The sequence below is a fragment of the Dioscorea cayenensis genome, chromosome 8 (genome assembly GCF_009730915.1).
Source record: "Dioscorea cayenensis subsp. rotundata cultivar TDr96_F1 chromosome 8, TDr96_F1_v2_PseudoChromosome.rev07_lg8_w22 25.fasta, whole genome shotgun sequence".
Lineage (NCBI taxonomy): Eukaryota > Viridiplantae > Streptophyta > Magnoliopsida > Dioscoreales > Dioscoreaceae > Dioscorea > Dioscorea cayenensis.
The window spans coordinates 5,894,392-5,949,222 of NC_052478.1; the positions used below are offsets into that span (position 1 = coordinate 5,894,392).

The window sequence follows — 54,831 nt, forward strand, 5'->3', positions numbered from 1 at the left end:
TGACCTCCTTAAATTATTACCCAAAAAAAATATCACTATGAAAAATATTTTAAAGAAAATGTAAGATAATGATGATATATATATATATATATATATATATATATCAATATATGTGTGTGTTTTCAGCAGGGTATTTTAAAAAAAAAATTATGTCCCACATATACTCATTAAATGTGAAAAGAAAATGAAATTGTAGGGATTGAATAGAGTGATTGCTCTAATATCATAATATATATTTTATATTTCATTTTCAACAAAATAGGTGATAAATTTATGAAAATTAGAAAGGATTTTGACTAAGCTAATTAATCTTCAAAGATCAATTATTTCATAAAGAAGAAAATATCCTGCAATTGATCCAACTTTAACAGAGTGTATTTCTAATTCTAGAATTATAAGTCGAGTAACTTAATTGAAATGATTCTCACTTTCCAAATTAATTAAACTGTATTCAATTTTAAAAACCCAAACATGTATCAAATTAATAGTACTGAGGAATTAGTTGATTGGTCAGCGGTTACCATCAATTACTTTGATTTTATTATAATGTATAGTACCCAAAATTAGAGAAAAATATAGAAATCAAAATGTATATTAAACCAAAATCAATTCCATAGATTTAATTGAGCTTATGGATATATATAAATATTTAATTGTAATTTTCTAGACCATGATCCGGAACATGCCATATAATAATGTTTAGAAATTTTAACACTAGGAATTTTTGGAAGGAAGGAAAAAAAAAAACCTCTTTCACAAAACAAAGATGAGAACATCAGGGAGGTATCAAAAAGGGAGAACCATACATGTGTATGAAAGCAATTTACAGCAATGATTAGAAGGGATTAGCACCAAACAAACATGATTAAAAGGTTGTATTACTGTGCATTAAAGATGGTCGGCAACACGTTCTTTAGATCCTCTAAAGATTTCATTCACTTTACCAAATTCCCTCTCTCTGTATTCACAAGCAAAATTAAATCATATTTTTCATAAAAAAAAAATTCATATGAAATTATCATTATTATTAAATATGGATAAGTTATGAGATCAATCTCAACTTTTGAGTTAAGAAGTTAAAAATAAAATAAAATACCAATTCGTCTATGGCAAGGGTGGTCATAAGAAATTATTTGTTATCTTTAATTTTTACCTTTATATATTTACAATGCATACCATTAGATATTAATATAAAATATGAGAACAAATTTTTTTTTAATAAAAATATATAATTTATTGATTAAAACCATATAATAATAACATGCAATAAAAATACCATTTAATATAAATAAAAAGACCAAAAAAATTAACCTAGCCCACATTAAAATATCGAAAGTTCTTTAAAGAGTGGTAAGAAAAATAAAATTAAAACTAGGGATAGCAAGAATACTTGAGAAATCATCTGTGATTATAATTAAAAACATTTTATTATAGCCTTAATAAATCACTTAATTAATATTCACACTTTACCCTCCCTAATGCATAATTTCGCTAACTAAGTTACATCCTAATTAATTAGCTAGAGTGAAGAGCTAGAACAAAACACAATCAATATAAACCACCAATTTAAATCTGTACAATGTACTGCTCTTCTAATAACTACGTAAACAAACTACAACAAACCTCATAGAAAGCTTCAAGTATGGCTTGGCGGAGCTCCGGGGGATTCACTGAAATGTAACAGTTCAAGAGGCTCCGAAGCTCTTTAGGCTCCTTCAAACCCTTGCAAGTGATGACATCTCTTATAGATGACCGGAAATCGTCTTTCGGATCAAAAGAACACACATTCATGGCCATCAAAATTAAGCATTTCCGATCATCACCTCCATCAAGGCTTCTACACCTTCTTCGTCTTTCATTTGAACCCATGCTCTCTCTGATGATCATCTCTTGCAATCTGGCCTGCACCAATGCATGTGTGAAATAGTTCGACATTGTTTCAATGCATCGACCGGAGTCAGAAGAGCTGGTGGAGGACACACTAAGTCTAGAGCCACAACAGAGTTGTGTCCCACATCTTTGTGACTTCTTCTTGTTGCTCCCCATGGAAAGCTTGTGTGATCTCTTGAGTAAATAAGCTTGATCTTAAGCTCACATTAATTGAAGCAGAATGATCCTAATGGGTGCCTCAATGTGATGCATATACAAATGGAAAGAAAGGTAAAGGACTGATCTAAACACTAGTTTATGGACCAATGCTTGCATGTCACTAACTTTAAAGTAATAAAAAAGTGTACTTAAAGAGTTGAGGAATGGTGGATATGAAAAGAGATGGCCGGAAGGGAGAGCACACCATTAAATTCTCTTTAGCTTTTGCTTAAATTAGCATGTCATCAAGTTGGAAGGTGTAATAAGATGAGAAAGTGGGGTCACAGTGGAGCATAAGATAGAAGAGTTCGGTATTTGATGCATTTTATGGCTGTTGAGGAAGAGACAAGTAATCATCTTGCTAATAGCTGTCTGTATCATGCTGTTTCCTTCTAGAGGGTGTGCTAACACAACTTAATTGAAACTAATTTAAGTTCCATCTCCAACTCTTTTGTAGATTATTGGCTGGTTAGGACTGGTCTTGTTCTTCACTTTTTTTAGTATATAAATAAATCATTAGTAATTATTATGAGACTTATTTAGTTTAAGAAGAGATTCATTCACTTCCAATCTCTTCATTGTTTCGTGACATAAGAATTATGATCATGAGAATGAGGTCCTGTCCTTGGTTACATCTCATTGAAAGTCGGTCTTTAAACTATCATGTTGGGTGATCAAAACAATTGGCCATATTAGAAAGGACTTCTTATATATGGTTCGGCATCAATATATTGACTATCTAGGACCTAGATTAGTGAGCTGCAGGAAACATCTTTGTGAGTTTAGAGAACAAGGTGGGTGGGACATATTTTTTTTTGGGAAGAGGAGCGGGGCGAACCCACTAGAGACCCCAGGGACGTGCACAAGCCTCGGTGGAACAAGTGGGGACGGGGCCGCGCTCACGTGGACGCTAGAACCACCCGTACACAACCACTATTTACAACTCCCAGAAATGTGCCCTCAGCCAAGAATCGAACTCTCACCACTCGGTGAGAGCTCTATCGGCGACCCGTATACCAATAGACCCGAAGGTCGTTGGCAAGTGGGTGGGACATATTGAACCTTAGAGGAATTTAGCACTATAGTCTCCTCAGAAAGTGGTGGTACGTGGAGAATCTCAAGAGCTACTCCATGGTGCAGATCCAAGGAAATTCAACACAACTATTACTAGGACTCCCCCATTTGGAACCTTTTCAACCGACCCCCTAGGATGTTATCTTTTTTCTAGAAAGACGTTCTCAAATGCCTACTGTTGTTTAGATCTTGTATCACCACAGATATTCAGGACAACTCTGCTTTTTTTTTTTTTTCGTTCAACAAATGAATCAATATATAACTGTGCGCCGATATATCTGTGGCCTGAGTTGTTTCAGGCATCACAACGACCTCAAGGAACCTTACAGGACCTTGCATAACGAATGCAATTTGCCGGGATTTCAGTGGATCCTGCAATCATCGATAGGCTTAGCAAAAATGTTCTACACCCCAGAGCTCAAGAGAAATGAAGGTGCGTGACTGCAAATTAATGGTGCTTAATTTCACCGTCAAGTCCTTCTATAGATTTCTCAATTATGAGGTCTACTTTACCCGATGACCCATACTATCGGGAAAAGGGTTAGTCCTTGAAAAGTCAATCTTTGTAACTAACAAGCTTGGGACAACCATCTTCTCATTTTGGAAAATCTAGTAGCCAGAAAATGCAATCAGCTCAATCCCGCATACACTTGTGCGTCATGTCATGCTGCTGATGAATCAATTAATGATCACTTGTTTCCATTTTGTCCCTTCGCTGAATGCGTTTAGAATTTAAAATATCTCTAATTCAAACTTTATTAGAAACAGTGGTGATAATGAATCTCTCTTGTGAATTTGAACTTACCACTTGATTCATGTATTTCCAGATGAAGATACATGAGTCGGATGATTAATTTTCGCTCTCTGCATATACCTTTTTTTTTTAAAGGTAGATAAACCACATAATATTAGAAAGCAAAGAGCACCAGTACAGATACCACTAGATGTGATACAAACATCAAAGGAAAACAACAACAACCAACAAGATGAAAAAGCACATCCAAAAAGAAACTAGCACTGCCAAACTGAGGCCAACGCCCCACCAAATAACAAAGACTCAACGACTAGCCAGCTCCAGAGTCTTGATCCTCTTCGATAGGCAGTTTGTCACCGAAATCTTGTACACGTGTGCCCAAAAACTCCAAATTTTGCCTGACAGTGGAAATGCCATCCTCAAGCTTCTCCCTAGATTCCTCTGCAATTGACGAGCACCAATCAATCAACAAACGATCAATACGCAGTATAATGCAGTGCACATGCAAAACATTGGCATTGAAAACACAATCATTCATTGCAAGCCAAATGCACCAAATAATCGCTTTCACTACTAAGTCCCCAAACTCCCTCTTGGCAGGGTGTAAACTTGCTCTCCACTGTCCCCAGATATCCTTCAATGATGAAGGTATCTGCAGAAGCAGCAGCAATCTGCAGAAATGTGCCCACACTTGTTTGGCCACCATACAATGGATGAACAAATGATCTACTGATTCTGATCCAGCATGGCACAAAACACATGTATCAGTCGGCAACCTGTTACAACGCCTACAGGCCAGATTCTCTAATGTGAGAATTTTGTTCTTCCACGCTAACCAATTAACGAGGGTAATTTTCTTAGGACACCAATTCCTCCAATAAAATCTAGATACCGAACATCTAAGCCCACCATCATTCAAGAAATTATAAAAGGATTTAACCGTGAACAACCCATTTCCAGTGAGCTTCCACCCAGACCTATCTCTCGACAAGCTTGAAATAGTCCACAGCCGGTCACGTAAGCACCCCAAATCTCCATACCCCGCCTCCGGCATCTCATCAAGCAGATGAATCAGTTCCTGCACAATGCCATTGGGCCGCGAACAGACCCTATATTCCTCCTCCTACAGATACCTAGGTGCCCAACCTATAATCCAATTATCTTTCCAGAAAAGAGTTTCCAACCCATTCTGTGGCTCTTTAACCAAGCAGTTCATGAGCACCGGTAAGCAATTGAGGACCCCTTTCCAGAAAAAAGAAACTCTACCCGTTTGAAGAGGGTGTAAGTTCCAACGGACCAAACCATAATTGAATTGAACTACCTTTGCCCCTTCCCATGAGGGGTCCATCATAAACTTCCACCACTATTTACCCAGTAAGGCCTGATTGAAACTAGCTAGCTCCAGAATACCCCACCAGCCTTGGTCCCTCGACCTACAGAGATTCTTCCAACTTACTAATCGGTAACCCGGGTGTTCGATATCCGGTCCCGTCCAAAGAAAGTCCCTTCTAATACGGTCTATAACTTTAATAACCCAGCTAGGTAAACGGAAGATTGACATCCAATATGTTGGGATAGCCGAGAGAACAGAATTCACCAGAGTAAGTCGTCCACCTAAGGAAAGGTGTTGCATTTTCCAAAATGCAAGTCTTCTTCTCACCTTGAGAATGATCATCTCCCAGTCTTGTCTACGAGGTCTCCTACCAGAAATTGGAATACCCAGGTAATTGACTGGCAGGAGGCCGACCTTGCAATGTAAGGTCCCAGCAGCTGCCTGATCCGGGAGCTCCCTGATTCTACTAGAGTAGAGGCATGTTTTTGAGAAGTTAGTTTCAAGCCCCGTCATGCCTTCAAACAAGTATAAGATCAATTTAATAATCCTGAGATCCTCAAGTCCTCCTGAGGTTAGAATCAGAAGATCGTCAGCATAGTGCAGGTTGCATTTACTGCCAAACTCCCCAAGTGGTACCCTGATAAGAATTTTGGAGTTTAGCGCATGAGTGAACATAGCACTAAGTACATCAGTAACAAGAACAAACAAAAGTGGTGACAGAGGATCTCCTTGCCTCAATCCTCTTTGATAACGGATGTAACCATTTGGAGAACCATTTACCAGGATTGAGGCCTTTGATGAGGCAAGGATGCACTTTATCCAACCAACCCATCTATCCCCGAACCCCCTGGCAATCAAAAGATCAAAGAGAAAATCCTAATCCACGAGATAGAAAGCCTTAGCAAAGTCCACTTTTAAGATGTGGCCAGGGATTTTGCGCTTATGTAGACTAAAAATCAGCTCCTCCGCGGTGGCAATATTATCGAGTATGCATCTTCCTTTTAAGAAAGCCGTTTGATCCGCATCCACCAAGCGAATCATAACTTTGCTAAGTCGAGTAGCCAGAATTTTGGACAGGATTTTAAGCGAGGAGTTAATTAGGCTAATGGGCCGAAAGTCTCTTGGCATCTCCAGTGACTCCATCTTTGGAATGAGAGCAATATTCACCTAGTTAATCCATTCTAAATTTGCTTTCCCAAAATAGAAATCCTCATATAGCTTCAGCAAGTCATACTTCAGAATCTCCCAGAATTGCCTAAAGAACTGAATGGGAAACCCATCAAGGCCTGGGGCTTTATTTCTACCCAAATCAAACACGGCCTCCTTAATTTCCTCAAGAGAAAAAGATCTTTCAAGAAAAGACAAACCGACCGTATTCTTGTGCGCAAGGAGTTTCCCAAAGTCGATCTTGAACCTCGATCTCCATCTGTGCCCAAATTGTTGTTTGAACCGCTCAGTAAACACTCTACCAATATCCTTAGGATTGGTCGATAAATCTCCGTTGGCACTAATATTAGTAATGAAATTATGATTCCTCCAGCCATTTGCCACCGCATGGAAAAAACTGGTGTTGTTATCCCCCTCTTTCAACAATTGAAGCCTGGATCGTTGCTTCCAATATAATTCCTCCTGCTTGCAGATCTCACTTAAATTCTTCCTAATCTCCTCTTCTTGTTGGAATTCAGTAGGCGATAAGTGTCTTGTCTCTTTTGCCGTATACAAAACTTCCAGATCATGTAGTAGAGCCAGCTTCCTGAGTTTAATGGATCCAAAAGTGAATTTAGCCCAGTGCCTCAGCCTACCTCTAAGACTAGCCACCCTTTTAGCTAAAATAAAGGCACCACAACCTTCTGGAGAGCATTCCTCTCACCAAATTTTAACAAGATCATGAAAACCCTCTACCCTTGACCAAGCCCGCTCATACCTAAAAGGTCGTGGCTTAGAGCAATGATAACCCACTTCCAGCCGAATAGGAACATGATCCGAACCCAGCCTCGGTAGACTATTCTGAATCATCTTGGGAAATAAGTTTGCTCATGTCCTATTGACAATGAATCTATCAAGTTTCACCCATGTTGGCTACGCTTGCCCATTAGTTTAGGAGAACCTTCTTCCCTTCATAGGGGGTTCCAATAATTGCAGGTCGTGTAAAAAAGCATTTGCGTCCCTAATATGCTCTAGATTAGGTGGACCCCCGCTTTTGTCACCCAAATCGAAGATGGCATTAAAGTCCCCACAGATGATCCAAGGAATCTCCTAAGAGTCCAAGCAAGATCGTAACTCATCCCAAAAGTCCTGCTTCAGCGTCCTAGCGTTTGGCCCATAGACAGTGGTGTATCGCCACAATAGATTATCTCGTTTAGAATAAAAATCCACCTTCAAGCTAAAAAGACCTTTCTTTACCAACTTCCCCTTCAAGATCCCGCTGTTCCAACCAATAATGATACCACCCGCCGTACCACGAGCCGGAACACAAAGATATTGATCTAACCGACTCCCACCAATCTCCCTCCGCGAAGATAGGGAAATCTCCTCCAATTTAGACTCTTGGAGGCAACACACATCCGCAAAATGTAGATTTAAAAAGTCTTTAACCAGAAACCGTTTAGCCGGTTTCCCTAACCCCCTAACGTTCCAAGTTATAACGTTCATTAACACACTCTAATTATCACGACCCCCCAAGGAGGACGCCAGTTCCCATCCCAGAGCCAATCGAGCATGTTCTAACTTGCGAATATGGTCCAAGCAATCATTAACAGATTCAGTAAAAGAAATACCACATGCATCACAGTAATTAGCAAGTTGAATATTATTCCAATCAGCAATGAAATAGGGTTTGGAAGCCATACCTTCCCCCTGGTCATCACGTAGGTTCTTCTTCTTGGTTGACTTTGGTGGTTCAGCGATGTACCCTGCCTCAGCATTGAATCGGGAGGAAGGTTTTTTTGCCTTTCATTCCTTCTGGTGCTTTTTGGTTGCTCAGTTAAATTTGACCATGTACCTCCTTGCAAACCCAGCAATAGTACCCGTAATTTCCGTTCGAAATCAGAGACTGAGTCATTCGACTAATACAAGTTATCAAGTGAATCTTATAAAAAACACGAGGTTCTTTACTAGAAAAATTACTCTCGGCCGTGGGATGGCCCACATCAGGCTGAATAGTCCACATTCATGCTAGCAAAACCCAAGTGAACCCCAACGGTGGAACCATTGTGGGCTTCATCTTTTCATCCCAAAAATTACAATTCTCAAGCTCAGTTGGTTTGGAACTCAATTGCGGCCCATCTCCCGGCCCATCACTCTGCCCATGCTCAATTGTAACCAAGGTCGACCCAATCTGGTCGCTATTGACTCCCCTATCTCCACGCTGGCCCAATGCACAACCTAATTTAGGTGCCATAAAATCTGGCTTTTCATTAGTTCCCATAGTCCTATCCACCTTAGGTAAAGCACACCCCATATCACGGCCCATTTCACACAGTAAAATTGGATCACCCAAATCAGCTAAACCATCCGGCCCATCATGGCCCAAAACCCCCTCAACCTAACCAAGGTGACTGGATCCAAGCACAAAGTTTCTTCACCTGCATCACATGGTCGAACACGCATGTGATCCAACTTTTGAGAAACCTCGGACGTTATGTGCCCGCCATTTGTTTTCTCTTTAATCTTCACCTTCCATTGCTCGACACGTCGGTCATTAGAAGCATGCAACATCCGGATGTCAGAGCGAGCAGAACGCTGTCGCTCGGGTATTTGAGCTCGAGCGTGACCACCAGGTTTATCCCTCGCTGCGCTCGGACAATCGGTCCGTTCCCCCTGTTTCCTCGTCCGAGGATGCATTGGCAATCTATCGCCGTGGGAGCGTAGCTCCACCACCCTCTCTTTCGACCCGCCACCCTCCTTAGTGACATTATCAACATGAGAGCTGAGTTCGACCATGTCCTTCCTCTCTTTGTTCCCATGTTTACTGTTCTCTGATGAGGTATCATCCTCCTGCACAGCCGGACGAGAGCCAAGCTCCACCGTACCACTGGCAATAGACCTCGTCGACAAATGCTGCTTGGAGCCAAACGACGCATGTACAACTTGCTTACCTTTCTCCCCACAAGGAACCTCGTGTGTACCTCTGCGCTCCCATCGTAGATCATTCTCCTCTATCGCAGGAAGCACATAGCGTTCCAATTCACGTCTAAATACCGGTAAAGCCCCATTATCGCTAGTGATAAGCACTGTATACTTCCTCATCCCGAGGTTAAGCTCTACCTCGAATGGCAATGTAACTCCTGCGCGGCGGCGAACCAGTGTAGAAAGAAACCTCTTGTGAGTGTTAATCGCCTGAGAGAGAGCAACCAATTCCCCCACCGGTTTGACCACCTCTGAGTAATGCTCCAACACCAACCATGCAGCGGCATGTTCTAAAGATGTGTCTACTGACCTGTTCCAGACGCCCGGCCATCGGCACTAATCTCTGCCGACCACGGAGATAAATTCACCATGCAAGGCCCGTTTTTTGTAGCCACCTTGCTACCCAGCCCACAAACCTCCTTGACCTCTTCTCGGCTCGACAGTGGAACCAGAAATGCGCAGTCGTTCAAGGGCGTAATCGGACCTGCAAGTGACTTGTTGATGATGGCCAGAGCCACCTCTAGAAGACTTGCGTCGTTAACATAACCCTCCACCAACGTAAGCACCGCCACTTTAGCAAGTTTATCCCGTAAACTTTCGATTTCCGAAGAAAGTTAGAGCGATAAGGATGCACGAGAGATCTTGGTGGCCATTACAACTACCGGTCTGGGATCCGGCAGCGTCTCCTCACGTTGCGTCGGCACCGTCTTAGTCAAGGACATTTTCTTCGACCTCACATGTAACCGTTTGCGCTGTGGGCTACGCACCACCAGGCAACGCGCAGCCATGTGGCCAACACAAGTGCACTCAGGCAGACAATCTGATGACGACAATCCGCCGTTTTGTGTGAAGTTCTGAAGCAATGCCCGCAAGTCGCCTTACCGGGGCAGCGCGGTCGCTTCGCACCCGTTAAGCGAGCATCATCGAGCCGTATCTTGGAGGACATCCTTGGCGAAACCCGCCTGGCCGCACTTCTCGTTGATGGAGCCTCTCCCAATGATGAGGAACTTACCACCTGCGGGAAAGTCTTCTTCCCTTCCTCGATGAGGCCCCTGTTCTTACCTAATTCCGCAACGCCGCCGCTGTCCCCGCCGGAATTATCCCAGAGGTCTCGGAGAAGACTCATGTTTTTGTATTTTTACTATTTGAATTTTTATTTTTTTAAATAGAAGAAAATAATTTATAGAATAAATATTATTTTTCCAATTTCAAATCAAAATGTTTTCTTCATAATGGTATCCACGTTTTCTTCGTAATGGGATCCACGTCATCCAAGCATCACTGTTATTGCATTCTTTTTCCAAATATTTAGTTTTATTCTGTTCAACTTACATGTTTAAAGTTTATTTCTAGATTGAAGTATATAATATGCTAATTTCAATCCTCGAAGATTAATTGGAGATTAATTTGTTAAAGGGGTTATTTGCAAATTTATTTTATTTTAGTTTTACAATATACCATACAAGCGCTTGTGAGAAATTTGCACTGACATTCAACAAATTTAACAAGCACTAGTTCTCTCATTATTTTATTTATTTATTTATTTATTTTTATTTTTATTTTTGAGACTTTGGAATTTAATTTCATGTTATCCCTCAAACTAATATTTTATGCAGAACATCAAATACCAATAGAGTCTATAGCAATTTTTTTGGGGTAAACAACCTATAGGGTCCCTACTTTTTTTGTGTGTGTTTTTATTTCAATCACCAAACTTTAAAAAGTTGCAATTTGGTCCTTTGTCTTTAATTTTTGTTACAATTTGGTCACCCAAATATACACCGTTAACAGGGATCACATGTGGCATATCTTTTCTCAGAGCTGGTATCTGACTTGACATATATATGCCACATATGATCACCGTTAAAGGTATATATATGAGGGTAATCAAATCGTAATAAAAACTAAAGATAAGAGACCAAATCGAAACTTTTAAAGTTAAGTGACCGAAATAAAAATACACGAAAAGGTAGGGAACAATTTAGGTTTTTTACTCTTTTTTTACTGACAAGTATCTTATATTTAAAGGATTGTCAAAGAGACCGGCAAGTACAGAAATGCACCGGTGACTTATGATACTACCACCCCAGAGGAGTGAAACTATATATCAATAGTACTATAAAGAGAAATTTTCTAATCTTTGTCCTCCCCCTTGACACTTTTGTGTGATAGCAATATAGCATTAAGTTATCCAATGTTTAACGAGTGTGGAGCATTTAGTTTTTAACAACCTTTCAAATATATATATATATATATATATATATATATATAGCTGAATTAAATTTTTATTATTTTGTGTGGGGTTTAATCTAAATGGGCTTTTTTTCCACTATAACCATTTTTTTTTAATTGTCAAAATAACCCTACCCAAAATATATTCACCAAACTAACCATGAAACCATCACATCAACCCCCATCTCATCACCTATATATTTTTAAAATATAAAATATTAGGTTTTTTTAAACACCCTTTATTTTAAAAAAAAATACAAATCCAAATTTTTTTTTTAAAACCATTTTCTTAAGTTATTATTATTAAGTATTTATTGTTTTTTTATAAAAAAAACCAAAAAAATAAAATAATTTTTTTAACGGGATTTATTTTAAAAGATATATTTTTTTAAAAAATATATTATTATTTTTTAAAAACACCCTATTTAAGTTGTTATTTATAAAAAACTTTTTAATGGCATTTATTTTAAAAATATAATAATATTATTAATATTGTTATTATTGGTTTATGCATTTTTTATTTTCAAAATTATTATTATTATTAAAAACTTAATTATTTTTATAGCTATATTATTATTATTATTATTATTATTATTATTATTATTTTGATCGTATAACTTATTTGTAGTTTAGAAAACAATAATTGCATTCAAATGCAAATAGAAAATACATTCATCAACGTTCTTACATTACATATTTCTACCCCATATTGGGCAAGTAGTTCTATAATGTCTAGCTTGTTTGCATAAAGAGCATAAATTATATCTACTGGGATCAGGGTTTCGATCCATTTGCATGCGTCTACGTCTGATCTTTGGTCGGCAGACGGTCCGTCATCGTACAGGTGGAACCATCTTTGGCTTAGGAACAGATTGCCAAAATTGTGAACTCGGTATTGGATGAAAACATAGAGCATAACTTATGTGTTGTGCCTTCCTTGGTAAACTCTAGGCTCCTACAGGCAGACGCCCAGGAACAGATTGCCAAAATTATGAACTCGGTAGTGGATGAAAACATGGAGCATAGGTCTGCCTATAGGAGCCTAGATTCGGGCCTTTTAAAATAAATGCCGTTAAATAGGGTGTTTTTAAAAAATAATAATATATTTTTTAATAATAAAATATCTTTTAAAATAAATCCCGTTAAAATAAAAATTATTTTATTTTTTTGGTTTTTTATAAAAATAATAATAAATATTTAATAATAATAATTTAAGAAAATAAAAAATAAAATATTTTAGACTTGTATTTTTTTAGAAAAAGGTGTTTTGAAGAAAAATCTAATATTTTATATTTTAAAAACACCTGGGTGATAAGGTGGGGTTGATGTGATGTTTTTTTTAAAGGTGGATAAACCACATTCATTAATAACAAAAGAAAACCAAAAGTACAACCAACATTCCACTAGCTGTGGAGACAGAAAACAACAGAAATAGAGAAATAGATAAAAGGGAGGAACAACGAGTCTCCTCCCTGACCCCAAACTTCCTCAAAGTCTACTCCTCCCTACCAACCTGATCCTCCTCGGACATGTGAGTGGTCTCCAGCCCCTCTGAGCGAGGTCCCACGAACTCTAAGCTGCGCCTGATAGCGGAAATAGGGGCAGTCAGCTACTCTCTCAAACCCTCAGTAGCTGCAGAGAACCATGATAATAGCAAATGAGCAGTCTTGATCATAACAGCATAAGGTTTTTCATATTTATCAGAAAAAATATGCTCATTTCTCGTAAGCCAAATAGACCACACAAAAGCTTTGACTACCCAAACTCCAAACACCCCGTTCTCAGAACGTAAGGCGAACCTCTAGTCACTCCACAAAAGAGATATAGTAGGGGGTAGCACATGTATGTGACGGTTTCATGTTTGGTGAATATAATTTAAGTAAAATTATTTTGACAATTAAAAAAAAAAAATTGATTATAGTGGTAGAGCTCCTCCCTAGACGCTGTGGCTGCTCGATCGGGGTAGTGATGACTAAGGATCTGGAGAGGAATCCGGTGTTGCAGGGCTACCGAATGCTCAGTGTTGGACGGGCTGGCCAGTATGTATTCTTGAAATTCATTTCACCTCTCAATTTTATTCATCCAATTTTTATTGCTTTTCTTGTCCTTGGCCTTTCTTTAATGGTTCGTACAAAGTTACAGCCTTGATTCAGATTTGGGCGGTTGGCATGTGACTCTGTCTTTCTTTGGATTGTTTTGATTTTGTAGTTGTTAATAATAATAATCATAATATATAAGTTTTGTGGACGATGACCTCTTACTTTGTTTTTGCTTGTAGGCTCGTTGACTGTTGTTTTTTTAATTTAATAATTAAGAGAAGTTGTTTTTTGAAAGAGAAGCATACGACATGACTCTTTAAAGAATACTTCTTTGCATGTGAGGATACTTGCAAACAAGGTTTATTTTAAGTTGTTGACCTTGATGTTGCATTTTGTGTTTTTTTTTTTGACAATGATGTTGCATTTTGTGCTCAAGAAAGTCCGGACAATTGGCGAGACAATGCTTTTTATGCTCAGTAAAAATTTGCTCAAGTGGCAACTCAAATTTCAAAGTTTGAGCTGGTCACTGTGTGTTAATTCTGATCAGGTAGTTTTTTTTAAAAAAAAAAAAAATGGATAAATCACATGCTTATGTTTATTTTTTTTTTTTCATAAACGTCCAAAATATTGGTTTTGTTTTTTTCTAAGTTCTGACATTTATTTATTTGCTTCTGATGATAACTGGTGACTCTAGTTTTTAAATGCATATGGACGGTTGAGGGGTTTGGATAACATCTGGTGGAGATGAGTATGAACAACGCCTGGTTCCGTGATACAGGACCCACTGTGAGCTTGCATCCATGTTTTCTTCTCTCTCTCTATGGTGCACTGACAGATCCATCTGTTAATTATTTTTTTATGTAGTTTGTTGTGCATAACGGGGATTCAAGTTCAAAACACCAACAAAATTAAGTTGCTGGTATTGATTGGACCTTCAATTGCTGAGGCGGTAAATTCTTCAGATTGTTTTATCCTTTTTTTTTCCTTTACCAGTTTAGTGGGATAACAAATATTTAATTTATTCTTGACTGCCTTCTGTCTGTATTGAAAAACTTAGACTATAAAGGCTGATGGAGAAACTGAAGATGGTTCTATTGATTGGCTATTATGAAAATGATACATAGTTGTTTCTTAGGTGTTGTTTATTGTTGAATTAATGTCTGATAATATATATATATATATATTTTTAAAAAAAGTGAATTAACTACTTCTTACTTCAAAATTAACTACTTCTAATAAAAATAAACAGGAATAACAACGCACCTCCACTAATCAAGAGTTGAGAAAAACAGAAAACTACTGTTAAGTACACAATTGACAATTGTGGTGATTAGGAAAGTTTTGACAAATACAAAAGCAGTAATGGTTCTATCTGTTTTCATTTATGTTTGAGGTGACATCATATCTTGCATGGGGAGAATTATTTAATTTTGCCAATTTTCTAAGACAAGAGGAGGGTTGTTACAAGGACGGGAGTCTTTGATGTTCATGTTACGAAAAAATATCAGCTAAGTAAATTGAGTAAATGATGCTCTTTTGTTTTGCCCTTTTTTATTTTGTTGTTTAAATTTGGGTTACAACTTATTATAGTAAATTTTACCGATCTTTCCACATAGGATCAACAATTATACATTGTTTGCATGGTATAGGATCAAGGCAAAGGTGTTTTGTGTTAGATTTTATATTTTTGGTATGGGTTTAGGGGCCTTACACTAAAAAGTTTCAAGACTTAGTGACTCAACCCTTATACCTATATATAAACACATTCCATTTCTATTACACAACCGATGTGGTACTATATTTCCAACATTTTGATCCCTGAGCTGTCTATTTATTATTTTTTTGAGATACTAGTGGTTTTCTTAAAATGAGATTTTATTATTTTGACTGTCTGAAAAATTAATTCACTTATATTGTGATTAAGTTATTTTATAAAACAAGTGTGCCATGATTCACTCTCAAATCTGGGGTGATGAAAGTAATTTCAACTAACAAAGGAGATGCAAAGTAAAATAATTTGGAAAAGAGCTGGTCTACGCACATAATTGTTAAGCAAGGGTTTCTATATAATTAGAGATATTTTCAGGAGGTATGCATACAACATTCCAATATATCTTTGGCCCACGAAAGAAATCTGAAACCCTAGACAGCGACCCCACTCTCCATCAAGCATCGCTTTTTTGGGAATCTGGTGAGATTTAATTCTTCCTCAATCTCTTTAATTCATTAGATTTAACAATTTTACTATAGGTTTGTCTGCAATCGAAAACCCCTCCTTGTCTTTTAATCTCAAACAATATAAGGATCATGTGGTCCCTTTTGGCTGCGATTTAGGGCTTTTGTTCGTATAAAAATTGATTTTTTATGGATTTTGCGAAGTTATTCTCTGATCTTTAGTACTGGTTTCTTGCACCTACTAAATCATTTTGCTTTGTGGAATTTTTTGAGCATTGTTATGTCTTTGTTGGTTCTGAAGGCACTCTTGGGCATCCTCTCATTGTACCTTTTGAAGACAAGCTTGAGCATATGGATGGTAAATATCCTCAAACTCGACCTGACACAATTTTGATGGGGAAAACCCATTTTGACCTGGTTTCGGGTCGGGTTCGGTAAAACCTGACTTCTATGAAGCAGGGCGGGTGTGGGGATTTTGGTACCCAACCTGAACCGGTCCCCAAATCTGACCCGAATTTAAAATTACTAAAATACTTAGCTGATGCCTACAGAGATCCCCACGGATACCCGACTCCCCGTTGGGTTCGGGTATAGGTTGGGGTTTTGAAAACCCGGCGGGTATCGAGGGTGGGGCGGAGATGGGTGTGGGAGTGGGGTAGGCAAAATTTGCCCCGATCCGACCGGACCCGTTGCCATCCCTCCTTTAACAAATATGCCTTATTACCAAATTTTGCTAGTTTAACTTGAGTGTTTCTGATCCAGCATGTTTCATTTGTCCGGCCTTGCATATAAAGGTGTTTCTTTTTTATTTTTATTTTACTGTGTTTTGCATTGCACCTAATTATGCATAATAACTTTTATAGTTTCTATTGGTTCTGGTTGCATTTTCCACTGAAGTAACACTTGGTGATTTTTTCATGTCTAAAACTATTTTTGCTGTATACCTTTACTCATGTCTTCTTGAGGACTTCCTCCATATGATTTCATGTACTTCTATTCGACATCCTGAAATAATTCAACCACAATAATTTTGCTCATTATGATTTAGGTACTGTTACATTTATCCACTGTAAAAGCCATCTTCCTTGAGTTCAACATGAGATTGAAGCCTTATTTTTATGATGATAAATAACAGTACATAGTCATAAAAATCAGCTTTTTTTATGTTCATGTAGGATAAAATACATATTATGGTTAGACTAAGGCAGTAGAGTTTAGTCGGATTTTGTTCTGTTCCTACATAATGCAGTTGGCTTTATTTATTTGTCAGCTGGGGCTACAGCTGGCTTTGTTCTCTGATCTGGGATGGCTATAATTTAAGTACTGTATTTATATGAAGAAAGTATTTTGTGGTAAAGGCAGAAATAATTATCATGGAAAGAATCAGATTGCTCTACTAAAAATTGTTTCAGTCATTTGACATTGGTCAGTTCAACCGTTCTTTATCAAGTTTCTGCAGAATTTTTGACCAAACCATGATGAATATAGAAATTCATCCAGAACTTCAAAATTGAATAGCATTCCTTCAGGAGTCTTTTGATGATGTGCTCAAGTTTAACCTGTAGACTGAATATGTCTTGTTATTTTATTATTTTGATGTAACATTAGATTTATGTGGTGATTTTTTTTAATTTTTAATTTTAGTTTTTAATTAAGATTTCTGTTATATTTTAAGTTGTTCAGAGTGGAGTGCATTTTAGTCTTTTGCTCTGAAATTTAGAAATTTTTTAAAGATTGTTTTTGCACTTTCATTTTCTGGAAGTTGATAGTTTTAGCTTTTGCTTGCTTTTATAAGGAAATTCTTTGGCTAGGTAGGATATGATGGTATTGATTATTGTGTTTAATGAAGTAAATTCAAGAGCAGGTTAGTTGACTATTCTAGTGATTTTTGTCTTCTGATATTGTGCATCATAAATAATATGTTGGCAAAAAGAGTATCCTTTTCTAAAGGAGATGGACCGGGGTGGGTTGTTTTTACTTTTTAACCACAGAGACAAAAATGGGTAAAATTTACATCAGAGTTGTCCCTAAGCACGTCCTTGTGTCATAACTGGCATTTCACCTCCCAATTGATGAGCCTGATGTCTTTTTGAGAATGCCTTATCAATATGTTTCTTTCAAGATTAGTACTTGCCTTGGAGGTAGGATTGAAGTTCATTTTATAAAAGAGGTTTGATGAGGATATTCTTAGTGAAACTACATTTTATTTTGTTTTGTTTTAGCTTTTATTTTATTTTGGAATAGCTACCAAAAGGGTCTCAAATTGTTTTTCTACTAATGATCAAGTGAATGAGATCAAGCTGTATAAGAAGAGAAGACGGATGCTGCATCATATGCACAACCACTCAATTATATTTGATATTTTATAAATAATTTATTAAAAGTGTTATTTGCAAGAGAAGCTCTGACGTTGCACAGTGAAGTCTTTTTTTTTTGTTGGTTCAAAATGTTTCTTGTTTTTGATCAATGTGCAGTGCGAATCAAATTGAGGTGCAGAATCTCAAAGCGGTTTGGTTTTTCACTTTTTTGCAGAACATTATCTCACACACTAAAATTGTGTTTATGATTTTAAACTCATGTTATACAACTAAATTTGCTAGATGAATTATTGGCTGTGTTGTTGCATTTATTTATTTATTAGATAAATCTCAAAGTTGGTGCTAGCCTGAAGAATAATTTGGCAAAAAAATCATTTTTATTATTAATTAATAAGAAAAAACAAAAGTTGAGGTTTGTTATGTTTAGCTCATGTATTTAAACTAAGTATATATATATATATATATATATATATTAAAGTATATAATATCCTGATTTCAAACAAGCAAGTTTAATCAGAGAATAATTCATAAGTGATTCAAGATTTATAAAAAAAAAAAAGCATATTTTTCCATTAAAAGAAAGAGAAAGATTTATAACATGCGTGTGCATGTGTGCTTGCAATGACCTTATTCAAAAGAATAGATAAATGATAGAATATTATATGCATTTGTCTATATGAATAAAGGTTAAGTGTAGTTTATAAAGGAGTGTTTGTTGTCAGGAGTGGATTGGGGGAGGAGTGAAATAAGAGTGAGAATGAAGAATGTATTTGATTGATAAGGATTGGAGAGTGTAATTTATTGGGAATGAGAAAAGTAAAAAAAGTAAATATAAGAAGATGATATTTATGTTTTTTATTCAAATGAATATTATGTAAATTAAAAAAAATAAATTAATTGTTATAAATAAATATTTCAAATTTTTTTTAATATCATTAGTAATTAATTAATTATAATAAATAACTATATCAAATTGATAATTAATTATATTTTTTTTAAATAACTATAATAAATAATTATTAATAATTATTTAAATTAAATTATTATTTTAATTATTAAATAAAAAAGACAAATTGGTCATTCTCCTCAAAGAGTGAGGGAGGAGTGGAGCAATCCCCCTAATTTGGGAGGATTGCTCACTCCCCACTCACTCCTCATCCACTCCTCCCTCACTCCCACTCATGACCATCCAAACAAAGGCTTGGATTCACTCCCCTCTACTCCCACTTCAATCATGTGAACCAAACACTCCCTTCTATTAAAAGTGTTTTTATTTTTTTTAAATTGTTAATAAATAATTTATTAAAGATGTTATTAGTAAATTTATTTAAACAAAAATATCTATACGTACTATTAAAATATATGTATAATGTACTCCAAGAGGAATAATTTTATTTTTTTATAATATTTAAGTTTTTATCTATATTACTTATAATATTAATAATTAAAAAATATTAATTATACCTAATTATTTATGTAATAAATGTCCATAAAACCTTTGAAATCCGTATAAAATTATCATGAAAATAGTCCCTGTACTTTTCTCTCTTCCCTTTTGGTCCCTCTACTCAGAAATGCTCCCGACTAGTCCCTCTACTTTTGAAAATGTGCTCAGTTAAAAATGCTCCCGAGCACATTTCTAAAAATAGAGGGACTGGTTACAAGCATTTTTAACTAAGTGGGCACATTTTCAAAAGTAGAGGGCACATTTTTAAAAATAGAGGGACTGGTTGGGAGCATTTTTAACTAAGTTGGCACATTTTCAAAAGTAGAGGACTAGTCGGGAGCATTTCTGAGTAGATGGACTATAAAGAAAGAGAGAGAAAAGTAGAGGGACTAACTAGGGTATTATACCTAATTTTTATGATAGGAGTTGTTTAATTATATTATTTTATATATGATATTTTCTCAAAACTTCTCACAAATTAAAAACTTTGATGTGAAGCGGGGGAAAATGCCTAAGTAATAACAAATCTTTAGCTTACTAAGAAAATCTTACATAAAAGGCTTTAAAATTATATTTCACCAGAGAAGGATTAACTTCTAATTTTGTTTTCTTGAGGGTTTAGTCTAAATTTTTCCCAAAGCTCCTCCTGAATTCCGAGAAACTTGTGACAGCAATGGCGAAGGATCTGGAGGGGAATCCAGTGTCGCATGGCTACCGAATGCCAGCAGAATGGGAGGCACATGCTCAGTGTTGGATGGGCTGGCCGGTGAGTAGCTTCAAAACTCACTTTATGTCTTCTTTTTATTCATCTGATTTGACTGCTTGTATTATTATTATTATTATTATTATTATTATTATTATTATTATTGTTTTGGATAAATGCAACAAGCACACGTGTTCACGGGCACATAGTCAAATATCCAACCCATATGTTTTCACCCAATAATACAACTTGTGTTCATATTCACAACCACTGAATATTGGACATCATTGTTTGTTGTAATAGGATCAATGCTATTGGGTTATGAACGTTTTGATTGTGTCATATCCATCAATTCTTTATTCAAAATTAGGGCATTTTTTAACTGTTCATCATTTCATTAAAATGATCCTGTGGTGGCCATTAATTATTAAATGACCATTTGGGGGGCTCATCCTTTTTCTTTAACAGTAAAATATATTATTTTAAATTAATGATATATTATTTTATACAAATTTATATAATTTTTTAAAAATATTTTAATACTGTGTTTTAAAATTTAGATTTGTTATATATATTAATTAACTGTTTTCATTAAATAATTTTATTAGATAAATATATTTATTGTAATATATTGTGTATAATTTGAAATTAGAATTGAATTGATTGAGGGTGTCGTTATAAGTATAACATGAGAGTTAAATGAATTGAAGATGTGGTAAGGGCATCTAAGTTTTTAACTATCAAGTACTCTGACAATTAAAGATGCTCTTAAAGGGGTTGGCATGTTACTCTCTTTCTTAAAATTGTTTTGCTTTTTTAAACTAATAAAGTTAATTTTGTTAAAGCTTGGTTGACTTAGTCATTCTTTCTTGAAAAAAAAATAAGTGGCTTATCGCAAGAGAAAGATGCAAATGATAAAAATATTGAATGCTGATCCCATGGATACCGGTTCATGGTGACTACCATGGACCCAGGATGAGGCATACCAACACCCACACTATTAATATAAACTAAACACTTAATCTTAATACCCAAATATATATAGGGGTAAGTTGGTTTTTTTACTATATTTTTTGTTTTTGTTTTGTTTTTTTTCTCTCCTCTCATTTTCTCTCTGCTTGGGCCATGACGCATAGTTATAAGGCTGTCATCTCTCAGTTCCATGGTAGTGAATCCATTGGTCATTATTAATTATTAATAAATCTTAAAGAAGACTCTTTGCATATCAGAATACTTACAAGCAAGGTTTTTTTAAGTTGCTGACCTAGATGATGCATTTTGTGTTCAGGAACGTCCGCACAATTGGCGAGACTCTGCTAGTCATGCTCAACAGGCATTTGCTCAAGTGGCAGAAAAGATTTCAAAGTTTGAGCCAGTCACTGTGTGTGTTAGTTCTGATCAGGTAGTAGTTATTTGCATGCTTATGTTCAGTGGTTTTTTTTTTTTAATATTCAAGATATTGGCTTTGTTGTTTATAATTCTGACTTTTTTATTTACATCTGATTACTGGTGACTCTAGTATTCAAATGCATATGAACGGTTGAGGGGTTTGGCTAACGTCAGGGTGGTGGAGATGAGCATGAATGATGCCTGGTTTCGTGATACAGGACCCATTGTGAGCTTGCATCCTTAATTTTTGATGTGGTGCTCTGGTAGATCAATCTGTTAATTATTTTTGCTGTAGTTTGTTGTGCGCCGTGAAGGGAAATCAAGTTCAAAACACGAAGACTATCAAGTTGCTGGCATTGATTGGACCTTCAATTGTTGGGGTGGTAAGCCCTTTAGATTGTTTTATCCTTTTTTTTCTTTACTAATTTGGTAGGGCAACATATGATTAATATATTCTTGATTGCGCTCAGCCTGTGTTGGAAATTACCTTAAGACTATAAACAAGTCTATAGGAAAGAAAGGCAATACGCTGATGTAGATCATTTCATTTATTTCATTGGCATGCTTTATAAACTAGGAAGAAACTGAAGATGGTACCGTTGATTTGCCCGTTATGATACATGCTCAATGGAAAATGATCTATTGTCGATTCTTAGGTATTATTTGTTGTTGAATTATGTCTGACAATATTTTACAGTTTGTAAGAATTGCCTATGCACTTTTAAGTACAAAATTGTGGTGATTGGGAAAATTTTGAAAAAAAACAAAAGTACATCATGGTTCTCTCCGTTTGAGTGATATCTGAGGTGACATCATGTAAACATTGTAAAGCATGGAGAGAATTAATTTAATTTTTGATGATTCTCAGGAGCAGAGGACCGTTGTTACAGTGACTGGAGTCTTGATGCTCATGTTGCGAAAAAGGTCAGTTACATATATTGGGCAGATGAAAGTTTGCCTTCTTTATTTTCATATTTTTGGTTTTGTTGTTTGAACTTATGGTCTGTCTCTATTAATTTTCATTTAGATTTTGGAGTTGGAGAGATGTCCTCGATTTGTAAATCAAATGGTTTTGGAGGGTGGGAGCATTCATGTAGATGGAGAAGGTTAAGTATTGTGATCATGACATTTCTTATGTTGTTTTTGGTTGTGCACCTCAATTATTTTTCCTTTTTTTTTGTTATAATTTCAATCTGGTTGTATCTATAAGTCTGCCTTTATGCAACTTATGCAGCCTTGTGTGCAATTGAGGTGAAAAGATAAATTTCTTTTGTATTTTCTTCTTGCATCTAATTCATTGTCTTATGATGTTATTCATTTACTTTCCTGTCCTTTCAAGGTTCATGTTCATTATTAAATTAGCCTTCACCATAATAGAACTTTCTTGATATTAATTTATTTACTTTTTTCCTGTCAGCAGGTGTCTTTAAAAATCTGCTGCTTTTATTTGAGTTGCCTTTTTGGTGATTGGCCTTGAATAATAAGATCATTTTTTAAAATAATAATTATTAATAATATGTAACTTGTGTTTGCCCATACTATTGTTAGATACATGTATATATGTGTATGTATATCCTGAGTATAGGCCATATACACTATATGTACTTGTACACTTCATCATCTATTTATACATGAGCTTGTCCATTGAGATCAATGGTTCAAGCATTTCTCTCTTCCTCTCACTCTCTAACAACTATCAACTTATTTATGCTAGATTTGCATGTCTAATTTGGTGATACTAATGAATTTTATGAGGAATTCTATTTCAAGTTTTATCAATTTAAATCTTCTCACTACTAAAATATTGTTTCTCATCTCAATTTATAAGTTTATTCTTGTCATTGATCACTACAACAGGTACTTGCGTTACTACTGCTGAGTGCTTATTGAACTCAAATAGGAACCCGCATATGACTAAGGAGCAAATTGAGAATGAGTTGATGTGTTATTTTGGAGTTAAAAAGATCATTTGGTTGCCTAATGGGCTCTATGGTAACTCCACCCCCTGCTCTTTATATATATTGGTTGTTTTATTAAGTTGAGCTTTTTGTTTTGGGACAACAACTTGGATGTTTTGAGAAACTCTGCACACTTTTTGAGTCATTCATTGACTCTGTGCCCTTAAGCCCTAAGCTATTAAAACTGCTATGGTAAAATATCCTAGTTAGATTTTGATGCAAGAATATAGAACTGGGGTAAACTATAAGCTTATGCAGAATGCGATTTGACAATGCAAATTCATCTTCTACTGTGCCATGTCAGTGAATCAGCATTTCTAAATATGGCTTGCAAAATTCTTATTCTGCAGTCTTACAATTAGCCTGATAGTTTTCTTGTTAGTTATTCTCTAACGGCATTGTTTCTACTATGCCATATATATTTCTTTTCTGCTCTATATGTCTCGTCGTAATTGGTATGACTTTTTAGGTGTAACTTAATTGCATGATAATAGTCCCTCTCCTTGGTTTTTACTGATATTGATCTTACTCCTGAGTGTAGCTGACGAGGATGCCAATGGTCATGTTGATAATATGTGCCGTTTTGTGAAGCCTGGGGTGGTGCTTTTGGCGTGGACTGACGATGAATCAGATCCTCAATATGAAAGGTCATTGGAGGCTCTCTCTGTTCTCTCCAACACTACTGATGCCAAAGGCAGGAAATTAAGTGTTGTCAAGCTCCATGTGCCTGGGCCATTTTACATGACACAGGAAGAAGCAAAAGGGATTCACAATCTGGTAAGTGTCATTATACTTAACGATTTAGCATCCTTCCCTTTGAATAACGAGGAAAAGAATTTCTTTTTCATATTGTAGTTTGTTAACTTGGTTTTGCACTTGATCTTGTTCTGAATGCTATATTTTGGAAATACATTATTTTTCTCTCATCAAGATTTTTCAGGAATACCCTGAACCCTAAATCTTATATGGTTAAGTTTCTGTCCTGGTAAAATAAATGTGAAGTTCTTTGTAGTTTAAAGGAAATTGTGTAGAGAAAACCTAGAACAAGAGGGAAATTTGTGCCAAGAAAAAGGCATTTATGCCTTTGGCAGTAATATTTATAGACATGTTTTGAAAATTTTATATATAATGTTCAATAGTTTAAAATCAAATGCACTTAAATTTTAAATTGTAATCTAGCTTAGCTAAACCAAATCCAAGCACCACATAAGACTATTCTGAACCCACATGTGATAAGATTATCCAAACCTTAACCATAATTCAGTTCATAGACCAAGAGTTTATGATTAATACCATCATGAATAATCATTCGATTGCCTAGTTAGAAAATCATTAATATTTGGTGTTCTTGAGTTATCTTAAATAGGAGAAATCGGGAATCGAATTGACTAACTGAAAAGAAAAGTAGAATTCATTCTCAAACCTCATCACCAGGAGCTTAGCCTTGCCCTGTTGTACATTTGATGAGCATGTGACATTTATCTTATATGCTAGCCTATTAGTCCAAGTTATATAAGGAGAGTAATGCTTTGTGGATGGTGTGGTTTGGAAGAATAAATGGCTATATAATAATTTGTGAACTTTTAGAAGCTTTTATTATTATTTCAGTTTTGGTTCCATTCTAATTTGAAAATATCCATTGGACTCAAGGGGAATGGAAAACCTAGACTGGCTGGTACAAGATTAGCTGCTTCTTATGTAAACTTTTACATTGCCAATGGAGGAATCGTTGTACCAGGATTTGGTGATGAAAAGTGGGATAAGGAAGCCTGTCGGGTTCTCTCTTCGGTGTTCCCTAATCATGAGGTAAGTGGTGAACTTGCTATAGCTTGTTTGATTTTGCTTAATTGTAATCGTATATTAATATCATTGCATGTAATTTTTGTAATTGAAAAAGCTCGAATTTGGTTACCTGCAGGTTGTAATGATCAATGGTTCGAGGGAAATATGTTTAGGAGGTGGGAATATACATTGCATAACTCAGCAACAGCCTGCTCCCCCTATCATCAGAGAATGAGAACTGAATTGGATGAGATGGATCAAAACTCACTGTTAATTTTAAGTCAGTTATGTTTAATAAATACGCATAAACAGTATACAGCTTGGTTTGACCATTACAGCCAAGGTATATATGTGTATGATTATGATCCTTAATTGTACTGTAAGACTTGATTGTACTTTAAGACGTCACCATTTTAGATGATGTTTTTCTGCTCAAATACTTAAAGACTTGATTGGTTTGCATTAGTAGATGTTATTATGAATGTAGTTATGAGAATCATCAGTATATCTTTAGTATATCATGTATTTTGAGGATATGGGCTGTTATGAGTATTATGCTAAGAGTGTAGCCAGTAATCGGCACACAAAAGGACAAGGATCTGGAGCCAACTGAGTTTGAGGACTCAGTTGCTCAGGCGCTTTTTTAACAGTAATCAAGAGTTGAAGAGTAATATGAAGGATTAAAAACACTTCTGGGCTTCTCAGAAACTAATCCAAACAAAGCAGTCGTTGGGAATGGGAAGGCTGTTGTTATTCATGTCCCTTACAGGCTAAGCAAGGCTTATAGGAAGATCCATCTGAGACTTGTGAGGGAGCTTTGTAAGAAATTCAGTGGAAAGGAAGTTGTTATCTTGTTTGTTTTCAGAAGAATACTTAATTGTTGTATTTGTTTTATAATGGAGTTGTGGTCATTTTGAATGTGGACCATCTTGACCGGTTTTATAGTATCAATTTATGTCATTGTCTTTTCTTGCGTACGGGTGCTCAGGTGATCTGAATTTAGACCCTCTTTGGTTGTCACCGTTGTGGATTTTACACTAGTTACAAATTCTCCTTCTGTTTCCAATATTTTGATTGATTTGCTGCTTAATGTGAATCTCTCTTTACTAAAAAACAGAAGGGAGCGCATCATCATCTAGTCAGGGTGCACATGGGGATGAAACGTGGCGCATTAGTAATCAGGGATAAGAAATGCATTAGCTATGTGATACTACCCTGGGGAAGTAACAGAAAGGGAAAGTGGAGGAGAGTTGTGGAGAGAAGTGGCTTTAGTCTTCTAGTGTGAAGGGAAGGCTGAGAAGGTGATATTGCCGTTTGTTATTATCAGCACTTTTTACTTGTTGTTTTGTTAAAAACCTGTGTTATGGTAGTATTGCCATTTGTTATTATTAAGTGTGATCTTTGTTGGACTGCTTGATGTTGTTGTTGAAGACCTTTCAATGAAATCCTGCAGTATTTTGTCCCTGCTCCTTGCTTAGTCAGTTGGCAAATTGTCTGCATTCAGTGATTGAAATTTCCCTGCACCCAGTGGTGCAACACCCTCCTCTTCTTCACCTTCTTCGACCCGCTGTTGCCTGAATTCTCTCCTCAAGACCCATAAATTCCAGCTCGTGAGAGCGTAAGCAAGCTTCCCTGTTTAGTGTTTAGGAGCACTGATTCATCTCCAGGTGAACAACTACTGCAACACTAGACCTCTCATTTCGTACTCTTTTCCATAATATACATATATATATATATATATACATATACATTATTCCAACCTTCTTGACAGACATTTGTAGTTTTGGTGTTTTAGTTTGGAGGATTTTATTTTATTATATTTTATATATTTGTTGGGATCAGTTGTTAGCTTTTTGAAGGTTTGTCAAAATCTAAATCTTTTTCCTCTTGATGTCTTCCTCTTCAAGAGGAAGAAGGAGAAAGATTTCGGAGGCCGACCAAGCTTTTGAGATTTGAAATTTTTTAATTTGGTTTTTTTTAGTAGTTTATTATTAGGATTGGTAAGTTACGAAATACATTTCTTTTTCCTCTCTCGGCATCTCCCTCTACGGGAGGGAGAGAGATTTCGATGTGATCCGACGCCAAGAAAAAAAAAATTATAATAAAAAACACTTTCCCTTAAAATCTATGTTGCTATTTGGTGTTGTTTGTTTTTCATACTTCTTTTGTTAGGTTTTTATTTTTAAGTGACATGTACGAGAGGCCAAATGACCTCCTTCTATTGTTTCTGTTTGGGATTTGAATTTTTTTTTCTTGAAAATGTGGATAAACCACTTCAGTTAAAAGAAGAGCAACACAGTACAGAGAACCAACAAAACCCCTCACACCATAAGGCGTGGATAAGAGCAACCCACAAGACAAAATACAGACCACCTGAGGAAACCCAAGTTTTCCTTAAACCACGAAGCAGGAGGACGGACTAACCCCTGGCTAGGTCGGGCGTCTCCTCGGCAGCAGAGTCCCTACTAACCAACTAACCCCTCGACCCAAGAAACTCGAGGCTGCGTCTGACTGCGGAAATAGAGTCTTCAATTTTCACCTTAGCAGTATCTGCAAGAGCATCGAACCGCGAAAAACAGCATGTGAGTAATACTCGGAATCATGCAATGAGCAGGAAGAATTTTAGTATTAAAAATTCTATCATTTCTTGCAAGCCAAAATATTCCACACTAGCCAAATATTCCACACTAACACCTTAATAACTAAATCCACCGCGAGCCTCGAATTCGGCCTCACAGACTATCGCCAAGAAGACCAAATAAGACGCATCGAATCCGGAGGCCCATGCACTGAAAGTAACCTACAAAAGAACCCCCACACCTCTCGGACATACGGACAATGAATGAACAAATGGTCAACCGACTCAATATCATAATGACACATAACGCACGTTGCAGTCGGGAGTTTGTTACAGCGCCTTACAACCAGATTTTCCAACGATATCACCTTGTTCTTCCAGACCAGCCAATTGAGGATGTTGATTTTCTTAGGGCAATAACTTTTCCACATTACCTCTAGAAAAGAATGGTTCCATCACTATGAACCTATCTCTGGGGGATCTATGTACAGCTGCAACGATCAAGCCTTGAAGATTGTTGGCATTGCCACCATCAAACTGAAGATGTATGATGGCACGATTCAGACTATATAAGAAATCCGACATGTGGAGGGTCTCAAGAGGAATTTGTTGTCTATAGGATAACTTGATGATCTTGGTTGCAAAATTGAAGTCCAGAACAAAATCATGAAGGTAATTTGAGGAGCGCTTGTATGCATGAAAGGAGAAAAGATAGCTGCAAATTTATACATGCTGAAGGGAGAAACTTTGCAAGAAGGAGAAGCTTCAGTTGCCACAAGTGGTCCAAGTGAAAGATGCACAATGACATGGCACAGGAAACTTGGACACATGTCATAGAAAGGAATGAAGATTTTTGCGGAAAGGAATCTACTTCATGGTCTCACAGAGGTAACATTACCCTTTTGTAAACATTGTATTGTGAGCAAGAAGCATCAACTGAAGTTCAACACATCTAATTCTAGAAGCAAATCAATTATAGAATTGGTTCACTCTGATGTGTGGCAAGCACCAGCTACATCCTTAGGAGGAGCAAATTACTTTGTATCATTTATTGATGACTATTTCAGGAGATGTTGGGTGTACCCTATCAAAAGGAAGGCTGATGTGTTTCAAGTCTTCAAATTCTACAAAGCGCAGGTGGAACTTGAATCTGGGGAAAAGATCAAGTGCTTGAGGACTGATAATGGAGGAGAATACACTGGCAAAGAATTTGATGAATTCTGTAAGAAAGAAGGTATCAAAAGGCAGTTCACTACAGCATACACTCCTCAATAAAATGGAGTGGCAGAGCGAATGAACATGACTTTGTTGAAAAAAACAAGAGCCATGATGGGAGCTGCAGGCTTAGATAAGAAGTTCTGGGCAGAAGCAGTCATCACCGCCTGTTATATGGTGAATCGGGCTTCATTAACTACAATCGAGTTGAAAACACCAATGGAGATGTGGACTGCTAAGCCAGTTGATTATTCAAACCTTTAGATATTTGGAAGTCCTATATATCTAATGTACAATACCCAGGAAACTACAAAGCTGAATTCAAAATGCAGAAAATGTATGTTTCTAGGATATGCTGATGGTGTTAAGGGGTACCGCCTGTGGGATCCCACTGCCCATAAGGTTGTAATCAGCAGGATGTTATCTTCATAAAAGACAAAGAACAAGAGTAAGTAGATGGGGAAAGCACTTCAAAAGAAAGCATAGAGACTACAACAATACAGGTAGAAAAAGAAGCTGAACCTACACCAGAGCACGAGTTACAAGAGCCCGTTGAATCTGAAGTTTCAGAAGTTCGGCGGTCAACTCGTACAAGAATGACACCAAGTTGGCATTCTGATTATATTATGGAGGGTAATATTGCTTATTATCTTCTAACTGAGGATGGAGAGTTATCAACTCTTCAAGAAGCACTGAATAATTCAGATATGTCTCAGTGAATGGCAGTAATGGAAGAAGAAATTGAAGCTCTTCATAAAAATAGGACATGGGAACTAGTGTCACTACCACAAGGGCGAAAGCCCATTGACAACAAATGGGTCTACAAGATCAAGCCCAATAATGATGATCAAGTAGATCGTTATCATGCTAAATTGGTGGTAAAAGGATATATTCAGAAGGAAGGTATTGACTTCAATGAAATATTTTCACCTGTGGTTCGACTCACAACAGTCCGAGTAGTCCTGGCAATGTGTGCTACATTCGACTTGCAGCTTGAGCAATTAGATGTCAAAACTGCATTTTTTCATGGAGATCTTGAAGAAGAAATTTACATGCTCCAACCAGAATTGGATTTGAAGAAAAAGGTAAAGAGAACTTGGTTTGCAGGTTGAATAAATCTCTCTACGATCTAAAGCAGGAACCAAAATGTTGGTACAAGAGATTTGATTCCTTCATCATGAGCCTTAGATACAACAGATTCAATACAGATCCTTGTGCATATGTCAAGAGGTTTGAAGAAGAAGATTTTGTCTTTTTTGTTGCTGTATATTGATGACATGTTGGTAGCAGGCCCCAACAAAGATTGCATCAAGGAGTTAAAGGCAGAAGGAGTTGAAGGCACAATTGCTAGGGAGTTTGAAATTAAGGGCTTGGGATCGGCAAACAAGATTCTAGGGATGCAAATTCACCGAGACAAAAAATAATAGGAAGATTTGGCTTTCTCAGAAAACTTATTTGAAGAAGATTTTGCGACGCTTCAACATGCAAGACTGTAAGCCAATTTCTACCCCACTTTTTGTTAATTTGAAGTTATCCTCAAGTATGTGTCCTAGCAGTAAAGAAGAGAGGATGGAGATGTCTCGAGTACCATATGCATCAGCGATGGGAAGCCTAATGTTCGCCATGATCTGTTCAAGACCAGACATTGCATATGCAGTGGGAGTGGTAAGTCGGTACATGGTGAATCCTGGTAGAGAGCATTGGAATATTGTTAAGATGATTCTCAGATTTATAAAGGAAACCTCAGATGTTGCATTATGTTATGGGGGATTAGACTTTATTGTCAGTGGATATGTTGATGCTGATTATGCAGGTGATTCTGATAAAAACAAATCCACTACTGGATATGTGTTCACACTAGCAGAAGGAGCTGTGAGCTGAGTTTTAAAACTGCAGTTAGTGGTGGCTACATCAACGACAGAAGCAGAGTATTTGGCAGCTACACAAGCCAGCAAAGAAGCAGTGGATTGAAGATGGTGTTGGAAGAACTCGGGTACAAACAAGAGAACATCACTCTATATTGTGACAACTAGAATGCATTGCATCTTGCAAGAAATTCAGCATTTCATTGAAAAACAAAATATATCAGAGTTCAGTACCACTTCATTCGTGAGAAAGTAGAAGAAGGTACAGTGGACATGCAAAAGATTCATATCACGGATAATCTAGCAGATTTCATGACAAAAGCAATCAACGCAAACAGATTCATATGGAGTCGATCCTCTTGTGGTCTGACAGAAACGTAAGCAACATAGAATGGCAAGGTAGAAAGAATGGTGTAAAGATCTGATTGTCTTTCAATCAAATCTTCAAGTGGGAGAATTGTTGACCCAAACCAATTATCATACTCCACCAACATGGAAGGGCAAGGATGACTTTTTTTATTTCTGTCATGACTTGGTGGTAGGTGGAGAGAGTTAGTGAGGGAATATTTTATATTATTTGGGGTTAGGTGCCACCTACCCCATCAATGTGAGCCTTTGGATCAAAATGATCCTAGCCCTTTGTTTGTTAGGTGGAGGGCTATATAAACCCCATGACAATTGTAGAGACACGCAAGTGAGAGTGAGAAAATTAGAGAGAAGAAGGGTGATAAGTGTGAGAAAATATTCTGAGAGTTAGTCTGTTCTCCTAGTATAAAAGATGATACTTGTTTTCTCCTTATTATTAGAGAGAGTTTGTAACTCCTGAAATTTTCTCACTTAGTAATTTTTTTCTATCCTTGCCCGTGGTTTTTACCCTAATTATTTAGGAGTTTTCCACATAATATCTTTGTGTCTTTTATTTTTCAGCATTATTCTTATATATTTTGCTACAGTATTACTATATTCAGTCCTATATTTCCCCACAATTCGGTCACAAAACCTTCCTGAAACAATTTAAGCAATGCATAACAAGGCGAATCAAGCACAGAAGGACCATATGTTGTCTCAATTGCCTTTGCTAAAGAATTCCAAGAAGAAACGACACCAGATTTTTGCAACATTTGAAACCAAGGCACAACTGGACCATCGAAATATATAGTAGCCACCTTGAGCCAATAAGCATCAGATATGTCATAATAATCGAAGAATTGCTCAACTTGAAATATCCACTGAAGTGCATTAGAGCCATTAAATCGAGATAAATCCATCTTGGCAGATTGCCAAGGAGAATTGTTCTGAGATCTGAATTCAGTAAGGGCTCCTGAACCAACTGGTGTAATGGGTGGATGAGAAGAAGAAGAAGAAGAAGAAGAAGCTATAGATTGTTAAGCCTGCAATGATTCCATACACTTAACAATAGAGGTTAAATATTGTTTAATTAAAGACAACGGTTCATCCTTAGCTCTGTCTTTTTCTTCTTTTTGATCCAAAACAACCATAACAGTCTCCATCTTAGCTGAAAGCTCTTTGAGACGACTATGTTCAGCGATAGGTTGAGATCAACAACGAAAGCACCAAATGTAATAAATATTAACAGCAAGAGACAATTTCTCAACTCAATCAACAAATCAACAGCTAGAACAGAGAGATTCACACTGAATAGAACTTCTAGTTCACATCAATGTAATGAAAAAGTTCAACAAAAAAGACTGAAATCTCATAGATCTAGTCAATAGAACGGCATTCAAGCTAAAGACAGGAAATAAACCCATATCAAACATCACATACATTCTCAGCTATTGATAAACTGAAATCAGTTCAAGCTTCACACCTTAACAACAATAATGCAATGAAAGTAAGATAACCAAACCCAATGGAGATCCCCATTGAGTTCCTCTCTCCTCTCCGCAGAGATGAGCCCTAGTTCCTTCTTTTTAGATAATCCTTCCTGTCCTTCCCTCCAGTCTATTTAAGTCAACAATAGTAGTCACTGAGGCAAGTATTCCTCTGCCTATCTCTCTTCTTTTGCCCAGATTCAATCTCCGCCTTTGGATCAGTATCACAACCATTCATCCCACCATCCACTTGGCGATCACCTATTTCGGCTTCGATGATTGATTTATCATTTATCCCCCTGCAATTCAATACCAATGTTCTTCTCTTTGACTTCCTTGATTGCTACCTGTCCATCATTGATTTGAGCATTTCTCAATTTATAGGGCAGCATAACATTTCCAAATTGATTTGATGTGTGAATCAACTACCCCTTTTCTCATGAATTTGATGAATGGTGATTTGATGAGACAATCAAGTATTCCTACTCACATGGATTTAATGAGGGGTTTATTCCCTTTATAAACCACTTTATAAATATTCTGTAAAATAATTTTTTTTGGATTATAGCAAAAGTTTTTTAATTTGAAATTATACTTTTCTTTTTTTAAAAAAAGAAAAAGATGACGATGACATTCACGCCATCTAAACCAAATTTTACTAGAACTCCTGTTGGAACAGTGCGAAGCCCTAGCCGTCGTTTCCGTGGCTGCTGGATCGGGGGTAACGATGACGAAGGATCTGGAGAGGAATCCGGTGTTGCAGGGTTACCGAATGCCAGCAGAGTGGGAGCCCCATTCTCAGTGTTGGATGGGCTGGCCAGTAAGTATTCTCGAAATTCATTTCAGCTCTCCCTTTTATTCATCCAATTTTTACTGTTTTTCTTGACCTTGATCTTTCTTTATTTATCTGTATAAAGTTTCAGCCTTGAATTCAAATTAGGACGATTGGCATGGGACTCTTGTCTTTCTTTGGATTGTTTTTCTTTTTTTTCTTTTCTAATAATAATAATAATACTACTAGATTTTGTGGTCAATGACCTCTTCCTTTGATTTTGCTTGGAGGCTCGTTGACTGTGTATTTTTTTTAAAAAAATAAAATAAAATAAAATAAAAGAAATGGTTTATTAAAAGAGAAGAATCACACGACATGAATATTAAAGAATACTTCTTTGCATGTGAAGATACTTGCAAGCAAGATTTTTTTTTTTTTTTAGAGTTGTTGACGTTGATGTTGCATTTTGTGCTCAGGAACGCCCGGATAATTGGCGAGACAATGCTTTTTATGCTCAGCAAACATTTGCTCAAGTGGCAACTGAGATTTCAAAGTTTGAGCTAGTCACTGTGTGTGTTAGTTCTCAACAGGTAGTACTTCTTTTCATACTTATGTTTAATGTTTTTTTTAATGTTCAAAAGATAAAAGATTGGTTTTGTTGTTTCTAAGTTCTGACATTTATTTATTTATTTCTGATAACTGTTGACTCTAGTATTTAAATGGATATGAGCGGTTGAGGGGTTTGGCTAATGTCAGTGTGGTGGAGATGAGTACTAATGATGCCTGGCTCCGTGATACAGGACCTACTGTGAGCTTGGTTTCTTCTCTCTCTCTTTGTGCATGATGCTTTGGCATATCCATCTGTTAATTATTTTTGGTGTAGTTTGTTGTGCATGATGGGAAGTCAAGTTCAAAACACCAAAAAAATCAAGTTGCTGGCATTGATTGGACCTTTAATTGCTGGGGTGGTAAGCTCTTCAGATTGTTTTGTCCTTTTTTCGTTACCAATTTGGTAGGATAACAAATATTTAATTTATTCTTGACTGTTCTCTGTCTGTGTTGGAAAACTTAGATTATAAAGGCTGATGTAGAAACTGAAAATGGTCTATTAATAGGTCATTATGATCCAGGCTCAATGGAAAATGATCTATTGTTGTTTCTTAGGTGTTTTTCGTTGTTGAATTAATGTCTGATAATATTTTACTGACTATTAGATTTGTGTTTGTACTTTTGAATACACAATGGTTCTGATTAGGAAAATTTTGACTAATACAAAAGTATGTCATGGTTCTTTCTGTTTCAGTTATATCTGAGGTGACATCATATAATGCATGGGGAGAATTAATTTAATTTTGGTGATTTTCAGGACCAGAGGAGGGTTGTTACAGTGACTGGAGTCTTGATGTTCATGTTGCAAAAAAGGTCAGTTAAGTATGTTGAGAAGTTGAAAGGTTGTTTTTTTGTCTTTTTTTGTTGTTTTGTTTTGTTTTGTTTTATTATCATTATTATTATTATGTTGTTTGAATTTTCTTGTTTAGGTTTTGGAATTGGAGAGATCGCCTCGGTTTCTAAATCCAATGGTTTTGGAGGGTGGGAGCATTCATGTAGACGGAGAAGGTTATGTATTGTGACCAATGACAATTTCTAATGGTGTTTTGGGTTGCGCACTTCAATTAATTTTTATTTGTTAATATTTAAATTTTCTGGTATCTTTAAGTATGTCTTTAAGCAAACTTATGCAGCCTTGCGTGCAATTGAGCTAAAAAGATAAATTTGTTTTGTATTTTTCTTTCTGCTTGCATCTAATTCATTGTCTTTTTGTGTTATACATTTACTTTCCTGCCCTTGAAACTGTCATCTTTGTTGTTTTATATTTTTCCTTCCAATTGGTCTTCATTATCAAATTGGGCTTCGCCATAATGGAACTTTTTGATAGCCCCTTTTGATGCTGTTGAAATTTAATTTCCCCCTATCTTCAGGTGTCCTTAAAAGTTTACTGCTTTTACTTGAGTTGCCTTTTGATGATTGGCCTTGAATTATAAGATCATATTTTCTTTATATCTAACTTGCGTTTGCCCCATACTGACTATCAGCTTATCTATGCAAGATTTATATGTCTAATTTGGTTATACTAATGAATTTTCTGGGGAATTTTTTTTTCAAGTATTATGCATTTAAATCTTCTCGCCATTTAATGTCTCATCTAAATTTATTACTAATGCTTTTAAGTTTGTTTTGTTATTAACCACAACAGGTACTTGCATTACAACTGAAGAGTGCTTATTGAATCCAAATAGGAATCCACATATGACTAAGGAAGAAATTGAGAATGAGTTGATGTGTTATCTTGGAGTTGAAAAAATCATTTGGTTGCCCAGAGGACTCTATGGTAATTCCACACTGCTCTTGTTATATATTAGTATGGTTTTACTAAGTTGAGCTTTTTGTTTCGGGATAACAACTTGGCTGTTTTGAGAAACTCTGCACACTTTTTGAATTATTTATTGGCTCTGTGCCCTTAAGCCCTAAACCCGTAATATTGCTATAGTGGATTATCCTAGTCAGATTTTGATGCAAGAAAATCTAACTGGGATAAAATATAAGCTTATGTAGAATGAGTTTACAATGCAAATTCATCTGCCACCATGCAATGTCAGTCAATCAGCAATTCTATATATTTGCAAAATTCTTTTTTATTCTGCATTTTTTATGATTAGCATGATAGTTTTTCAGTTAGTTATACTCCACCAAACAGCACTGTTTCTATTTAATAATTGCAAAAGAGGATGGAAAAATGTGTAGGACAGGTAATTCTTGATCTGCCACATCTTCGAAGCTTTACAAAAATAAAAAATAAAAAATAAAAAATAAATTCAAACCATATTTAGATTTCCTTTCTGCCTAGCTTTCTATGTTCCTTCTTGATTGGGTTTGACTTTTTAGGTGCAATTGAATTGCATATTAGTCCCTTCCTTGGTTTTGACTGATATTGCTCTTACTCCTGTGTGTAGGTGATGATGATACCAATGGTCATGTTGATAATATGTGCTGTTTTGTGAAGCCTGGGATGGTGCTTTTGTCATGGACTGATGATGAATCAGATCCTCAATATGAAAGGTCGTTGGAGGCTATCTCTGTTCTATCCAGCACTACCGATGCCAAAGGCAGAAAATTAAGTGTCATCAAGCTCCATGTACCTGGGCCACTTTATATGACAGAGGATGAAGCAAAAGGGGTTGACAATTCAGTAAGTGTTATTATACATATTTTTCACAATTTAGCATCCTTGCAAACTTTCCCTCTATGGATTTCTTTATCATATTGTGGTTATTTGACTTGGTGCATTTTTATGTAACAAAAGGTTGTACTTGATCGCGTTCTAAATGTTAAATTTGTGAGATACATTATTTTTCTATCAAGATTTGTCAGAATAGTTGGGTGCAGTAATTTATGAACAATGTATAACACTACAATGGTTACCCATAGTCTCTTTTTATATATAAAGTTCTCCTACTAATAGTACTCAAGTTGAATCTTATATGGTTATGTTTTAGGGTGATAAACTTTAGTGCAGAATACCTAGGATCATGTTTTTCTAAGTACTTAAAATGTTCAAATATTAAGTTAGAGTGGTGGTAAAATAAACCTGAAGTGCTTTGTAGTTAAAGCAAATTATGTAGAGAAAACCTAGAACAAGAGGGAAATTTATGCAAAAAAAAGGCGTTAATGCCATTGGTAGTAATATTCATAGACATTACTTGAAAAGTTTATTATTAATATTCAATAGTTCAAGATCAAATAGCCTTAAATTTTAAATTGTAACCTAACTTAGCTAAACCACATCCAGATGCTATTCTGAAACCAAATATGATAAGACTATCCTAATCTTAACCTTAATTCATGTCTTTTTATGTTTGTAGACCACGATCATGTGATTTTTCCAATTTTATTTTTCCACACGTACTTCATGATTAATATCATTATGAATAATCATTCGATGACGTAGTTAGAAGATCATTAACATTTGATGTTTCTGAATTATATCAAATAGGATAGATCAGGAATCAATAAAACAAATAGTATAATTCATTCTCAAACCTTATCACCAGGAGGTTAGCCTTGCCCTGTTGTACACCCAGTGCACATGTGGCATGTATATATACCAGCCTATTCGTCCAAATTATATAGCGAGAGTATTGCTTTGTCAATGGTGTGGTTTTGAAGCATAAATGACTACAGGCTTTTGGAAGTTTTTATTATCTCATTTTTGGTTTCATTCTGATGCTAAAATATCCATTGAACTGGAGGGAAATGCAAAACCAAGGCTGGTTGGTACAAGATTAGCGGCTTCTTATGTAAACTTCTACATTGCCAATGGAGGAATCATTGCACCAGCATTTGGGGATGAAAAGTGGGATAAGGAAGCCTATCAGGTTCTCTCGTCTGTGTTCCCTGATCATGAGGTAAGAGGCGGACTAGCTATAGCTTTGTTTGATTTTGATTAATCGTTACCGTTTAGTACTATCATTACGTGTAATTTTAATTGTAGCTGGTTCATTACATGATGGTGCGCAGGTTGTAATGATTGACAGTGCGAGGGAAATATGTTTAGGAGGCGGGAATATACACTGCATAACTCAGCAACAGCCGGCTCCTCGTATCATCAAAGAATGAGAACTGAATTTGATGAGATGGATCAAAACTCATTGTTTGTTATAAGTAAATTATATTCGGAAAGCAATTGAGAGCTGTTTAATGAATGCACATAAACAGCTTGGTTTGCTTGTTTTGGGGAAGTATTACTGCCAAGGTGTATGTAGATACTGTGTTATTTCTGATCCTTGATTGTTCAAAGGGCCTTCAGCAATGTTGAAGATGTCGTCACCCTTTTAAATGAATTTTCATCCTTCAATGCTTGCAATAACCAATACTTTTAGGGGTATACATACAAAAAGAAGTTACTAAAGATATTTGATAATTTGAGGTTTATAATAATTTATGATTTAAACTGTTCTTTGCAATATGAATGCCTGAGACTCAAGAAATTAAACTGTTTACTTACAGCACTTATGAAGTAAATAAATAAAAATTTGTGATAAAGAAACATTTGGAGAGAATTAATACAATTTGTAAGATAAGAAAAGTCTTATGCTTGTACAAACCCTTGAAGAATATGATGATAGGGGAATGAAAGCCCTAAAATTTGATTTTGATAATTGTACAAACTGGTAAACTGGTGCAAACTAGAACTCTTAACAGAAACAATTTATCCTCCAGAGATAACATGAGATCCTTTGAGATTTCAAATATCATTTTCAATCTGTTCCTTCAGATGGCTTAGTCTCCTCTGGTGTTGTTGCCTTTACTGCACCATCCATGCCCATTTCAGCTTTGAGGTGATTGATGCTCTGCTCCAATTCATCTATCTTGTTTCCCATTTCATCTAGTACATTGCAGTTAAGAAAACAATATGCACAGGTTTCTCCTAAAAACAAAGCAGCTGATGGGACAATGTTAATTACTACTGTACTGACCACGCAACATTGGTGATGCAATCGGACATACTGATTATAACCTTCATGCTTCATATCATTGATCATTACTTTAATTTTGTCAAAAGAAATAGTGGTGTATCAACAAGTCAACTGCTAATCTTCTCCCAAGCCATGGAGAGAGTGATTATATAGAGTAATCCTATTAAGAATGAGCCCTTGCAATTATGCAAACAAATGAGAAATTCATTTTCCTCCGTTAACATGGAAGTTAATCATGACTGCTTAAAGATACAGCAGCCATGATAAATTTATCATCAGCCTTTTGCATGCGGGAATAAGATCAACCTTGGGTATGCTTGGTTGCAAGGCAAAGCTAAATTTATCATCTTGGTGGGTAAAAGATCTCCAAAATCTAAAACATAGTGAAGAAAGATAGTATTTTAAGGACTTTAGTGGCTCAACAAGCCTTTGACCCTTAGTGAACATCTTAGAAATATTCAAAATAAGCAACACAAAATGCAGATTGCTGCAATTTGCAAAAAGGATATTCTTTGAAATAATGCTATCAGACATTGACTGGAACCTATTTTGCTGCAAAGACAATTATATATTTAACAAAGGATATTTTACATAATTCAAGTTCAAACAAACACCTTACCAGATAAGAGAACTCACCATCTGTACAAGGAGATTTTGCACCTACAGAAAAACACAGAACAAAAGCAAGCTAAGTCAATTTTTTGTTAAAAAAGAAAAGACACAAGTGTGAAATTACATAACTACAAGAGCATACGAAGTCAACTTCCACAAATAAGCAAAAGAAATTAAAAAAAAACATTAAAATATTTTTTTTTCTTAAGGAAAAAAACTAGCTGATGGTTTAATATGAATAATATAACTATCGGTGACCATCATAAATTGCAATTATCCTACATTTTGTCAGCCAATGTACTAAATGGATCATAAATTCTCGTTATAAGAACTCCCACTTCTTACTCTTTCCCTAAACATGTGTTGAAAGTAGCTCTGGATTGTACACAGACAAAACCAAATGAGGAATTCAAATTCCTTGAAAGTTGAAAGAGTTTTAGGTATTGTTAAGCATGCCTTTTAACTAGACAACAAGCCCATGATAGGAAAATAGAGAAACAATGAAAGAACTTACAAATTGCGTCATATCTGCTGTACTTTGTTTCAGATCTTCTGATCCTTGCTCCTCCTGCAACAGATGAATAGATCAAGTCAGTCACAAATATAGAATAATCAATAGATCCATAACAACTATAGGAGAAATCACCATCCAAAGTCAAGGAAAAGAAGATCAAACAACCAACCAACCAGAGATGTGAAAATTGGAAAAACATGGAAAATTTCAGGCAAGAATTTTTCAAAACATTTCCAATAAATCAGCATGTTGCATCAAAACTACCTAACTAATGCAAGTTCACATATATTAACAAAAACCTCGTACACAAGTTATCATTTTAATAAGCTAAAGCTTTTCAAGCAAATAGTCATTGACAGACCCCCTCCCAAATTTTTTGGTAACGCTTAAAAGAATTCACAGCTAGCTTTACATCATTTACTCAAGAACACCTCTTTTCATTAACCCAATAATTCTACTCCGCCGTTGCGACTTCTTCTGTTATTCAAATATCATATTCATCAATAATTCTTTTCAACAACCTCTTTTTTTTTTAGCAAAATAAGACATTTTTGTTAAAATAACAACAGCCATACTTGACACATTACATGTTCATTTGAAATCTTCTCCACGAGCCTCTCCAAAAGACCTATTTAACTAATGTAGTCCAAACAATTTACTGCCGCCCATAATGTTACTACAAATCCTCCTCAACTATGTTTCCCTTGTTGAATGACATATATTACACTTAGAAGAGTAAGACTTCTCCTTGTCAAAATATCTTCTTTGTGGGATTATGAAGTAATACCACCATAGTCTTAATAATGGTCTGTAAAAGGACTGTCAAGTCTAATGCTAAGAATCTAATGCTGGTATTGAATTAGGATCATAAACAAGGCTCCAGGTATTCTAAACAAAATTGCCTCCATCGAACATCAGACAACACAACCATAATCTCCCAAGATTCAATATACAGAATATGCTTAACATGGTCAAACCCAAACAAAAAACCTTTCCATTTCAGTCTGGAGGATTATAACCTCTTGTTTAGTATTAGCTCACCTTGTTTTCTTGATTGCAAACATCCATGTCTTCTTTCCTTATATCATTTTGACCATAAAAGAATGATGCATTCCAAATTGATTCTTTTATAGAGATTAAGTAATTGATTTGGAAAATAAGATATTCTTGAGATTGTATGCCCAAGAATGAGAAAGAACAGTGACAACATCATCATTATCACACAAACCAGCTCATTCCTGCTATTGACCTTCAAATTCCAATACCAAATACTTATGGAAATCCTTAAATCAAGTCACAAAACCAAGCCTAACAAAGGGATCCCTCAAACCTTACAATCCACAAATCTTTAGTCATAGCATATAAAAATCTTAATTTCTCTTGACCAAATGATTAAAGTAAAAAATAAAAATAAAAGGCTTAATCCAATGACTTCAACAACCCCAAATTCTCACAGTTGTTCAAGAGAAAAAGATTCAGAAAAGAAAATATCAACAGATTTAGCAATCAAGGCAAACCTTGGCAGATCCGAGATTAGAACCTGGAGATTTATCCATGTTTGGGATTTAGGAATGGGAGGGATGAGGAGCTGGGCAAGCTTGGATGGACGTCTCCCTCCACACAAAAGGGCCTTGTTTGCCAAATGTACTCTGCCTGCCAGAGATGCCTCACTGAATGGAATAGAAAAAAAAAAAAGTAAAAGTAAATAAATTAAAAAAAAAATATATATATATATATATAGAAAAGTAACTCTGTGCGCCCACAGACGAACACAGTAACTTTTAACAAAGAAAAGTAACTACGTGGATGTTCGTAGGTCCACGGACAAGCACAATAATCTTTAACATGCTACAGTGAGAATTAATTATGGGTTAATTATGAATTAGTTGAGTTGATAAATTATATATGAATGTGATGACAAATGTCGTTTGTTCACAGGACTTTTGAGTTATTGGATTTTTCATTAATATCGAATTAATGATTTAGCTGTATAACATAACCCATTGCTTTTATACTTCCTCACATATATACATATATAGCATGTGAAGTATTATATAATATAGCATATTCATCTACATTTAATTAAACATCCGATTTGATTATACTATATTTTAAAATTTATATATTTCTAATTACATTATATCTGGAATTTCACTATTACTTAAGTGAAAAAAATATATATTATATTAAATATTTTGAAAAATAAAAATAAAAATAAATATTAAAAATAGATATATGGAATAAATAACTTTAACCTAATTTTTAATTATAAAAATAATTAAACGAAAATGAAAGAAAATTTTGAAGGTGTTTCTTCCAAGAATAATTTTGATTCTCATTTTATGTTATCCATTCTTAAAAAAAATTTCCTTTTTTTTAATTTATTTAAAGGAAAGTTTTAGATATGAAACCGAAAGAAAATGTATTCTAAAAGAATTCATCTTTTTGTTTTTAAATAACCCATTGCTTTTATACTTCTTCACATGTATACATATATAACCATTTACTTGGTTATATTTTTTTCCAAAAAAAAGAACAAAATTACTCGGCTATATAAAATAGTTTCACTTTAGTTATTAAATATTAATTTTTAAGTGAAATTAATGAAATGGGAGATAATATGACCAACATCCGTGCACATTTGATCTAATTTTACCCACATTCATTTTAAGGAAAAAAAGCAGAACACATGCAGGCTGATAAACAAGACATAAATCATATCTAGTTCATACTGAAATAAAGGCTAAGATAATGCACCCATATCTCATTCCATAGAATTGCAATTTCTCAATGAAAGATTCAAATCATACATAAAATTTTAAATTTGCACACTGTGGCAAAACATGCACTATTAGCATAAGAAAAACAATTGCATTTATATATCATGCAGCTAACAGATATTTTTGGTTGAATGGAATACATCCAGAAGAAAATGGAAGGGACTCAAAAGAAGATTACATTAAAAATACACGTATTTTTCATGTACAGAACAGAGGCCACAAGAGACTTGGTTGAGGAGAGCATCATGTTGAGGTGATTTTCCTTCAAGAAATCCTCAGTTATCAACACTCCCTGGAAGAAGTTTCTGATTTGATTGCACAGCAGCTGAACTTGTCGTTCCAAATCGCGTTCTAGATGCAGGAATGATCCTCGAAGGAGACAGAATCTCAGCTATGGACACATTGTATGATGCTGTCCCTAGACGACTTTGCAACCACCCTCTGCTCCCAGAAAACCCATCTGTCATGACCCAACTGTTTTTGAAGCCAAGACTGGTGAGTGCCCTAGCAACAACTTTTGCAGTACCAGAGTATCTGCAAATTCCAATGGACATCAAATTTGAGAATAGAATGAGAAAAGTACTAATAAGATCCTAATTTGAATTCATCATCATGATAGAACACATTGAAGTTTGCATATAAGCACAGTGGAAAGGAACCTACGAGTCCATGATGACAATGTTGGAACCTTTATTGACTCTCTTGAGATAAGAAATCTTCAACGCAACAATTTCAGCTTCAACTTTCTTTGAATCCCTTACAAGGTTTTTAATCTTGCTTGGGAGCTCCTCTACACTACATGTTAAAAAAAAAAGTGTTTGTAAAAGAGAGGAAAGGAACACACTAGTACTAATCTCAGGAGTACTTACGGGATTGATATCATCTTGTTCTTAGCACTTGGTGGAAGGACAGGAATACCAGCCTTGTTCTTGTCCTTCTCTGATCTTATATCGATCATTAGATAGTTTTGGGTAGAAATCAAGTCAAGAGCTTGAGCAGGAGTCAGATTGCCTAGACAATGCAGAAAGCAAGAAAATTGCAATGATACTTTCAGCAAGCAAGTAATAATTAACAAACTACAAACATGATTAAAATTATATATAGTTGTCATGGTATTCACATTTTTTGATAAGCGAGAAAGAGTAGTAATAATAATAATAATAATAATATTATTATTATTATTATTATTATTATTATTATTATTATGATATATTATTATTATTATTATTATTATTATTATTATTATTATGAGATACCTACAAGCATGCAGATATGAATCATAAATAACTTGATATAGGTGATCTTGGGTCCACTAGTTTTGAGTATGAGTCTCACATGCAAAGTAGAACTTTAAATTTAGCATAGAAAGGTAAAAACTCAGACCATGTCTTTCATTATTGATTATAGAAAGTCAAATTAGTTTAAGGCCATGAGCTTTTCAATTGTTACTTCTCCATAAATAATTAGAACATGGTCTTATGAGTTGAGTGGGATTGTAAGTCTTCAAGTTTCTTAGTGAATATAACTTAACTTGAAATGCTCTCAAAGGCATAAGAACAGATTATGCAGCATTTCAGTTATAGGTATGTTACCTTTATAACCGCGGAAGTTGACAGAAACAACAGACCAAATTGGTGGAAGAATAAGGTATGCGATAAATAATGCTCCAGCCGAAACAACAATCACTGAAGGATCAGCGGATGAGATTGTTTGCACTGTTGCTGAAGCTATAGGCTTTGCCCCTTCTACTACTTTGCCAGTTTGCTGAGCTGCACCTGCAAGAGTCTACTAGAAACAAAACTCCATTATCATAATGACAAACTAAAGAAGAATAACATTATCGAGGATAAGCCAAAACTTGTTAGAATCCACAATTTGCACCATAAATTCTTCAGCTATTTGCAAAATGTAAAGTTTAATTTCATAATAACAGAAAATGGCAAACTAAAAAAGAATGAGAGTTTTTGAGATAAGCGAGAAAACCACAATTTGCATACTAAAATTATCAATTTTGTTAGGAAAGCTGCAATCTTTAATTCACAATAACATCCATAACAACAACTAGAGAAGATCAATAGCTTCCAAAATCAGTAAAAACCTTCAAAAGGAACTCCACGTTTTGCATACTAAAATGATCAATTATTAGAAAATTATATTCTTCGATTTCAGACAAAAAGAGCCCGCATCATTGCCATATTGGAAAACTAGATAAGACCAAAACTTATAAAGGTAAACCAAAAATCTATACAACATTTGAAAGAAAATCTACAGCGTACTAGAATCATTAGCAAATTGTAATCTTTTCAACTTCATAATAAAACAAGTCCAACATCATTTCCATGTTTGTGTGGAAATCCATAGATAAGCTTAGCTTAAATTTCTCTTCAAATACGTACTCATGTTGGCAATGGAGCTATAGCGCCGTTAATCAAAGGGGGAAGTATGGAATCAAGTAACAAATAGAAGAAAATCTAGTGAAAGAACCTTAGCAGCAGTGATAACCGGGGAGGGATCCACTCCAGCGCTCTGGAGAGCCTCAGTAGCCTGCTTCGCAGCTTCAGAAACAACAGGAGAAGCCACCTTCAAAGCCTCATCACCAGCACTCCGCAGCACTGGCAGCGCTGCATCGATCCCAGGCTTCAAGACATCAACAAGAGTCTTGATTACAGACTGGGAGAAATCCAAGGCCTTGGATCCCACATCCTGCACCTGATCTATCGTCTCCTCAACCTTGGTCAGGGACGAGACGATGTCGTCTTTGGCGAAGGAAAGGGCTTTGGCCTCGGAGCTGGAGCTAGAGACAAGAGCGATGATGGAGTAGGAAGTGGAGGATGGGGAGAAGAGAGAAGGAGGGTGGTGGTGCTTGGGGGAATGAAGCTTGGAATTGGTTTTCAGTGGAGAAGAGGAAGGAGGAGGCTTGGTCATGGCTACGGCTCTCAAGGCCATTGCCATTGCCATCGCCATTGTTGCAGCTCGTCGAGCTCGAGTGACCACTGAGCTTAGGGTTGGTCCCTTTGATGTTGGATGGCAGTGATCCAGTGGATGATGGAGGCTTCTAATGTTCAACTAGTTGGTTATATTATGTGATTCGGAGTGAAGGTGAGGAAATGGATATTGGGTGGTGTTTGCCAGGTCCTAAAAGCAAAAATGAACACTAATTATTTAATTATAATTAAAAATTGTGAAAATTACTGTTCAGCTCTCAGTTATATTTTACATTCCCTTTAACCCCCGCCGGTAAGTTGAAGTGGGTCCATGATATAAAATTCCTTTTTTGCCCTTGCAAAAGGAGTGAAAAATGGCGCCCAATCATATCATGTCCGAACTTTATGCATAGTTTTCCAATGCCTCCTGCTTGCTTTTTCTCAAACAAAGTTTAGGGTGCTCATATCTTGTTCTTCTTGTTCTTGTTCTTATTCTTGTTCTTCTTTTTCTTCTTCTCATTTGGTGTACTCAATTTTAGCTCTTCCGATTAAATTATGGAGAGTTTTTGTGCTGTTGCTAGATACAAGAGGATCGAGTCGTAAGCGTCCGAGGACGGTGAGTTGCGTTTTAGCCATTGCCACCCTTCCGGTCCGCAAGTTGTGTTGTAGCCATTACCACGCTTCCGGTCACAATCGCAGATCGTGCAATGAATCTGTTGCCGAGTAGGCATTGTGTATATACTTCTTAGTATTGTTTAAATATTGAACTTTAGATTTAAATATATCTGTTATGGTTTAAATATTGGCTTCTATGTTTAAATTTGTTCTTTTATCGTTTAAACTGTATTTTTATCCGCTTAAAATATACAACGCGATGGTGGCAGCGGTCTCCAAGCGTAATTAATGCACGCTCGGTTACCCAAGCGTTTCCACTGCCGTCGCACATAAAAATCGGAAGCCGAAGCGGCAGCAGGCTGTTGGATTTCGCAGTATAAATGGGAAGGAAGAACCATTTCGTTGAACATACTCTACTGGCGCAACCACTCCTCTTCCTCTTCCTCTTCTTCTTGTGTGATGGTCATCCTGTCGAGTCAAACATTTGGTGTTCACGACATTCGCTCCATTCAAACCACATTTTTTAGATCATAGACTTTTTACAGGACGTGTCATGATTGTTTTCCTCTTGTCATCCCTAAACAGCCTGTAGGTGAAAACTTTCTTTTTCTTGCCCAAGTCGAAATGCTCGCCTTCTTTCTCTACTCTACGGGTAAGCAATGACGGAAGTGCGTTTCGCCTTGGGTCAAGGAAAGAAAGTTTCACTTACAAGTTGATTGCGGATGATTAACAAAAGAAGGTTCATCACATATCCTTTAAAAAGAACTTGATCTATAAAAAAATGTGGTCTGACTGGAGCGAGTGTTGTGGACACCCTATTCAAAGGTGTACTTGATCTATAAAGCAATGATTGTCCGTGATGGTTACGTCGTGCGTTAAACGGAGAGTTTGAAGCTTAAACAGAGAATTTTTGTATTGTCTTACATTCTATTTTTATCAGAGATTTGTATTTTAAGTGAAGGTCATTTGTAATTACGCTAATATTTAATAATAAAATGAATGTTGTATTGTATTGTATTAAATGTATTTTTATCAGAGATTTATATTTTAAGTACATTTCATTGTAATTACGTTGATACTTCATAAGAAAATGTTAAACTGAGAAAATGAAATTTAAACAGGGCAAAATAAAGTTAAAGGGAATGAATGTTATCAGAGATTTGTATTTTAAGTTGATATTGAATAAGAAAATGAATGTTGTATTGTATTGTCTTAAGTGAACATTCTATGTTTTTCAGAGATTTGTTTTTTAGGTACATTACATTGTAATTAAGTTGATATAATACAATAAGAAAATGTTACACTGAGAAAATGAAATTTAAACAGAGAAAAATCAAGTTAAAGGGTGAAACTGATACTTAAACGTTTAAATATTTTAAACAAACAAACCTATTTGAGCATCACCTTGTGATACCTTTTCAAATTTAAACAGAGACATAACAATTTGAGAAACAAAGAACGACATTGTAAACAATACAAACAGTTAAACAATAATCGATTTACTCTTTAAACAATGACAACGGTGTTTAAGCACATACATAAAGATGTTTAAACGGTTTACATATTATTTACATGATATAGACTTTAGTTAAAAAGTTAACCGTTATTTTAAACACTATATGTATCTGTTTAAACATAAAAAGCTTGACGTTTAAACAGATATTCATGTTGAGGTAAGAACTTTCATTCGAGCGATGACAATATGTCTTCCTCGCGACATTGACATATATTTCCTTTTTTGCCCTTGGGATGGAGGGAAAAATACCGCCCAATCACATCACGTCTAGTCTATCCTCTGTCATACAATCTGCACTTTTTTTATTTGCCTATCTCGACTGCTGTTTGTTGTTTACATCTTCTTTTTCTTCTTCTTCGTCTTCTTTTTTTGTTCTTCATTTCATTTGGTTTGTACGATTTGGTTTTCGGCCGATATATTATGGAGAATTTTTGCGGTATTGCTAGATTCGACGGGGAGGGAAGAGTGTTAATGTTCAGCTCGAGACTTCTTGGGAGTTGGTGTTAGTGAGATATGTGAGCGATGGGGTCTCGAAGTTTCCCTTGTCGAGGGTGAAGTTTATCACACCGGATGGATATAAAACGGTTTGTCCAATAGAAAACGATGTTGACTTCCAGCGAATGTGTCACGTGCACTCCATCTTCAAATGCGGTGTAGTTGATCTTGTTGTCGAGACAGACAATGTGCCATTGCGGAATCCTAATGAAAACGAGTTTTACTCGTTGTAAGTTCCTTCTCTTTTATTTAATCCAGTTGTATGGGTTCATTATTGTTTAAATATGTCAGTTACTGCTTAACATATTGTACTATTTGTTTACGTTAATTGGTAACGGTTTAAGTATTTAATTTAACGTTTAAATATTGGCATTATCACTTAAATATTATATTCTCCGCTTAACATATTGATCTTTTCATTTGACTGAAGTGTTGGCAGGAATTCAGATTCTGCGAGTGCTCCCGTTCAATCCCATGGTGACCCTGACGGTGTGGGATGTCTTCCTTCCTTGTCAGATCATTCTGAAGTGTTGTCGTTGGATATTGGACAACGTTTTGACGGTATTGAACATTTCAGGGACGTACTTCGAAATCATGCAATCAAACAGAATTTTGACTTCAAATTCATAAAGAACGAAAAACATCGGGTGACTGTGGAATGCTCTGCCGATGGTTGTCGTTGGCGCCTTCATGCTTCAAAAGAGTATAATAAAAATACTTTCAGAATCAAGACAATCAACCCGTCACACACTTGCGGTGGTGGCATAGGTTCGACGTCACATCCGAAAGTGTCCAAAAAATGGGTAAGCGCAGCGAGTGATTCGGAAGCTCGAGGACCGGCCCTTATGCAAGACCATCGACATTCGGGAAGGACATGTTGCGGGGAACATGGTGTCCACATACCATACAAGCAGGTTTGGTTGGGAAAAGAGCATGCCCGGGTGGTCCTCAGCAGCGATGACATCTCCAGCTCATGTTGTTTGCTTTGGTATGTGGATAAGGTGGGCTGAGACAAATCCGGCGGCTTGCGATCGTAGAAAGAGGCGGTGATCGTTTTTAAAGCGTGCATTCTTTTCTTTCGGTAGCGTGTATTGTGGGATTCGAGAGGGCTTGCGGTCGTTGCTTGTTTCTCGATGGTACCCGCCTCCTTGGAAAAATATCGGGGTACACTCATGGGTGCCACGGGGAAAGATGGAAACAATGGTTTTTCCACGTTGCCTTCGGGTATAGTCGACAACGAGACCGATGCCAATTGGACTTGGTTCATATCTAAGTTAGGCGATGCTTTATACGAGGAAGGAGATTATCATGAGATAATTACCTTCGTGTCAGACAGGTCGAAGGGCCTTATAAACGCAATTGCGAGAGTCTTCCCTTCTTCGCCACATGCATACTGTCTTCGACATTTGGAGGCCAATTTTATGAAAGCCAATGTCAGACTTGGGAAGGCATTGAGGGAGGAGTGCTGGTCGATATGATACCGTGAATGAACTGCCAATTTTTCATATATTTAAACTCTTATTCTTTACAATGTTATCAGTTATTTAAACAGAGACAGTGTTATGTTAAACAGAGAACCTGTAATTTTAAATGTTTCAAACTAATATTTAAACGATAGATGGTAAAGTTAAGGTATAATTACCGTATAAGTCCCTGTAAGTGTGTACTTTCTGCCTTTTTAGTCCTTGTAATACTTTTAGGTACATTAAAGTCCTCATATTTGATCGAATTGGGACTTTCAAGTCCGAGGCGTAGATGGCGTTATCTTCGCCGTTTCTTTTGAGCTGGCATGGTTTTAAATATTTGCTATTAGGTACAATTAAGTCCTTGTATTTGATCGAGTTGGGACTTTTTAGTCCCCCTATTTCGTAATAAAAAAGTCACATTTGCGGTTAGGTCCAATTAAGTCCTCATATTTGATCAATTTGGGACTTTTTAGTCCACCAATTTCATAATAAAAAAAGTTACATCGTTGCAAAAGAAACGGCAAAGTTAACGCCATCTATGCCGCGGACTAGAAAGTCTCAACTCGATCAAATATGAGGACTTAAATGTACCTAAAAATATTACAAGGACTAAAAGAGCAGAAAGTACACAATTACAGGGACCTGTACGGCAATTAAACCTAAAGTTAAATAATTAAACTGAAATATAAACAATCACACTGTAAATTAAACAATGAAATGAAACTGAATGGAATTTAACCTACTTTACAATTGAAAACAAACAAAATTTACATTGACATATACAAGTCATGTTCTTCGAAAAAATGAAAACAATGAATTGAATTTGTCCTGGTTTACATTCGAAAACAAAATTGACGTTGACATATACAAGTCTTCTTCTGCGAAAACAAAATTTAACCCGCTTCGGACGACCCCCCTTTCTCATGGACGCCGGCTGCCCTCCCCTACTTAAGTATACGGGTAACATACTTTAATCTCATGTAAGGAACGTCTATCTGCGGTAGCCGTAGCTTCTCACCCCAAAGTAATTGCTCGATAAACCGCATAACATAGATGGTGCAACCGACGCTTCCTTGTTTTTGCCATGGGGTTTCCATGTCGTAAAGGAGTGGGTACTTTGCGGTCGCCGACTCGCCGAACTCCATATCAACAGCCATGTCAAATAGATTCCGCTGTCGAGATATGCAAGTTGAGATTAAAATACCGAATTAAAAACAAACACTATCAATCGGACATAATTAAAGAACTTACCATGTCCGACGCGTCTTTTTCGTACCCCGCGCATAAAGAATAATGCATGTATTCTTGTTTGTCATTGTCAAGGACGACGATATGGAAGTGACCATTCATTATTATCGGGAGGATGACAATTTGAACTTCATGCAAGCTGCGCACAGCATCTCCGATCATAGCCATAGTTGTCTCATGTGCGTCGTCATGCTTTGACATAAACAGCGCCAACGGTCTTGTGATGGAGGCGCGCTTCTTGTAGGGATATGGAACTTTGCTCAGCGACTTTTGTATTATGCATACAAAAGCGTCCATCACATCATCTGTGACCATCTCCTTCCCCTCAAGCAGAGTGTATAAATTGTATCGTGTGTTGCTGACAGCGTCATTCTTCTATACGACAGTGCTGAGATTAAACGATAACAGATATAATTAAACCATATTCTAAATAGTTAAATGATATTATCAATGTTCAAATGATATTATAAATAATTAAACGTTAACTAGAAAAATTAAACGATAACATATAAACATTTAAACACTATCAATAGAAAGTTAAACACTAGAAACAAAATTTAAACTTACCTGTCCATACGGCAGTTAAGGAAGATCCTCATCAACTCCTGCTCATATTTGTTAAGAATAGATTGACCAACCCATTTTTTCTTCTTCGGAACGAAGACTTGCCGAGCCGTCTCGTCCAATTGTTGATTGACCTTGATCATCTCTCGCGTTGCTCGGTCGGGGTCTTCATGGGGCACTGTCGTTGAGCCTTAACGGTGTTCAACACCAACCGCATCTTACTTCGATGCGGGGACGACGGCGACAGCATCAACCGCAGACACATCCTTACATGGTTGTTGTTGTTGTGGGGACCGTGTCCCGCCTCGATGCTGATACTGATCGGCCACGGCCACGCGCAGCAGCAGATTCAACGATCTTCTCGGCCATGGCCACGGCAACGACGATCATCGGAGACAAACCCTTAGCTTGTTCTTGTTTTTTTCGTGGGATTGTGTCCATCTTTGATCCGCATATCTCGCGACCCGGTTCCACGGGTCGGGGATTTCGTTAACAAGAGAGTTAACGATCTTCTCAACCGCGGCAACGGCTACATCATCTACGATGTCCTCCACCATCATGGCCATGTCATTAACGGTGACGAGACTCGATGACTGATCATCGGCCAATGGTTTTTGCTATTGTTTCATCGTCGGCCGGTGGAGACAGAGCGATATTGTTCTCCTCTTTTTCGCAAGTCTCTTCGAATGTGGCCGTCTTGGAATGGCCACCCCGATGATGTCGTCGTCGTCAAATTCCGGCGCCTCGTTCGTCCCGGGTGCTTCAGTTCTTTGGAGGGATGGCGCAGTCGATTGTGAACGTCCTTCCAGAGCCTCAACACGAGCGACAAGCCGAGGAAACTCGATCGTCAATATCGCGCGCCTGCGTAAGAGTTGCGGTGGCATCTTCGCCTAATGTCGCTGGTGGGGCTGCCACGGTTGGAGTGGTTTGCTATGGTCGGGGTACGCCTGCAATCGGGGGACTGATCGTTGTCGTGGTAGGGGGTTGTTGCAATCGGCGGGGTGGGGAGGGCTTCTCGGCGTCGAGGAATGCGTGCGGCGTGGTGGGGGTGGAAAGTGCGAGAACGGGGTTGAGCGCAGCGATGAGGTTGCCCTCTCACCATGCCTTCGAGCAAGTGGTTCTGGAGCAATAGCATCCATCCGTCGGTTGGCCCCAACAAATATTTCTTCTTCAGCACTTGCCGGAACCAGCTCAGGAAACTAACATATGTAAACCAAACAATTTCAGCGAAATCATTCAATTTAAACTATAACAACTAAATTTAAACATAGTTTTTATATATTAAACATTATAGAATTTATTTAAACGGAGAACAAAATATTTAAACCTTTATTAATAACTTTTAAACTGTAAATAATAATTTTAAACGGTAAATAAAATATTTAAACATTAAAGACTTATGTTAAACATTGTCCATGATTTATTACCTCTTTTCCTTCGAGCGATGACAAGTTGGTTTCTACCGTCTCTTGCTTCTGGTAACTACTTTCACCGTAGCACAGCATCCTTGGGATCTTGCCGAATCGGACTTTCTTTCCCGTTTCGGTCAGCTCGTAAAACCATACGTTAAGCGCGACCGAGCACCCCTTAATATATCCTGTGTTGGTCTTCTTCCCGGCGCATCTATCTTACACTCGAGCGGCTGCTTGTGGAATGTCCTCTATCAGCCACTTGTGCGTCGCCTGCGCCCATGCGTATCGCCCCATAGCGGGTAGATCATCGACATAATCAACGATCCAGTTCGGAACCGAGCATGATGTATTTGGGAAGAGGACTGTACCCATGAGGTACACCATCAGGAGTTTGACAAAATTTTCTTCTTCCCCCTTCTGTCGAACAAGTTGGACAAGAGTGTTCTTGATGGAGTCTCTGTGTCTCTCATAAGTTTTTGATAAGTACCTACCTTCGAACACTTAGCGGATTTTATTCTTCTTAAACACGACTACGTCGCCATCACAACACAGACCAAGAACGAGGGCCACATCTTGAGGCCTGAAACTCAGCAGGCTTTCCCCGATCTTGAATTTATTGGTGCGGCCATCGTACCTTTGCAATAGAGAATCAAGAAGGGTCCTCTCTTGGTAGATAGCTTCCAGTTCAGTGAATGCTGTAAACGGTGTCCTTCGGATGATCTCCCAGTGTCGAAGGGTCATGTTATCTTTCAATTCAGCTAAGGTCTCCACTACCGGTGTCAAATAACATCGCCCATTAACTAGGTTGACCGCCATAGTCAAAAGCCTGCGACAATAACAACACATTAAGCGGAAATATAAGATTTTAAACGGTAACCTTCAATTCTTAAACAGAGATATCAATTGTTAAACAGAGAACTAGTTTATTAAACAGAGACAACAAAATTTAAACTGTAACATCTCATTTGTTAAACGTAAACCTCATTTTTAAAACTGAAACCATATCAAATGAAAGGGGAAATGTACATTATAAATATTACACAAATTATAACAATCAAAAAAACTATTTCTATAGTGTATACAGGCGAAAGCGCAAAACAACACAAAACCCTAGCCGAGAAATTGCCCTGCAGACTAACAAAACCCCAGCAGAGAAATCCCCCTGCAGACTTCAATATCTTCCAACAAAAACAGGAGCACAAAACCAATCCGAAAAATTTTTCTTTGTAACAGAACAGTTAACATAAAACCATACTCAATACCTTAGTTTGCAAACTGATGAAATGCCAACTACTTGCGCGGGGGACTTCTCCTTCGAGATGCTGGTGGAAAGGGAAAAGCTGCAATTACAGAGGCTGCACCGGTAGAGACAACTTCGGAGGCAGCTTCGGAAATGGTTTAACTGAAGACGCTAGTTGAGAAAAAATAACTAAAAGGCTCCAGTAAATTCCTCTCTTGGGGTTACC

The 54,831-nt window shown here is 36.5% G+C and overlaps 4 protein-coding genes across 8 annotated transcripts; 2 read left to right on the top strand and 2 right to left on the bottom strand.

Annotated features, from left to right (window-relative positions):
* The first annotated feature begins 15,702 nt into the window (after positions 1-15,702).
* LOC120266612 (agmatine deiminase-like) lies at positions 15,703-25,898 on the top strand. 3 transcript variants are annotated; one of them, XM_039274255.1, is made up of 12 exons: positions 15,758-15,839; positions 16,125-16,181; positions 20,260-20,354; positions 21,580-21,693; positions 21,811-21,906; positions 21,976-22,063; positions 22,549-22,604; positions 22,708-22,786; positions 23,538-23,672; positions 24,180-24,415; positions 25,289-25,444; positions 25,557-25,898. In XM_039274255.1, exons 2-12 carry the CDS (start codon positions 16,175-16,177, stop codon positions 25,653-25,655), a joined length of 1,161 nt encoding a protein of 386 aa, XP_039130189.1. In that variant the 5' UTR covers positions 15,758-15,839; positions 16,125-16,174; the 3' UTR covers positions 25,656-25,898. The 3 variants fall into 3 exon arrangements, with proteins under 3 accessions (XP_039130188.1, XP_039130189.1, XP_039130190.1); XM_039274254.1 differs by lacking the exon at positions 16,125-16,181 and having other exon boundaries at positions 15,703-15,839; positions 25,557-25,897; XM_039274256.1 differs by lacking the exons at positions 15,758-15,839; positions 16,125-16,181; positions 20,260-20,354 and adding an exon at positions 21,381-21,456 and having other exon boundaries at positions 25,557-25,896.
* A 685-nt stretch (positions 25,899-26,583) lies between these two features.
* On the top strand, positions 26,584-38,597 carry LOC120266996 (agmatine deiminase-like). Of its 3 annotated transcripts, none has more exons than XM_039274670.1 (12): positions 26,584-26,721; positions 26,874-27,087; positions 33,593-33,733; positions 34,162-34,275; positions 34,398-34,502; positions 34,569-34,653; positions 35,052-35,107; positions 35,224-35,302; positions 35,940-36,074; positions 36,697-36,932; positions 37,993-38,148; positions 38,261-38,597. In XM_039274670.1, exons 3-12 carry the CDS (start codon positions 33,641-33,643, stop codon positions 38,357-38,359), a joined length of 1,158 nt encoding a protein of 385 aa, XP_039130604.1. In that variant the 5' UTR covers positions 26,584-26,721; positions 26,874-27,087; positions 33,593-33,640; the 3' UTR covers positions 38,360-38,597. The 3 variants fall into 3 exon arrangements, with proteins under 3 accessions (XP_039130604.1, XP_039130605.1, XP_039130606.1); XM_039274672.1 differs by having other exon boundaries at positions 26,586-26,721; positions 34,398-34,493; XM_039274671.1 differs by lacking the exon at positions 26,874-27,087.
* Positions 38,598-38,728: 131 nt separating this feature from the next.
* LOC120266517 (heat shock factor-binding protein-like) lies at positions 38,729-42,026 on the bottom strand. Its single transcript, XM_039274156.1, has 5 exons — positions 41,863-42,026; positions 40,346-40,399; positions 39,856-39,879; positions 39,729-39,771; positions 38,729-39,131 (listed from the first exon to the last, which is right to left on the bottom strand). The coding sequence occupies exons 1-5, from the start codon at positions 41,899-41,901 to the stop codon at positions 39,001-39,003; spliced, it is 291 nt and encodes a 96-aa protein (XP_039130090.1). The 5' UTR covers positions 41,902-42,026; the 3' UTR covers positions 38,729-39,000.
* Positions 42,027-43,152: 1,126 nt separating this feature from the next.
* LOC120267906 (calcium sensing receptor, chloroplastic) lies at positions 43,153-46,215 on the bottom strand. The gene is made up of 5 exons (XM_039275582.1): positions 45,610-46,215; positions 44,718-44,910; positions 43,995-44,136; positions 43,789-43,920; positions 43,153-43,659 (listed from the first exon to the last, which is right to left on the bottom strand). The coding sequence occupies exons 1-5, from the start codon at positions 46,087-46,089 to the stop codon at positions 43,401-43,403; spliced, it is 1,206 nt and encodes a 401-aa protein (XP_039131516.1). The 5' UTR covers positions 46,090-46,215; the 3' UTR covers positions 43,153-43,400.
* Between the last annotated feature and the right edge of the window lie 8,616 nt (positions 46,216-54,831).

Excerpts from the sequence above, each read along its gene's own strand:
- LOC120266996 (XM_039274670.1), top strand. The coding sequence starts at position 33,641 with ATGACGAAGGATCTGGAGAGGAATCCGGTGTTGCAGGGTTACCGAATG. Across the intron at positions 35,303-35,939 it reads CATTCATGTAGACGGAGAAG|GTACTTGCATTACAACTGAA; the intron begins GTTATGTATTGT and ends TAACCACAACAG. Across the intron at positions 36,933-37,992 it reads CAAAAGGGGTTGACAATTCA|GGAAATGCAAAACCAAGGCT; the intron begins GTAAGTGTTATT and ends ATTGAACTGGAG.
- LOC120267906 (XM_039275582.1), bottom strand. The coding sequence starts at position 46,089 with ATGGCGATGGCAATGGCAATGGCCTTGAGAGCCGTAGCCATGACCAAG. Across the intron at positions 44,911-45,609 it reads CGGTTATCACTGCTGCTAAG|ACTCTTGCAGGTGCAGCTCA; the intron begins GTTCTTTCACTA and ends TGTTTCTAGTAG. Across the intron at positions 44,137-44,717 it reads CAACTTCCGCGGTTATAAAG|GCAATCTGACTCCTGCTCAA; the intron begins GTAACATACCTA and ends TGCATTGTCTAG.
- LOC120266517 (XM_039274156.1), bottom strand. The coding sequence starts at position 41,901 with ATGGATAAATCTCCAGGTTCTAATCTCGGATCTGCCAAG. Across the intron at positions 39,772-39,855 it reads AAAATCTCCTTGTACAGATG|CAAAATAGGTTCCAGTCAAT; the intron begins GTGAGTTCTCTT and ends TTGTCTTTGCAG. Across the intron at positions 39,132-39,728 it reads TGATAGCATTATTTCAAAGA|TAGATGAAATGGGAAACAAG; the intron begins ATATCCTTTTTG and ends ACTGCAATGTAC.
- LOC120266612 (XM_039274254.1), top strand. The coding sequence starts at position 15,740 with ATGCATACAACATTCCAATATATCTTTGGCCCACGAAAGAAATCTGAA. Across the intron at positions 21,694-21,810 it reads TGTGTGTTAGTTCTGATCAG|TATTCAAATGCATATGAACG; the intron begins GTAGTAGTTATT and ends TGGTGACTCTAG. Across the intron at positions 23,673-24,179 it reads GTTGCCTAATGGGCTCTATG|CTGACGAGGATGCCAATGGT; the intron begins GTAACTCCACCC and ends TCCTGAGTGTAG.